This window comes from Sinohyriopsis cumingii, chromosome 7, assembly GCF_028554795.1.
Source record: "Sinohyriopsis cumingii isolate HCF-2022 chromosome 7, ASM2855479v2, whole genome shotgun sequence".
NCBI lineage: Eukaryota > Metazoa > Mollusca > Bivalvia > Unionida > Unionidae > Sinohyriopsis > Sinohyriopsis cumingii.
Genome location: NC_142967.1, coordinates 64,373,748 through 64,444,341, shown reverse-complemented (window position 1 = coordinate 64,444,341; position 70,594 = coordinate 64,373,748). Strand labels below are relative to the sequence as shown.

The 70,594-nt window shown below is 36.6% G+C and overlaps 1 protein-coding gene across 1 annotated transcript; it reads left to right on the top strand.

The window, feature by feature from the left end:
* Positions 1–10,923: 10,923 nt before the first annotated feature.
* On the top strand, positions 10,924–47,311 carry LOC149795402 (allurin-like). The gene is made up of 9 exons (XM_089963793.1): positions 10,924–11,043; positions 14,168–14,217; positions 22,349–22,542; positions 42,769–42,863; positions 43,610–43,700; positions 44,014–44,165; positions 45,792–45,877; positions 46,340–46,425; positions 47,048–47,311. The coding sequence occupies exons 1-9, from the start codon at positions 10,924–10,926 to the stop codon at positions 47,137–47,139; spliced, it is 966 nt and encodes a 321-aa protein (XP_089819919.1). The 3' UTR covers positions 47,140–47,311.
* The last annotated feature ends 23,283 nt before the right edge of the window (positions 47,312–70,594 follow it).

The following is a 70,594-nucleotide window of genomic DNA, read 5'->3' as shown; positions in this document are numbered from 1 at the left end:
CATTTCTCCCCACTCTTTATTATTTTACGTCTTTTGTCTGTTAAACCGTTTCCACGAGTAGAAACGGTAAAATGTTCTATTACTCGTTCATCTACACAGTTTAGTTTTGAAAATTTCATCTGGTTCAGATAATCAACGCTAGGTTTTTCATTTATCGGATAGATTCCATAAATAATTGCTGTTACAGGGTATGCTCGTTCATAAGACGGTTTGTCAATACCAGTCAATAGACCTGGTTTGGAATCTTTACTTAGTACGACAGTTTTTTTTATTAGCATGAACAAGATCATATTTGTCACGGATAATCCAATCATCTGTTTTTGTTAGCACGACAAATTTTATTCTGAAAAGATATTTTCGATTATCAACGTATTTAATGATAATTCTGCTCGTTTGTCGTTCATCGTAGTGTCGATGATATCTTTATTTCGTATAATCTTGAACGTTGACCAAACGTGATATGCACCATCTACATGAAATTCTTTCTTGGCGTCGTGAATTTTATTAATCAAACTTTTATTTTTCGGATCAACCAGATCTCGCATCGGTAGGTCAGGAGATATTCTGTCGAGATTAAATTTATCTGCTTTCCAAGGCTTGATTCTGGATAATCTGTCGAATTCATTCATATTATATTTCAAACAAATATTTAAATTAAAATATTATATATACAATGTCTCGATGCAAATAGTTGATGATCGCTTCATGAACTCCTTGTAATGAATCCTGTAAAAAGGAATTCTGCGGACAACACTTGCAGAGCTTTCGTAGAGGTTGTTTAGGACCAATACCGTGTCTGCGATGTGGTGTTGGAGTACGATGAAAAATACAGTTGTGTGCAAGTTGTGGTGAAAAAAAATATCGCGAATTAAAAATATACTATGACAAAAAATAATAACAGTAACAACGCTATAAAATCCGTGGAGGATTATCTAAGTTTTCTGATAAATTATGATTTAAAGAAATAATATTATTATAATGAACCACGAGTTTATAAAGCATCTTATAATAACGAATTCGAATCAAATCGTGATGGTGTGATTAGAAATTGCTGGTTGAAGAGACCAGTTGGTGCTGTCAATAATACTGGTTATCTAATGTTTACTGTTGATGGGAAGAAAAGGTACCTCTGTCATCGATTTATATACCTGTGTTTCTTTTGGATAATCAAAGACGGTCTTATGATCGATCATATCGCCGGTATAGAAACCAATAATTATTTATCCAATCTGAGGGTTGTCACACAAAGCCAGAATTGTAGATTTGGAAACACTGGCTATAATGATAAGAATACCATAGCAGCTGTATCGATAAACACAGAGACCGGTGAAAAGAAAATTTTTCAATTAATGAATGCTGCTGAGAGATATTTTGATATTAACTCACGTGTGGTAAAATACGTGGCAGAAAATATAACCAAATCCACTCTTTCCAAAAAATAAAAACAAAAAATTATTTTTCAATATCAATAATGGAGATAAACTATCATCTTTAGCAAGTAAAAAGCGTTGTTTTAGTGCAGATATTTTACAATCTATTCAGAAACCGCTGTTTTAATGCAGAAATATTTTACAATCTATTCAGAAACCGCTGTTTAAATGCAGAAATATATATAACTTACAATCTATTCAGAAACCGTAACTATATAATAATTTCTGAAACGTATATATATCATATGCTTTAGTAGCATATTGTTAAAGCATCGAATTATAAATCTCGAGGTTTGGCGATCGAGTCCCATGACTGACAACTGTCGGTGGTTACGCTTATCTGCGATTTTTATAATTAAATGGTTGCTCCGCTTAAAAGCTTCGAAACTCAACAGAAAAAACACCCTCCCACCACGTCACCAGTGGTGGATACATGTTTTTTATCACCCACGGGCTAATTATTGGGGTGTGTGTCAAAATCTGTTGAGTGTAAAGAAGGACCCCGTATATGTTTGTACTGTCCTTGGTGTTGTATTGTCCTTTATGTTTGTGCCGTCCTTAATTAAGATTTATGTTTGTACTGTCCTTCATTCATTCATTCATTATACATGTTGTGCTGTCCTTGAAACACGCCCTCTTGAGCTCGCTAGAACACTCGCCTAGGGGCTCGCATGGGGGTTTGTGTTTTGTATACCCTTTGAACTCGCTAGAACACTCGGCTAGGGGTTCATAAGGGGTATATATGTTGAATTGTGTATCCTCTGAACTCGCTAGAACATTCCACAAGGGCTTCATAAGGGGATTATATGTTGTGTCGTCATTCATTCATTCATTATATATGTTGTGCTGTCCTTGAAACATCCGCCTGAGCCTGCTGGAACACGCGACTAGAGGTTCACATGGGGACATATATATATATATATATATATATATATATATATATATATATATATATATATATATATATATATATATATATATATATATATATTTGTTGTTGTTGTTGTAGGGCTTAATGCTATTTTTCAGAAAAAGATAGGCTATACATGGCGGCCAGTATTAATGGTGGAGGAAGAACCCGGAAAACCCCCGGAAAGAACCCCCGACCCACGAGAATCTACTGGCAAGCTTTCTCACATAACAACATTAGCCGAATCGGAGTCTCGAACCGACGCAGACAGAGGTGAGATGGCTTTGATCCGTAACGGTGAGCGCTTTAGACCAGTCGGCCACTCATAGCCTCATATATATATATATATATATATATATATATATATATATATATATATATATATATATATATATATATATATATATATATATATATATATATATGTATATATATGTATATATATATATAATGAATTATGAAAATATCAATGATTTTATTTCTGCTATTACAAAATTAGAAAAAGACGGTATTAATATATCTGATGAACTGAATCCTGAAAAGATTATTTCTGATTCTTAAATTTTAGAAGAACGTAAGATTGATGGTGGTTATTCACTGCCGTCTCACTACAAGTTTTTAAAACGAATTCAGGCGGCGATGTTCCAGTCACTAGCTGCAGTAAAAGATGATCAAGTCAAGGAATTCGTCACTCTCCCTGCCGCACTAGAAAAAATTAGATTGGAGTTATCTCGTGAATACGAGGCAAAGAAAACAATTAATGCTCGTGTAAGACAATTAAGAAAAATTATGTTAGAACGTGAAACGATCAAAAATAACTTCGTTAATGATGAAACGATCGAACATGAGCACGTGTAATATTTTATTATTATTCTGAAATATTTTTTATTCTGAAATATTTTATATTTTATTAATCTGAAATATTTTTTCAATAAAATCTGATTGATTTGTATAATTTTGAGTACCAAACCACCCCATTAGAATGACGAAACTGATCGATTTGTATAATTTTGACTACCTAAATACCCATCAGAATAAAAAAAGTGATCGATTTGTATCATTTTTAGTACCAACCACCCCATCAGAATTAACAAACTGATCGATTTGTATAATTTTGAGTAGCTAACTACCCATCAATTTCAGAACAATAATAAGATATTTCTGATAAAATAAAATATTTCTGATAAAATAAAAAAATATTTCTGAATAATAATAAACTATTTTTTGTGGTATTTTATTGCAAAATGGATCGATTTCTTAATTTTGAGTACCAACCACCCCATCAGAATTACAAAACTGATCGATTTTGTTAATTTTGAGTACCAACCACCCCATCAGAATTGCAAAATTGATTGATTTTGTTAATTTTGAATAGCATCCACCCCATCAATTTCAGAATTAAAAAAAATATTTCAGAATAAATACAATATTTCAGAATAATAATAAGATATTTTTTTGGTAGCATTTTTTGCAAAACTGATCGATTTACATGATTTTGACTACCTAAATACCCATCAGAATTAACAAGCTGATCGATTTGTATAATTTTGTCTACCTAAATACCCATCAGAATTAACAAACTGATCGATTTGTATAATTTTCAGTACCTAACTACCCATCAATTTCAGAATAAAAAAGTAATATTTCAGAATAATAATAAAATATTTCTGTTAAATAAAATATTTCTGATAAAATAAAATATTTCAAAATAATAATAAAATATTTCTGTTCAAATAAAATATTTCAAAATAATAATAAAATATTTCAAAAACCTAGAGGTAGCGGTCGTCTAGGAAGAGTCATCATTCGCTCCCTCTTAAAATGGGATCCCAGTGCCCCAAATGTCATCCCCAAGAAAACAGCCACTCCCCGACCCAAATGTACCCATAAGAAAAAGAGCAGTGATGTCAAAACCAGGCCACAACCCCAGAGAAAGAAAAGTCTCCAGAAAACGAAAAGACCACAGAAAAGATCACAGAAAGCAGTTTCTACCAGCAAGAGTGCCACTTTAGGACTAAACCTTACACCCCCATGACACGACATGCAGAGATGATTACATCGTCTCATGTAGCCTCAGGTTTTTCACACTTCTCTGTTGCTGTTGATGCTAGTCAAACCTAATTTCACACGCACCTATCCCAATTTAATAAACAAATTGAAACCAGTGTCTCCAGGACTTCTCATCTAGCGATAAAACCTTTACCTCTTGCGCAGCTACTTCAGATGCTAAGACAATATAAACCTCCCCCCTCAAATCAGAGTCCAAGAGATATCTGGCATGTTACAGAGTTTACTGGAATTATCCAAGCAAGAACTGTACCGATCATGTCCGTTGCGAACAGTGTTTTTGTGATCATGAACATTAGAAGAGGTCCCTTAAAAGACGTGCAAACAACCACCATCGTGGTTCTCCTGTCCGAAAAGGAAAAGGAAAAAGAAAAGGACCGTCTCGACCTTGGACCTCGCATCCGAAAAATCGCTTAGCCATCCAACGACGTCTACCCCAGAGAAGATCCCATCGTCCAAAGAAAAAGAGGAACAAACAAAGTGGAGTAATTTATGACGCAGTAGTAAAAGAGTTCGTCAAACCAATTGGTTAGAAACCCGTCGAACTATTCCAAAAATACACCGCCAAAAAACATGATGAATGAATTTGTGTCAAGTCATCGACGTCAGTATAGTTTTGTGCGTGCACCGGAACGAACAAAGATGTACCCCCCCACCCAGAAGCCACCCATCTTCTACCCTCTAGGTATAGAAAAGGAAAGGATTGCCTAGTCGTTTAGACAAACACTGGGACGTGTTGTCTGTTCTGTCCAAAACCCCTCCACCCATGCGAAAACTATTCCAAACCGCCTCCAAAGACGTCATCGATACCGTGTGTAAATATTGTCTGAATGTCTTGAAAGGAACGATATATTTGTCTAAACATTAGAAAGAATTCTTCGTCAAATAGTCCAAAAGAAAATACCCATCTGCCAAAAGAAAAAGATGTTAGTACAACGCCGAGGATTTGTGCATCTGTTGTTAGCCCCTGTACTAAAAGCCTCAAGCACCACAGTGACCATTCCTTGACCGAGTTATTATCTGCAAGAGCTACAAAAGCATTACTTGTGGGTGTGGTGTGGAGAACTTGTGCCTAAAACGCAAATCGTCTTTTTCTGCCAAATCTTTGTGGTGTATTGTATCATCGGTACTGTCATTTCCAATGTGAGTTTGCAACAAGGAGGCAAACAATTGTAGACCATTTTACTGAGCAGTTGCATTGCTTACCTTCTTCCCAATTCATCCCTGACAAACTCTCTTTTGGACACTACTCTGACATCTAGTGACCCCTCGGACAGCAGAACTCTGGAAATATGAATAACCAATTACACTTAACTTTACCCAGTGACAGTTCCATGGATGTGCTTCCCAACAATACTCTGTGCTGTTTCACAGCCAAAATACATCAGGCCATCCGATTGGATCAAGCAGCCCAATGGGAAGTGGCTTTGGTCGAAATGATTCACCATACAAAAGTAAAAAAGATCACTGAAAATCAAAACACTTTTGAGGCCAACGTTCTGAACGACCAAGTGCAACAATACTTGAATGTAAACGAAACTGTAGATGTCTCTATGAAACGACAAGAGTCCTCCCATACTCCACGGTACATATATCTGATAAAAATTCATGCAGGCTATTATTTTATCGGTATACATTTGGTGGACACGCTTGCTGACAAAGTTAATCTACTGTTTGGCAAAGCCTTGGACAAAACGAAACGAAGTGTTGCCATCGAGTACCATAAAGTAGCTCGTCGCCTGCTCATGTAACTTTCGGATGAAAAAACGTTGGCCCTTACATTTTGTCCTGAATTGGTTGATATTTTTGGTGGGATCCTCACGATGCTCAAGTGTAGACACATACCACTCATGATTAACAACTTGGATTTTGTGAAATTTTTTCGTTCCCCTGTAGAACTGAACCAAGGATTACATTTGATCTTTGTGTACTCTGATATGGTGAAGTACACCTTTTTTGAGATACACATTAGTACTGTTACAGAGTGTCATTCCTTTCAAAGTGGATTCTGCCACTATTAATGATGATGAAGGTGGAAACACCTATCACATTCACCGAGATTCTGTTCATCCTCACTATTTGCCTGTCCGTAAGTCCTATTTCGATGCGGTCAATATTGCTATAAATGGATATCTGTGACAAAATATTCCAATCTGCAAAGGGAATTTTTCCGTGAAACTCATCTTCAAAAACGATTCTCTAACAACTTGTAAGTCATGTATCCTGTGTACTGAGGCGCCGCTCGACAGCGAGGACATGGTTTAGGAATTGTGCTGAAATCTACCTTTCGTTCGGTGGCCTCCGTTTTGAAACCGATGGTGACATTATGATTGCACGCCAAGAAAGGAAAATAATGTTTCCAAAATGGCATAATCGACAATCAAAATTCCAAAGAAGCCTACTTGCGGGCAAGCAAATATGTCTTGCGTCAAACAGGCAAGGATATTTTGGGTCGACGAGAAACTGCTATAAATGAACTGGATGCTGCACGGTCAGGCAATCCTGCTTCCAAGACACCACAGAAAGAACGAGGCAGAAAGAGACGATGACGAGACTCCTCCAGTGGACTTCACACACCCAGAATTTGAAAGACCAAGAAAAGAATAATCTTCCGAGTATTAATCGTTTTTGATTATTAAATCACAGAGAGAAAACACGATGCACCGAGAGTCTTAAGGATATTCCAAGTCGGAACAGGATCTGTTTGTCATGTCACCCAATATTATGACGATGCAAGAATCCCAGTGGGTAGAATTTCATTCTGTCTCCTCTTTGACGGATTGAGCTCCCATCGAGTTTAAAATCAAAGGACAGCCGAAAGATTACATCGATCTGAATAGCAATCACTTGAACTTGAAAGTAAAAGTGATTGAAACGGCAGACAATACCAACCCAGATGAAGACGATAAAGCACACCCCGTCAACAATTTCATGCATTCCTTGTTCAGTGAAGTGGATTTGTTCTTGTTTAACAAACTGGTCAACTGCACTATGGATACTTACCCTTACCAAGCGTACTTTGAAAATCTCTTGACGTACGGAAAGGAGCCAATATCACTAATCTGGATGATTGCATGGTATGTAATTCTGACACAAGGGACAGATTCGACATCCTAGATGAGAACAATGTGGGATTTAAAGACCGTCGAAGCAAAATCACACCATCACAGCAGTAAAGAACTGATGGATCGCTTGCATTTGGACATGTGGTTGCAATAAAGGTATTTCCTGAACGGGGTGGATATCCACCGAAGACTGAATCGCAACAGTACCGCCTTTCACTTGATGGCTGATGACATTACAAAATACAAAACCATCATTCATGAAGCTCGACTCTACGTACGACGCGTGAAAGTGTTACCTAAAGTCGGAAATGACATCAGTCAAACTTTGAGCAGAAAGACTGCAAAGTATCCGAAGTGAAAACCTTCTCCATTTCCAAGAATCAGCGATCCATCATAGAAGATCACGTGTTCCAAGGACAGTTACCCAAACGTTAAGTCGTTGGTTCGTCAGCAATTTAGCCTTCAACGGAGATCTCCGAAAACAATCCTTTTCAGTTTAAGTACTTAAACGAAGATTGAAGACGTTTGCGATGGAAATACTTGTGTACCAAACCATTCGAACCTAACTTTGACAAGAAGAATTACTTGAGATCGTACTTGTCCATATACAAATCTACAGTTAGGGACTATTGCCACCCATGGCATATCGTAAGACGATTATGGAGGATACTACGCTTTATGGGTATTTGATTTCACTCCAGCCCAAGGCAGCGACGCAGGTGATTTCTAACCTATAAATTCAGGCGAAATTTGTGTGGAACTTCAGTTTGCTTCAGCTCTAACTGAGACGGTGAACGCTATCTTTTATGCCGAATTCGACGATTCGATATAAATAAACAGATTGATAGAAGTAATTCTAGATCTCTTTTCCTTCCTTGAATGATGAAGAATCTTTGGAAATGGAATGGAAGGATATCGTGGTTGCAGATGCCAAAGACAAAGACGAAGAGGTGATGGTCATGTCCAAATGGCCATAACGAGAACACCATTTAGTCACCTGTTTTGCAAAAGATCTAGCGGAGACCATTACAGTGTTTACATATTGCTATGGATGTCAAAACAATCATCCCAGTCAATTTGATCACGAGAAATGTGGGATGCTGAGTCAAGAAAAACTATTGGACGAGTATCTGGAGGAAGCTTAAGCTCTCATCTTGGAAGAAGCAGTGTTGCATCATTGGTATAAGGACTTGCGTGATCATTCCTCCCCTCCATTGACTGCTCTAGAGATCCAATGTATCAAGTACGGAGAAGAAGCAAAGAGAAGATTGCTTAACAGATTTTCAAGCGAAAAGTCAGGACCCAATTCATGACTTATTGTTACCTGTGAAACAAGAACTGGAAAGTTTAGTACCTTTTGACAAACCGTTCGTACACCTCTTTTTAGAATCCTGTCGTTTGCGCTAAAGGTAAACGTTCTGATCGCAAACCTAAAGACCACCAACCTTATGTCATCAATACGGACAACAGTCATTTCCCATGAACGTAACTGGTTAGCCGTCTACTTTTCCCCAGATGCCTGTGTGGAGTATTTTGATTTGTATGGATTAGTGTCTTTGGAAGGCGACAACATCGACTTTATAAGAAGAAAATCCCAGACTACACGATTTAATAATGTCAAATTAAAAGGCACATATTCCATGGTGTGTGGACAATATTACGTGTATTTACTTCTTCAACACAGTCTTAGATATCCCTTAGAACATTTAGTGACTTATTTTGATCGTGACTCTTCTAGAAACGATGAAAAGGTAGATCGATGATTTTTTTGACCATTATGAATATTAATTGTCTTTATCTAGGGAACATTGTGTACTTAAGTGGCCAAATGACCCCTATCATTGGAAGTCTAACTTGAATGCACAATGTTGTCGACCTTGTGAAAAATGTTTTGTTTGATATTGTATAAATTGTTATATTATTTGTTGATTAATTGTTGGTTGAATCAAAATGTTAACTTTTGAAAATATGTGTTGGTGGTTTGTTTTAATCACTATCTATGCTCTTTGACTTCTGGTTATCCCTCACCATCAGATGGGCTATAGCGTTTCGACCCTTAAAAAGCGTCCGCGCTAGAGCCATAGAAAGCGCGGCTGTCTCCAGTCTGATTATCCATTGTTGACTCGTCAATCTATAAAGATGACTTCAATTTAGCTAAACTGAACGATGCCCACGTGAATTCACATCGTGCCAGGGAAAATCTGATATCCAAGGCTGAAGAGATAGAGAATGTCATGATCTTAAAAGTGGTCCAAGATCTGACAGAAGAGATTTTTAAAGACCAAATCAAAAAGGAACAAGAAAACGTAAGGAAGACGATGAAAAAAGAAGAAGAGAAGGCAAAAAAGGACAGATCTTGCCTCACCTCTTGATTAGGCCTCTGTGTTATGTCAAGCCATATGTGACTACTACAACACTACCACTACTACCACCACATCAACCACAGCTACAACCACTACCACAAGTACAAATAGTTTGTCGCCCAGAGGAAAACCTGGGACTAAGAGTTGGAGAGACAGCAGCTAGAGTGGAAGCCGTAGAGAACTTATCATCCACTGGTCTGGCATTGGAGAAGAGAGAGGGAACAAGTATTCACTATCCTTCAAAGTCAAAACTGGGATGATGAGACCACTCATCAACCATCCGCGCTCCTAACCACATGCATTAATTAGTAGAATGAGTGGAGTCGATGCGTGTGTGGTACCCGGCTTGGGAGATATTATCATTAATCAGGTGCATTTGGAGTTTGAAAAACAGTCCTTGTCAGGGATAACCAGATCTCTCGAAATGAGAGACCGATCAAGTAGCCTATTATATAAGTATGTGTGTATGTATAAGCTCGTACTTTTGTGTGTGTATGTGTGCGCATGTACGTTTGTATGTGTATGTGTGAGCGCGTACGTTTGTGCGTGCGTATGTGTTATTACGTAAGCTTGTGTGTGTATCTGTGCGCTCGTACGTTCGTGTGTGTATTTTTGTTTGTGTGTGCGTGCGCGTAAGTGTGTGTGTATGTGTTTGTTTCCTTAACATCAAAGATCTCCCTAAACACAAACAATTTGATATTAGTGTACTTTTTTGCATAAAATTTATTTTCGGTTAGCACTCATATCACTGTGAATTGTTTGGTATGTCATAAAGGTAGTTGTTGAAAAGGGATGTTTTCCTTCTCCTCCGTGCTTGAGAAATATAAAGTGGAGCATTCGTCACTTGCGTCATTTAACATTGAATAAAGGAAGATGGCTTCTAACCAAATTGACAAAATGATGACATTGCAAGAAGTAGTGGATGACCTGGGAATGGTGGAGGAGATGTTCATCAGAATAGAGTATGAGCTTTATAGCCAACACAGATTGAAAATGGAGATTAATAATCTGAAGAAGGCGAAGGAAAGGCTGAACGATCTGATAAAACATGAAAAGAAGAAGAAGAATGACAAAGAGAAAATGAGCAAATGAGAGTCTCCACTACTAAACGTCATAAAGAAGAGGAGAATGAGAAAAGGAAATTAGAGATGAATAAGGAGGAGGAGAAAGAAAATGGGAATAAGAAGAAGACAAATATAATAGATAAGGTGAGATGTTGTTGGAAGAGAAGAAGGGAGGAGAAAAATTAAAAGAACAAGAAAAAGAAGAAACAATGTTAAGGGTAGCTCTATTGCCTCGAAACGGTCTCTATTCTCTCTTGCCTAAATATTTTTAGTGGATTTGTTTGTGTGATGGATTTATGTTCATAAATCAATGTTTGTGAAATAAGTATATGTCTCTAAGTCTCTAACCCTGTCTCTAACCATGTCCTTATGTCTATGTCTCTTTTTGTACCTGGAGTAACGCGTATTCAGGGCAACCCCTTGCCATACTGTTCCGCCCGATTTTGGTCAACCCCTTGCAACATTGTTGCCAGTGTCCAGTACCTTGACGTTACCCCAGTTCAATTCCTATTGTCCGAATACAAACCTACCCATGACAAAACTGACTTTGGCCTTATAAAAACCCAATCCTATGTTCAATTTCCCTTGTCCGTATGCAGGATGAAACAGTTGTTCTTCTAAATGTTGTCCGTAAAGTGCAAACGACTAGATTTAACATTACAATCCAATTGTCCGTAAAGTGCCCCCCCATTACTGCTGTATTTCCTCTGGGTAATAATGACACTCAAAGCAATACGTATTTCCTGGAACAGGTTGCATCAATTTCAGCCTTGTAAATAATGTATAGATTCTTTTATATGCTCAGTAAGTCATATAAAACGATAAAAAGTGAATACATACTACCATATGATGAATATTATTAACCTTTAACAGTTTCGTTCACCTCTTTTTTAAAACAATATCTCTTACAATGTTGCCTAGTTTTATGTTTTCACATAAAACAAATGTACCTGTTTATGTATTTCTTTCAAACGACGTGAATATTTGTGTACAATTCTGATTGGTTTCATGGTAAGAAGAATGTAAAGAGAAATAATGCATCGAGAACCATTTTACGGTACTTACTTTTGTTGTTACCCCTAAAACCTGTGATTAGCAGAAATATCAAAGGGTATTTGTTGCCTAACACATATGGACCCCAAGATTAAGTCGAACATTCGTTCATAACAGAGAAAATGTAATGGTTTGTTTTGATTTTGAGAAATGGTTTCTTACCTTCAGTTATGCTGATTAGCACAACAATAATATTTTCTAACTTATTAAAATATGTGAAACTTTCAAGACATATTGTATACTGTGAAATAGTTTTTGAGAAAAAAAACCATACATTTAAACCTAACCGCAGTAATTGCATTTGTTTTGTTTACAAAGATTAATATTAATATTGATAAAACCTGTTTTCGAGTTAGGGGCTATTTCCCAATTGGCAGGATGGTCAGGTGAATTCTTAGAAGAATTTAGTTACTTCCCATTGGATGGGTTAGGTCATGTGGATTCTTTTATGATGTGGGATATTGCAAAGAGTCATGTAGCTTGTAGTAGCGAAATTTGTTTTCACCGCTTGTGTTTGTATATAATAAGTGTGTTGACTGCACAATTTCAGCCAGTTTTATTTCCTATATTCATATTGTAACACCAGTCTTCAGACTATTTAATGCTGTGTTAAGATGCTATTTGAAAAGTAGACTTGGTTTTGATTATTTGTTGGAACTACAAAGTACTCACTAAACTAAAATATTATTTTTGACTATTTTGAATTATTTAAAGAACTTTCGGACAAAGCCTTTTTAAAAGACCAAAACTGTAGGCAGACCAGTGCATTCGAGGTTCTGAAATCCATTCTGAGCATTCGATTCTCTTGGACTCGAATATAACTATTATTGGACAATTATTGGACTATTTTGGATTCAGTTTATAATATACATGTTTTAAATATATTTTTATTTGATAACATTGATAATGAAATTATTTGTTAGGTGTTTCAAAACTTAATGGTTTTGCTTCTAGAACCATAGAGACATACCAGTGTGTGTGTGTGCGTGTGTGTGTGTGTGTGTGTGTGTGTGTGCGCGTGTGTGTGTTTACACATCAACACTGTGAGGTCTTATCATGCGACGTTTGTACAACCCATGTTTGAGATGCCGGTAGTAAATAGGTATTGTATTCTCTCATTTATAAAGCAATTATCATAAAGTCTTAGAAGAATAAGAAATGCATAATGTCATATATAATATTTTGATGTTGGTATGTATACATGAAGTTTGCTTCCTAATGTAGGCAATGTTTATACAAGTTAATCATTAGAACCTCTCAAATTTGATGTGTAAACAAGCAGAATGATAGAATCACGGATATCGATGGGTACTTATGCCAACCAGGACCTTTCCATGTTGTTGTGTCAGCAAGCTATATTTTACACAGTTGTGTAGAGACGATGAAAAATAAAACGGTTGTACCGATATGGATGCATCCTTTGACAACGCTGGTTTGATTTCATTTTAAAACTAGTTGAAAACATGTGATTTTTTCTTGAAAATTTAACTCTTAGGTTGATGTCCAAAGGAACCTAATTTATAAAAGATGTCTATGTAGTTCTCTAATACCTCCCAAGATATTACAAACATGTTTATAAGATCAGAATTACTATTTTAATGTATCGAAAACTTTTTAAAAATAAGTCTATTCTAAGTGTCTGGACATCGTAAACTTATATTTTAATGTTGCAAATAATGTTTAAAATGTGTATAGAAATCTTTATACATGATTCTGATCGCGTTTTGACATATGCAGGTTGATTAAAATAATTTATACGTAAACTGTAAGGCGTTGTGACAACACTACCAAGCATGGCGTTTAATTTGATGAACCATATCCTGCTAAGTTAAATAATACTTTCTATTGACCACGTCATACGAGCTAGGATTTATTGAACATACCGGTATATTAAGGAGGGTCATCCTCTGAATCATCATTTTACAATGAAAATCCACCTGTTTCAACCCGTCTGCAATGAAATTAAATCTAATAAAGGAAATATAGATGCGTGCAAGATATAGATAATTTATATAGTTGTATGCCTACATAAGCAAGCACTTGTTAGAATAGGAAGGCTACCAGGATATGAGGATGGGCGACTCGCCAAGTCACCTAAAATATAAAACTTTATATTTACTCCAATCTCAAATTAAACCCAAGAACTTGGGACTTTGGTTCTTTGTTGTATTCTAGGTAGGCAACACATTAAGTGTTTCCTGTTTGTTTTACACAGGTATGGCATTTTCACCTTAGGAAAGATGAAAATAGTTCAGAATGTAAAAGGTATTATAATTTTTTACGTATTTAATAACAATCTCATGCATTTGTATTATCTCCATTTCACAATCAGAAACTTTCTTTAATGCATTGTCTTTTTTATTCTATCCGGGTTGAATACATTTAACAATGTCTTTGGTTTGTATTTCCACCCTAGATCATTGTTCACAAATTATCCATTAAGTTTTGTTAATAGTGCATAGATGGTAAAGATAATTTATGAATGCATACGCTAGTAAACACTTGTAAGAATAGAAACGTACCATTATATGAAGAAGGGTAACTCTTCAAAAAAGTCATCCAAAATATAAAAATCATCATATTTACTGCAGTTTCAAATTAATCATGAGATGGGGGGGGGGGGGAGGGGTAGATAAGACAACCCGCGACTTGGATCCTTAGTTATAACCCAGGTGGGCAAAAAATGATAACTCTCTAACCGTCTAATGCATAGGTACGGACCCAATTTCACATCAACGATTTTCTTTACTGCATTATCTATTTTTCTTAATGATTTTATCCTGATCGAAATAATGATCTGACGATGTAGGATGTAAATCCTCCAGGATCCGATTTTGGAAATTGTTTGCATCCATTGGAAGCCTCGTCATACGCGCATAAGTTGTAAAGTATTATACATTCCGTCTGCCTAATCGAGCAAGCATTCATAAGAATAGGACAAATACCAATTTATTAAATTGGGTTATTCTCTGTCTCAAATTAATCACACTAAAAGTAAACATAATAGGTGTGTGTGTGTGTGTGTGTGTGAGAGAGAGAGAGAGGTACCATAACTTGGGTCTTTGCGTATTGATCTATATTCCCAGTTTATGTAATGAAGCTACTTATTAGCTTTATTTCAGATTAACATTATTTCTTTCGTTTTAAATCTAGTGACACATCCGTTTTAGTTAAATCTACTCCAAACGAAATCATGAAAAAGATTTACTCATCAACGTATCTAGTTTCAGTCTACTGTCAAATTGGCCCAAGTGACCAACGAAATAGGAGGGATACAAATTAGGATGGAAGGTTAGAAGTTATTTAAAGATTACAAATATTTTAGTGTATGATTTAGCGAATGAATGATCACTGGACTATATCAAAACGTTGGAAAACATTAAGTTGTGTGATTTTGCTGGAGAAAAAGGCATGATATATGGAAGCAATGACAAAACGGAGGGCAGAGGGCAGATGGTTTGAGGAATATAGGTTTTCAAAATGCCCAAGTAAAGCCTCTACAGGAAAGAACAAATGATCATATCAAACAAAGACATGCTTATTCCATAAAAATAATAATTCGATTGTAAGAAATTATCGGATCTTTTTCATGATTCCGTTTGGAATACATTTAATTACACATTACTAATTGATGTAAGTAATACATTCTATACCAAAATCTGGGGCCCCGAGTGGTCGAGTGGTCTAAAGTGCTCTCCGTTACGGATCACTGCCATCTCACCTCTGTCTGCGTGGGTTCGAGTCTCGGAATCGGCCAGTGTGGGTATGTGAGAAAGCTTGCCAGCAGCTTCTCGATGGTCGATGGTTCTTTGCGGGGATTTCCCGGGTTCTTCCTCCACCATTAATACTGGCCGCCATGTATAGTCTATCGTGTGCTGAAAAATGGCGTTAAACCCCACAACAACAACAACTATACCAACATCTCGCCTCAATTGTTTGCCGCTAAGGAAGCATGTATTCGTTTTGTCTGTTTGAGGATAGTAGCATGGATCAGGAGAGTTATTATACAAGTCTAAAAAATGACAATTGGAACTTTAATATTTAAGCACAACTCTGCTAATCCTAACGGGTTTGAAATCGTGGAAACATTTTGGCTAATGGATTAGTTGTTGCTAGACAATCCAAGACCGGTTATTATTAAAATGGTGTGGTACTTCTACTGAGTCAGAAACGAAACACACGTATGTATTTCGCACCAACATGTCGGCCAAATTGTCGCTAGCCAATGGTCATCGATCAACGTCTTTCTACATCGATCCTTGGCACATGTAGTTTGCGACATCAGTGTTTTGAATAATCGCCCGCTTGCAAATTGAATATTAATTGTATAGCTATCAGTAATTTACTGATCAGTGGAATTATTAGGTGACCTGTTATATTTTCAATGAGGAGACTTCCATGATGTCCATGTTCCTTGACTTGACAGAGAAATGTGTATGAAAGGTGTAAAATGATAAAATTTACAGTAGACGTGTGTAGTTGTTGACCGAGACTGCTATGATTGCTGTTAACTGTCTTAAGTAAACGTTATGATCACTCCTTTTGGGTGGCATCACATGCCGACCGTCGATGTCCAACGAAGTGAATTGACGTGGAACGACTTGGATCGATGATTCATGACTTGTAAAATCGGTGATCAGCCTCTGGCATGGTGTGTGTTATTGGATTCAGAGAGTGCATAGATACACCACCACCTACGAAAACAACCGAAGTACATTCTTGGTGGATTTGTTCAAACATGACTGCGCAAAGTAGCATTGTCTCTCCCACTTAAGGTTTTAATGCGATAGCTGAACACAATGATTACCTTTAAGTGTGATTCAGAAAATAAATTTAAAAATGAAGAGTTAACTGTTTTAATAGGTTATCAAGAACATGACGATAGTGCATAAAAGGATGAATAATCCCTGCGTGGTTTGTACTTGTCATAATTATCAAATCTTCTCGTTACAGCACAGTTGATAATAAAAGGATACAATATCACAGGTGATGTCTTTCAGATTAAAAACGGACATGACTAATATCTGTACGTTTAAATTCCTAATTGTTACTCATGTATTTGTAGTTCATTTAGTTAACGTCATAACAATAGTGTATCTGTTTATGACCTGGTTTAATAGCGTAACATTTTGCTTAAAACCAACAAGCATTGCTTTGAATTATACGTAGTCGGGTTTGTACGAAACGTTTTCATTTTCAAGCAATTTTATGCAATGAATCAGACATTCTTTAGCTGTTTTAATCATTCGACTGTAACATCTATCCGTGTTATGCCTTCTCTTACAGTCTCTTCATATGATTTGTGTAACTGCTTGAGAAAGTTTTAGACGAAACATTGATCATTTCCCGGTGACTTAAAAATGTATGCTGTCTTATTATCATCATCGAGTTGATTTGTCAGTCAAGTGTTTGAAAGTGATTTTATCACGGGTACCTTAAAATATTTTGTAAATGTCATCAAACTCTACATTCCCCTGAGGTGTTGTGTTTTATCGTTGTCTTTATGAAATACTTTCCACGCCTATGACTCAGATTTCAACTTTCAAGTATTTCAGTGAATGTTTCATTGTCTTGATCTGTCAATGTAACCTTTGTACATAGCAGTAGCGTTTGTTTTTCACATACCTGAGTTTTACATTGAGAGGTAATAATTTTTGGTAATTATTAGACTTCAGATGCTTTACATAACCACTGTACGAGTTCATACAATAAAGTGTTTTCTGCCTGTTAATAATACATTGACAAACCGATTAAATATTCATGCAATTATAATTATATTTTATATTTATCTCTTGAATGTCCCACCTCGAAGTTTTAACTCTGGTAATTTATAAAGATTTTTTTAAGGATATTCCACGCATAAAATTATCAGTTTCAAATGTACACCAATAAAGAATTGTGTGGAGACCATACAGCTTACTAACTTTTAATCAAAGCGTCAGTTGTCTTGATATTTCATAGATTGACTGAGATATTTCACTTTTTTACGGATCGCGGGTGATTTCAAAATATTTGATGATGAAACCTAACTCTGATTGTTTGGTATAATATTGTTATGTATATCTATATTTTCTGTAACTCCTGGTACATAATTTTGTCTAATTTTTTTATTTTTTTTATTCATTGACTGTTAATTATACTGATTAACTATAGCAGGATTTGGTGTACGTGAATATGGTTTATTTTAACATACTAAAGAAGGTAAAATTGCATAAGATTTATAATAACATTAGATGCTTACGTATGTGTTGAAAGTTACTAATAATAAAATTGTTAGTAAATATGTTGAAAGATTCGGAGTTTTCCCATTGGACAGGTCGGACAGGTGATATCTTAAAACAATTAAGTTAGTCCCATTGGTGGGTTAAATTATGTGAGTTCTTTTACGATGTTGGAAATTTGCGATTTGTCAAGTAAACAGTGGTAACAATAAGTGCATGTTAACTTTTCGCCTGAACATAAGTAGCTCAGACTGGCCTGATTTCTCATTTTTATTTCTTGTATTATTGTTGGAATATAAAGTCTGCAGATGTATATTATTTCGTAGTTAGATAATTTGAGAGAAAACATTTATTAGGATTATTCAATGGAAATAGAAAGTTCTCTTTGGACGATAATTTTGTCTCGCAACTATTGTCAACTATTCAAAGCTATTGTGATAACGTAAGAATTCCTGGCAGACCAGTTCATTCTTAGTTCTGAAATTTATGCGAAACGTTTCATTATTTTGCAGCAAATGGAATTAAGCAGAGCTGTAAAGCCGCATCTTCATTTACCAATTACCAAAGGCTTTTATGTCTGTCGTTCCATGTCACTCCCAAATTAGTTTGGTTGGGGAAGGGTACAGTCCGGCAATTAAACACACCTATTCCAAAGTGGAAGAAAGGGAACTGACCCACATCCCCACAGTGGAAGCATTTAAACGCATCCAAGAATCCGTTGTAATTATCATCATTATCATATATATATTAGTTTTCTTCTATCTGCGTATGCATACACACACGTAGAGTGTACCAATGGACTTGTCAGGGATCCTCTCAGCAAGATATTAATACGAAATACACTTTCTGGATCAGCGCTCATTTGCACTATCATCTCAGTGATTCGTCTAATTTGTTTTGCTACCCATTTTCTGTATAAATTTTCTAACATACATACAATTCTCTTACAGACTGCTGTAGTGTCCCTTAAAATGTTTCATTTTAAAATTAGAGCAATTGAGTCGTTCTGAATAGGCTGTCGGTCAAGATGCGAAAAAATGTTTTATTGAATACGATTGTAAAAATAAGAAAATGCAATCGTGTTTGGAAAGTATAGAATATTGTCGAATGTTTGATATGTGTCAAATTAAAGGTAACAAAGGAAATTCATGGAAAGATTACACAGTCTTACAGCATCAAAATTAAGGATAGAAAATTTCTTAACACACTGACACTGAATGTAACTTGACTCTGTAAGCATTAGCTATAGATTTAAGAAAGGGAATTTGCATTTTATATTAAGACTGTTATTAAGGCTTGGTAGGTTTAGAAAGTACGATAGTGTTGTGTGTGTGATTGTGTAACATGCATATGTGTATGTAAATGTGTAAATGACAATGTGTAACATGTAGTTAGATATTTGTGATTCTAATATTTATGTCAAAGCTTTTTTTTATATCTTATAATTTTAGGTTTTACCTATTTCTTTTTATGAGCTGTTGTGTAAAAGAGCCTCAGAGATATAAATGAAGTCAATAATTAAGTTAACACCTCCAACAAGTTGTTCATTATTACTAGTATCAACTTCAACGGCATCTAGCAACGAGTAATGCTTGTCTAAGAAAGATCTTTATTTGCATTTCATATGATTCTCACGAAGCCATCCTGAAATCAATCCTCATGTTCCAGAGCATTTACGAGAGTTCAAGGAATACAAGGTTTGCAGTGTTAATGGATGTGATATTTCTGTAAAAGCAACAGCGGTAGACATAATACCGCAAGTTTAAAAAACCAGCTGGAACTGGCTTTGTATCGTAAATCTTCAAAATATAAAATTTGTTTTCGAGTGCAAGAGAGTATTTTCATTTTATGTGTCACTCTTTTATTTTGAATTTTGAATTCTTATCATAGTTGGCGTACAAATCAATATATTTATCAAACCATTATGAACTGGTTTGATCAAGCAATAAATGAAGATAAAGTTGATCTAATACAAATTCGCCTTCAAAATACAAAATAAACATTTCATTTACAGTTTAAAACTTTTATCATTTACTCACGAATGTCGAGCAAAATGTCTTCATAATCACGTGAGCACCAAAATGCGTGACAGGGACAGGATATTACGGAATTTCATACGAACCTTGTCAAGAACATGCGATTAGCTTGAACAAGTACCAATGAATGAAAGCGGAAAATCTTAAATGGATTGGTGGAAGCCAGTCTAGCTATCGTCCAGTAATCGGTACATTCATTACCTTTCAAATTAGAATACTGGTAGATTTTCAATGACGTAGTATTCAAAGATTATATAAATAGATGATAACCATGCTCCTACCTTTAATGTCACGGAATATTGTAAGTACTTGTTTTTCTTATTTGTTCAAATAACCTCATGTTGCTTTTTTGCTTTGAATTTACTAATATATATATATATATATATATATATATATATATATATATATATATATATATATATATATATATACAGGTATTTAAATGATTTGACTGGTACGATTAGATGACATACTTCTCAATGCTTTCGGTACACTATCATGCTTTCTTTAAATTAATCTCTTTGGTTCATGCATGCATGTCTGACATATACCTATAGTAGGCTTCCTGGTCAGCAGTTCGGCATGTTTTAAATAGAGCTTGATTTGGATGTTTAACGTAGATTTAACATTTTTTCAGTAATATGACTACCCTGTTTGCATTGTGGCAGTTGATAGTGATGTCTAGCACTTGGGCATCATGCCGCAGACATGTAACATGATGTCCCACCTAGTCATATTATTCAGACACCTGGCCGACCATTCTGAACACGAAGTCTTTAATGCTGAGCGCCAAGCGAGGCAGCTGTTAGTACTATTTTTGTAAGTCTTTTGTATGACTCGGCCGAGGTTCGAACCCGCGACCTACCGCATCCGAACCGAACGCTCTAACCACTAGGGCACCGGAGCGGTCGTTTTAAATTTTAATGTTCTGCTTCGCATTACATAAGGATTCCTTAGCGGGTTGACTTGATGAAAGCACGATATTGCGAGAACCTAACCTCTTCCAGAATCAATCTAAATACGGGGAAAGGTACGAGGCATTTCGATTATCACAACGATCTGATTAATGAGCCGAACATAGTGATGAAGCTCAGAATAAACTGAACGATACATACCAAATCCAAAATTAACTCAGACATTGCTAATGTTCTTTGTGATGTATATCATCAGTTGATCAGTGGAAGTAACTGAAACAAATAAAACAGGTCAATAAGGGAATTATTTTAAATAACAATTTTACATAACCTGTAAAATAAAAATTATAATAAACAAGTGTGAGCAATCTCTCCCATTCTATCATTTAGAAAGGTTGACGTATTCAATAATGCGTAAATGAAAGGGTTATATTTTATTTCCTCTGGGTAATAGGGTGTGCCAGCCTTGAAATGATATTTAAATTTTTGTATGTGCTCGGTCTGAGGACACAAAAAAGTGAATACACATGCTATGTGATCTATCCCATTTGGCAGATACACTGTTTGATGTAAAGATCATTTTCTGTCACTTGACTGAACATGAAATTCAATTTTCTCCAAATTATGAATGTGCAGACACTTACAACCTAATTCAGATTTGTTATTTTGGGACACGCTTCAGTATTTTGTTTTCCAGTTTTAACGGAAATTCCTCCTCTTTGGTACAACATGTTGCTTTGTGCTTCATAAGTTCTCAATCAATCAGAGTGTACAAATTAAAATATGGCTTTTATTCAGTACATGTAGTAGCACCAGACCAAACTATAATTATCCGCTACCTGTGGTCAATTATCAGATTCTGTATGTGTCTTAAGTGATGACCCTTGCGCCAATTCAATGATTTTCCGAATATGTTTACTATTGTAAGACTACTTATGAGTACATAATTGTATACAAGATAATAACAGAATACTCTATTTTCTTGTCTAACTGCATTTTACCAACAATAAGTTCTCTTTTAATGTTTTGAATTCTCGTCATATGCTATAAACTACAATAGAAGTAATGACAACAGTTACGTTTCAATACATATTTAAGTGTGTAATGAAGAGCATGATTATTAGAATCGATCGAAATGTTAATTGTTGAAAAAAAGTAATGCGTGTAAAGACAACAGAATAGCGAATATGGTGTTATGAAAATTAAGGTATAGAAACCATTGCAGATCCTGCAACATTGGGATTCAGAGTGGATGTAAGTTTGCCCGTCCTTTTAGTACAGACCAATTAGCCAGCAGGTCATCACTGAACTCTACTGCAAGCCCATTTTCCCGTCTACGAGAGTTGGATTCTACTTACTATCAAGTCATGGTTGGAAAAATACTGATAGCTTTAGCGCTGATGGCCGTCTGTCAAGTCAGTAAGTCTATTAAGTTGATGTTGATTCCTTTATGATTGTCAGCTAATTAACTAATTCAAGCAAAGCAGGTTTAAAGTTGTTATGTAATCCGACTTCTACCTCTAAGCGTTTTTGATGAACTGTCTATAATTTGGTAAGTACTCTGATAATATTATTTTTTTCAGTTGTTTTATTTACTCCCTTTTGCGGTGACCTTTGTGCTAATTTATGTCAGGGAGCAGCAGGGAGGGCGAACAGACTCTAATTGGTTCACCTGTATTTTCGCAAATTAAGACTTCCTGTGGGATCGCAAAAATCGTTAAAAAAAATACGATATTCAGCGTAAAACGACTTCGTCAACGACAAATTGGTTTACCTGTTATCGCTGATAGTTTTTTTTTCTTCGATGTAACTTAAGAAAATACGCGATAGTGTCGGTGACGCGTTGAGAGCGTCGCCCTCCCTGCTGCTCTGAATTAAAAATTGCTATACCAAATAATGGTACACTCGGAATCCTACACAGCTAGACTAGCTAGAGAGCGAGAAGAAGCACATAAAAAATATATCCCCGTAAAAGAAGATTTAAAAAAAAAATGTGCAATCGCGACAGGAAGCACAAGTTGAGTACGCAGCGGAAACGGAACAGTTGTTTAAACCTATTACCGCGGTTACTGGAGATGTTTTGACTGCTATCAGGGGACCTAAAAAGGAACCAGGTGAGAAACAAGAAAGTCTTATTCAGGTATTAAAAGAAACTGCTGAATAAACGGCTGCGGTCCAGCTTCAAACTGAAGGTGCTGTTGGAGAACCAAAAAAAGGAAAAAAGGGAGTTGATTTTAGGGAGAAATTTACTGGGGGGTGGGGGTATAACAGAAATTCAAAAATATTTTGCTAAAAGTCATGATGAACTAACCAAGTTTGGTATGTTTGCTGCTGCTAGTTATAATTCAAAAAAAGATTTTTTAAAACCCGAACATGCTAAAAATATAAGTCGTAATAAGTGGAATGATTGGGTATTTAAGGTAAACAAAGGTGATGATCGATTGGACACAAAAAATTTGTCTTATCAGATATATTTATCAGGAGTGGACGAATATGATAAAATGATGAAGGAACAAAAAAAAAACGACAAGAGGGAGAGAAAAGACTAGAACAACAGAGAAAAAAAAACAAGAAAAACAAGAAGTACAAGAACAAAGGAGAAAAGAAAGGAAGGGGAAAAAAAGACAGTTTCGTGCTGATGTTCTGGATAGTGGGCCTTTCCCACCTGAAGAAGAAAAAGAAGAAGAAGACCAAGATGATCCTCCTTTATATCTATCTTCTTCGTCTCCGCAGCAAACAGAACAACAACAATTCTGGCCCGGATTACCAGAGAATCCCGCAGAGATGTTTAAAGAAACTTCCACAAGAAATCTTCGAAGAAATTCAGAACCTAATTTAATCGATATTGCAGAATATTGTTATTCGACTTATTTAAAACCAAGTATCGTGAAAGAGTAACACCTGAGCAGTGGCCTTCTGTAGTGTATTTTACTTCTAGAGGATTACCTTTTAACCTAAATGATCCCAAATACTTGGAATTTATGGAAAAGGTCGAAAAACGACAAAAACCACCGGGCGCTACTGGCAGTGGATTGGGAAGTATTCCCTGCCCTGATAGTATTTTTAATGACGTTTCGCGGTTAGAAGTTCTCATAGGAGGAAAACGAGCAGGAAACAACTCACCAGAAATAATTAATGAAGCAGCTGATATCTGTCGGCGATTGTTTCAAGGTGGAGTCATGGATGCTGTTATTTACCGAGAACTCGTTGACGAACTCGTTGATGATTACAGCGATTAAACAATAGTAAATAGCATAAATGGTCATATATAACAGACATGCAGAGCAGTAAACTCGCGATTACCAATCTACAGAGCAGCTTACGGAGATGGACTTGGTGATGTGACTCAACGATTATTTGCAGGATTAGCACCAAAATTTGGTCCTCTTGCAAAACAATTATTGATGAAAGCCATTAATGTTGTTAGTGAAAAAGCTCCTGGTGCAATTGTTAGCGCTGCTGGTAAGGCGCTCTCGGAGATCAAAGAAAGACTAGCGCGATTAATAAAACGAAAATCAGCACCGGTGAAATTACCGAGTACCGAAATTATGCCCGCGGATGTTAGTAAGGTGATAAATGAAGCTGCAAATCAAAAACTAGCAGCGTTAGAATCTGACGCACAAAAAATATAACAGCAAATTTGATAGCAGGATGTGGACTTCGTGTTCGACGAAGATATTCACCATTTGGAAATACACGCAGCACTATAAAATGTTCAAACGCATATCCGACACAGCATTTAACATAGATGAGCCGGTCGAGCGAGATTACTCAGTGCGTGATTATCAATTTTATTCCTATAATGCAGTTAAACCGGAACAACGAGGGCGTATCGAACTTCAAGTTCATGATACAAGTAGATATTTCCTACCTTGTGAGGCGTTTATTGAAGTAGAAGGTGAACTTGTAAGGGCGGATGGTAATAACTACGGTGTCAATGACCTAGTTGGTTTTGTCAACAACGGGATCATGGCATTGTTTAGTAGCGCCACCTACATGATTGATGGAAAAAATATCGAATCGATTCAAAATGATGTCGATGTTGCTACAACAATAATTGGTCTAGCAAGATATTCTGACGATTACACAAAATCAGCTGGTCCATCAATGATGTTTATTAAAGATGCTTCCGACAACGCCGATCATATTCAGTATATTAAGTTGCGAACGCCACAAAATACTGCATCTGACCCACAGCCAGCTGATTTTGAACATGAAGTTAGACCAGGTGCTGATTTTGATATTATACAATATACTAGCCCGACTTACAACTTTGGATTTGCAACACGCCGATTAATGTTGTCAGGAGATAATAAAAGTTTTTCATGTGCAATTCCACTAGATCATATCTTTGGATTTTGCAGGGATGTTAGAAAGGTCATCTTTGGAGCTAAACACACAGTTGTGCTTTACAGAAAAAACGACGACAATGATGCGATTTGGCAAATAGGTGGCCATGCCGGTCAAGTAAACATAACAAAACTATCATTGTGGATGCCGGTATTAACTCCATCGATCACAGAAGAGCCACGATTACTTTCTTTTATGAATCAGGGTGGTAAATTATTGCTATCGTGGTTAACAGTAACCACAGACGCCATCCAAAGTTCCGTCAGAGATATATTTACTTGGCATATAGCATCACAGGGTGTTTCTGCGCCACGACATATTTTTATTGCGTTGCAAGATATTCGTCGGACCGGTAATCAGGAATTTTCTCATATGATATTTGACAAACTTGACGTTACCGAGGTTTCGTTGAGAATAAACGGACAACAAGAACCATCCGAAGATATATCATTAAGTTTTACAAATAATCATGTGGCGCGCGCATATCATCGCTGGCTGACATTCTTGTCGCGTAACACAAATATAGATACTGGGACGCAAATATCACAGTCTGATTTTACAAATTTGTACCCGATTTATTACTTTTCGCTGGAGCATCTTGATTTATCCAAGCAGTCTGTTGTTGATATCCACTTCCGAGCTCGTGTTGGTACATTACCAATTATGGCGGTTGGTCCGCCAATTGTTCATGCTCCTTACAGATCAATTGCTGTTATACTCAGTGATAAAACAATGTTACTTGAAGGTGTTGGTGGGCAAATGAGACTCGTTGATGCACCAGTAGAAAACATGTAGACAATTAGATCAATCGCGTTTATTATAAAATGTCATACAGTCACGTTAATGTTACTTTGACTTCTGGTCAGATAAAGAAATTACAATCGAAAAACGCAAAAGTATGTGGGGCGGCGATACCATTAAAAAACAATCAAATTGTTAATGGTGGTCCAAACAAGTTATCGCTGACTAAAACCCAACTAAAACATTTCAATAAAGCAAAGGAAGCAAAAACTGGAGTTCAACTTGATTTCGCTCCCAAGGCTATCAAGGATATGGTTAAAACCGGTGGTATATTTCCACTCCTCGCAGCAATACCAGCGCTGATAGCTGCTGCTGCCCCAGCTCTCGCAAAAGCAGCCGCGTTGGGGGTTGTTGGAACAGCTGCTGGAATGGCATTAAAGAAAGCAAATGGAAAAGGATACAAAAAAAGGACGGGGTCTAAGACTTCCAGGAAGTCCGCCTTCATGGTACCCAAAACGGTTTTAAAAACTGCTGGTTTTCTACCGATGTCAAATTTTGATTTGCTCGATGCTGCTAAACAATTAGATATAAAAAAGTTTAAAGGTGTCTTTATGCGAGATCAATTACCACAACAACCGAATAATCCAGAAACCGGAATTATTAATCTTGGTAACAATGATGGTCCAGGAACTCAATGGGCTGCTTACGCGATCGATCCACGTGGAATTATCTATTTCGATTCGTATGGGTTAGCACCGCCAGTCGAATTCCTCAAATACGCACATAGAGTGCAAAGCACTTCAGTCTGGTATTCAACGCTACCAACACAAACATTAACCGATCCACCGATATGTGGCCGTGAAGTGTTAAATATGCGATATCAAAATCAACCAAACCACCTCACAAAGTCGTGCACGAGTATACCTCGGGTCGATTTAAACAATCTTTAAGAGAATAATAGTAGATATTTACGGAAGATCTCTCATTGAAGCAAAGATAAAAAAACGCGGTGAGGTAGATTTATCAAAATATGCGACCAAAGATGAAATCGACAATCTTCTAACGTTAACCGGGATAGACCCAGATGAGGTTGTTATTTTTCAGGACCGATACGGAAAACTAAAAACCAGCAATATCAAATGGAATGACATAGTTCGCAGGGTTCTCGGAGCTACCCCGGATAACATCCCTGTGTTTACTGACAGCGGAAAAATCAGAGACTCAAGTATATCGTTTACAACCATCAGAGATCAAATCTCAGCAAGTGTGACTAATCGCTTAAAAAATACCGGTGACAATGACAGGTGAACTCAACATGAACGGGAACAAAATAGTAGCCGTAACAACTCCAACATCCGACAAGGATGCTGCAAACAAATTATACGTCGACACCGTAGACAGTAAATTATCCACGCTGCGGGCCGAGTATGGCGTTCAAGTGGGCGCTTTTGCAAGATTTCGCAGAAATCATAAAAATCCGCAGAAGAATTCTTCGGCGCTCCGCACACCTTTGACAAAAGCTTGCTGATATCAAAACCAACATTGTCACGATCAAACAAACACAGCAAGATATCAAAACCAAAATTGACACGATCGAAAAAACACAACAAGATATCGTAAGTGGGATTCCTGATATCGTTAGCAAAACCAGTTTGATTAAAATCCCACCTGGAGTTACTCCCGGGCATTTTAAAAATATAGTATACACGGTATCATCTGATTTTGCAACATGGTCTAAACAAAATAAAACTATCAAATATGCCGCAACAGTTACTGGCGTGTATAGGTTTTCTGTGTTCAGTACTGCAAAATTTGAGATTTTCACAACAACATATCGTTGGAGGCATTCCACCGATAAGTTTTCCGGGGTTGTGACTGTAATATTAAACAAGGGAACCGAAGAAGAATTTATGCTGGAAGCAGACGATAAGACATTAAACGCAACATCTTACTGGTGGTGTTTGGAATTCGCAGCTGAAACACCTCAATTGTTTACTGCGTAAGATAATAAATGACCCTCTTGACGAAGTCAACGACAACAGCATCAACGACAACATTTGATGCGCAACAATATAGACACGATCAAGTACGCGAATGGCAATCAGAGTTAAAAACCCTCATCGACAAATACAACCTAAAAGTAAAAAAAATATAAACGACGAGCAGTCATCGTTGATGCGTTGGTATACTCAGTATCCGCGTTAGTTGCATTCACCGGAGTAGTATTATCAGCGTTAACACCAGTAACAATCGCAGTAACAATCGTTTCCTCATCAACTGCCACGGCTGGGATTTTTAATATAATCGCAAGAAAAATATCCTCGTGCACGAGCACAACACTGCACGATTACGTCATACAACTAAACACAGCCACAGCCGCATACTCAAAATTATCGTCGTTGATATCATCAAGCATCGACGATACAACAATATCATATTCCGAATTCGCTCTAATGGTTAAGATATACGAAGACTGCACCCGCTATTTAAAACAACAAAGATAAATAATGACAGAATTACTTCATCGAGCTCTGCTTGACATAGTCGAAAATACAACCACCAAGAGAATTTCGATGATAACGGTAAGTTCGACTAACCCTGAATTTAGTATTAATTTTCTAACTACGATTCCCGTAAAAGAAATCGCACTAGCACAATTACGAGTATACCACAGTTGGCCCAATATCAGATCAAAATCGTTTGGTGGATTACCAGCGAATAATTCGTTTGTGTTTGCACATAAAAACCGACCTGATGGTACACCCGACTGGAATGTCATTGGGATACCAACCGGGTCTTATCAAATTGAAGAACTCGACGAGGAATTACAACGTCGAATAAAAAATATCACAGGAAAAGAATCTAAGATAAAAATAACTGTTCATGAACCAACCTTATATTCTGCGATCGAAATAAGCACTCCAGACTACGCTGTGGATATTTATCAGAGTTCGATCAGAACAGTGTTAGGATGGCCTGAAATACCACCACCAACACCACCGATACCACCAGAACCGAAAAAGTCTGATTATGTCACGGATAATAAGTCATATCACGGAGATCAACCATTATATGAGGGGGTTTTACATTCTTTACAACTGGGAATGTTAGGTAGTATATTTGAACTTCGCGATTCTATTTTCCAATGGTTCTTTGCTTATGAATACGATAATCAGGGAACAAAACATATTCTAATATTAACCTGAATGTGATCGATCGATACTTTATGGCTGCTGATCAGGATCATCAAACACAACGGCGGCGACTACGGCAAAGTTTTCAGGAGCATCTTTTCGATATAACAAGTTCACGCAGAGAAATCATTAAACAAATTGAGATATTAAATCAGATTATATTCGATGTGGAATATTTTAACCAGCGATTAATTCAGGCGATAATCCATCATGTTGACAGCGATAAAAATAATTCTAAACAACGATTTTTAACTGCATACTCGCTGACAGAAGCTACGCTGCCGAATTTTAAATTTCCCGGGTATAATGCAGACGAACAAAAAAAAAAATCCGTTACTGACCTCATCGATGAGTTCTTTCCTGATATACTCGCTGCGTGGAGAAAAACACTGCCACCAGCAACTGTTCTCCGGCACAACAATGACTCGGAAGGGACAGGCCGGCATGTATCTCCAGGCATCGTAAATATAACCGAAGTGGTCGCAGTCAATCTTGTGTGTGATGTCATCGATGGCAGCTACAGCACGGACACGACAGTATCAAATCAAGCCCAGCAAGGATTTGTTCTTTATTCATTCACCCCGAAAGACCCACCCGGATACATGATTGTGCAAGAGCCGATCAATCAGGTTTATCTGCAGTGTTATAATCCACTGTTATCAAGAATAAATTTCAAACTAACAGACCAGTCTGGACACCTTCTGGATTTAAGAATTAATCTACTTGTGAAATCCTAGAGATTTCCATTGTAAAGATTTTCAATCTTCAGAATCTTATTAAAAAAAAAATCCTGACAGTCAGGGTGATTTACTGTCGCTCAGAATTATAAGAAATTTATTTTTTTACTGAAAAACTGTCAAATTTCTTAATTCCGCAGGGTAATATGCCTGTCAAAATCATGAAAATCGTCCGATTTGTTAATTCCACAGGGTAATATGCCTGTCAGAGTCATGAAAATCGTCCGATTTGCTAATTCCGCAGGGTTAATATGCTTTCAAAATCATGAAAATCGTCCGATTTGCTAATTCTGAAAAGTAGTATGGACAAATTCAGTAAAAAAAATATACTTGTGAAGAATTTTATTCCTGACAGACCCTGATTTCTAATTAATTAAACGAGTATTATATATGTACCAGCATGTGAACGTTTTTATACACGACAAGCAAATACTTGAAAAATACATCAAGGAGAGGTGTTTATTCAGTCCCCCGTCAACACAGTTGATTTGGTTATTGATGTATTCGGTAATGAAGATTTTTTATTAACGCAGGAACAGTTAGATGAACTGTGGCAAAAAAGTATTTGTGTGATCACATGTGACAGAGATCAGATTTTAAATTACGTGCATTCCTGCATTACATTTAGTCAGCTTAAGCAAATATTATTTAACCTTGCGGATCCAGATGAAGATGCAGATGATGCAAGTGAAAATAACTTATCAGATTGATTGATGCAGGTCAGATTAATGTGGGTAAAAAAATGTGGGTAAAAAATATTTTTTTTTCTGTCAGTACCAGACTTCTACTTTCGATTTCATTTCCACGTACCTGACTTCATTTCCCAGTAATTTCATCCTTGATTTCATCAAGGGGGGTTAACTCACGATCTGATATAATTTTTCTCAACTGTCTTGCACGCATATTAATTACCTTCCTGGCTTCGTATTCTTCGGATAACGCTAATCTATTTTTTTCGATTGCACGGCAGAGAGGGACAAATTCATCTAGTTGCTGTTCTTGTATTGTAGCTAGTGATTTATATAACGCTTTTCGATTCTCTTTATACATTTATACTGAGCAGGCAAAATATACCGACCTTCCAATTTAGCCTCATATAGTGCTTCAAAATCAGACATGATTTTTTCAGGATTTAATTCATCATATATATTAATTTTGTTTTCTTTTAATTTTTTAATAACACCAAGGCAATAAGGCATCCAAGGCAACAATTACTTGATTGATATTTTCGTAGTTCATATTTATATAATTATATATTTAAAAGAAAAAATAACATTTGCCTTGATGAGTCTTACACTGGTCTGTGTGTCTCCACGAAGGTCCTTTCACACTTTTTGTCCCAAGATTTCATCTTGGAGATTTTATCTCGGAGACTTTTGTCTTACAGATCGTTTCTTGTCGATTCTCGGCATCCTTCGTGAATCGTTTCTTTTTGGCCGCATTCTTTCTGAATGGGATCCATGTGACGTAGAGCTTTCTGCATCCAAGGCAACTGTTTATTTTTGGGGGGCGTATTCACAAACATGCCTCCAGCGAATTCTCTAAGCGAGAGCGAGGCGAAATGTTAGAGTATTCAGAAGGCTGTCTGTGTATTTTTCATGTACATACCCCCCCCGGATTAAATCCCAGGGGTGATAAAACGTCACCCCCACGATTTAACGTGGACAAGGATATGTACATGAAGGACCTTTGCTGGGCCCCCACTTATAAAAGCCATATTTATCGACACCGCCGACATATGTCCGTTGCGAGATTCGATCTGAAGGCAGCGATAAGTCAGGGACGAGAGTCGGCTGAGCTAACCACTACACCACGGTCGCATCTGAGAATATAAGATTTAAAAAACATCATATAGGTAACTATTGACAGAGCTGGCAGCTGAATTCTATTCTGAACTAGATTTTAAGTTCTGAACTAGATTTTAAGTTCTGAATTAGATTTTGTGGAAATAACATTTACCTGTACTGACAATTGTTGATTTTATCAAACGCAGGTGAAAAAATAGACTGCTGCTAGTGTGTATACAATAAGACGGTTAGAATTGGCTGTGAAAAACTGTATACAGTTCTGCCCGCTGCTGGATAATGTATATTACCATTCTGTTGTGCAATCACCTTGACGAAACATTTATCTGGACTGACAATGAAACGCAAGGTGAAAATAGACTGCTGCTAGTGTGTATGCAATTGGCTGTGAAAAAAAAATTGTATATAGTTCTGCTCGCTGGATAATATATTTACAGGTAATGACATTGACTCGTCAAGGGGATAACTGCATCTTTGACTTTTACACAGTCGCTGCAGAGTTATTTCCGTTATCATCTACATAAAGAAATAAAATCCAGCTATTAAACTTATATGAAAACGTTGATTTGATTCTATTTTCTGCAAAAAATTGGACCGAATGCGACTGAATATCAAAATACTTGCCAGCCGCGCACATCGACTTAAATATTTTTTCTTCACCTGTGCTTATGTTGAGAGATCGGACAATTCTGGGAATTTTAACAAATTTACCAGTACCTCCTCGTGCAGAATTTTCACTCTGTGTCACAACTCTCAGATTGAATAGTTTATTATTAAATTTATTATTATCTACATGATCGATCACAAAACCATCTTCGATCACTCCATTAAATACCTCAAACACAAAACGATGACAGAGATATCTTTTCTTCCCAGCGGTAAATCTAAGATAACCAGCATGATCAACAACACCAACTGGGTTTTTCAGCCTGCAATTTCTAATTTCACCACTGCGTGACGCTTCGTAATTCTTGATGATAGGGTGTCGGACAAATTCTTGGGTCATTTTATAAAACAATGTCATTTGTCTAATTTATAATTTGTATGAAACCTAGTCATATAATCGCGCTCACATTTCAACGTATCATGATTATTTTTTTTGTTATAATATCGCTTAAGTTCGCAGTATCTTTTACCCCCGCAACCCGCGCACAATTGTGCTTTACCCCTGACCCCAACACCACATCGCATACACGGTATTGGTCCTGAACTCCCCCTTCGGATGCTTTGGGAATGTTCCCGGCAGAATTCCTTTCTGCAGGATTTATTACAAACAGTTACAGATCCTTCCTTGAGCCACTTGCATTGATTCATTATATATATATATATATATATATATATATATATATATATATATATATATATATATATATATATATATATATATATATATATATATATATATATATATTCTTATTTAAATGTTTGTCTTAAATATAATATGGAGGAGTTTGAGAGCTTATCTGCAATCAAACCCCGGAAAGCTTCTAGATTTGATCTTGACAGACTAACCCCTGATTCGCGAAGGCGAGCCTTGACTGATCTGTTTGATATTATCAGAGGTGCCAAAGACAAATTTCGTAATGATGGAGCATCTCATGTGTGGTCCACATTCAAAATTATACACGACGACGATGTCAAAGACGCTACAATGAACGACACACGAGCGAAAACAATTATCGATTACCTCAATCAGAAATATTTTTTCAGAGTAAAGTTTATTGTCAGCTCGGATGATGATACTTGGATTATCCGTGACAAACGTGACCCTGTCCTTACTGGTGGAAAAACCTCTCTGTTAAGTAAAGATTCCAAACCAGGAATGCTGACTGGGATTGACAAACCATATTACGCTCGAGCGTATCCTGTGACCGCGATCATTTATGGAATTTATCCGATAAAAAAACCCAACATTAATGATCTCGCTTCGATAAGATTTTCGAAGTTGAATTGTGTAGCCGAGCGAGTCATAGAACATTTTACAAATACGAAGCGTGGAAACGGTTTAACTGATCTGCGACGTGAAAAAATAAATAAATGGGCCGAGTCGGTTAAGGATACAGGAGCGTCAATAAACGATGTTGCTGAGTGATCAAGTAAATGAAAATTTCCAATGGTAGTAAAATCATTACCCGGAGAGGTTTTATATGAATCAGATAGTAAATGAAGAGAAGCACCAATTGAAATTATTGACCATAACTCTCATGCTTGGACCACCGCGGTAACAATACACGCTGAGTTCCTTGAATATGTCCAGGATAGTTGTATCGAATACGGACACGGCGGTTTGTGGAACACCAAGTATAATATCGGTGAGATGATTTCCGTAGACATGACCGCGTGTTATCCCGGAAGTTTTCTTGGGATGGGCGAGTGTGCCGGATATTTTGCGAGGTTTGGTCATCCTTGTCATGAGATGGTAAGAGTATCAATTAATGGTCCATTACCCGATTTTGATCTGACAGGATTTGCTCGTGTAACGTCGTTTGAATTCACTATAAATCTTCATCCGTGCTGTTATGTTTGGTTTGGCAGACATTTTTCGGAGAAACGTTGGGCGCCAATAGTGTTATTACGATATATATGCTTGACAGTAAAATATTGATATCGTTGGTTGTCTGTGAAGCAATTATATCTTAGCGAAAACAGACTTCGGCTTGGTTACCAAAACCGAGCGTATCAGTCTCGAAGAATGCAAACAGGAATATCCAGATCTACCCACGGATGCCATTGTTAATATTCTTAAGATTAAACTCAGCAACAGTGAAAAACAGCAAAAGATCTCGGTAGAAGAATAATCGGTAAATTTACTCAGGGTGGTGCATATCATCATAAACGACATCACTCACGACTGATTATGGATGATGCTGAATTAGATTTTATAATTAATGATGCCACTGCGAGAAATATACTTTGTAATCGGGAAGACGCTTACTTGTCTGACGGAACAAAGTTGGGCACAATTGTTAGTTACATTGATGGAGAATCACCTTATTACACCCATTTAAGATCTTCGATGCTCGCTTATGTTTCTATAAATTTACTATCGATGATAAATAGATTTCCTGACACTGCAGTTAAAGTTGCTACGGATTCAGTTTATATCGATAAAAAATATTCAGAATTACTGGCTCGTTTCACAAGCAATGATGAATCATGGAGTTCGTGGAGAATAGAAAAGGAAATGTTACCTTGTTATTGTGAATCCGCTGATATTGTGGTTAAAGATAATTACTGTAAATCAGAATTATCAGAAATGTCGAATGTACCATCTGTGTATGATCCAGTATCCAGACACAAAACTGTTTATTTGAACGGGGCGGGTGGCTCTGGTAAGACAACTCGAGTAATCGAATTATTTCGTGGAAAATCTTCAGATATGATCGTGTTAACACCAACACACAGACTTGCCAGGGAGAGGAAACAACGAGGAGTAAATTCTAGTACTTATCACAATTTTTTCAAATACAGCGGTGGTGTGTGGACTCCAGATCGAATGGGAGAGAAATATATTCCAAAAGTTATTATTTGGGATGAAGTGTGCACAGTGCCGTTAGAAACATTAAAAACATTTCTCGATTTGTTATTAACAAAAATACAGCTGTGGTTATGTGCGGCGATGACGGTCAGCCACCTCCGTTTGTTGGACCATCTCCACACGATTGGTTGAAGAATTTTGTTGATTATTACGAAGTAGTGACTGATGATCATAGATCTGTCAATGCAGAATTAAGGGAATTTAAGAAATTATTCAGACTGCAACCGAATAAAATTCAGTGTGAAATTATGCGCTAGGTGATTTCAGAAACTTCTTTGAAGGACTTTTGGAAAACGTGGAGACCAAACGATTTGATAGTGGCAAGTAGAAAGATAGTCAGAGACACACTTCAAAGGCAGTTATTTCAATTACACAAGAAAATGTTTACAACGTTACCAGTGCCATTGTGTTATAGACCAGCTGATAAGCGGTTACAGAATATCGACGTTGATATACCAGGACAGTCAGGGAGGAAACATAATTTATTATCAAATGATGTTGTTGCAGTTGATGTCAATGTTGTTGAAGATGCACTTCGCGCTGATAAATCCCCGTGGGCGCTAGGATACGCAATGACGATACATTCATCTCAAGGACTAACTATCTCTGATACAGTTGTTTGGATCGTTGATGATCGAATCGAGTGGTCAAACTTAGTTTACTTGGCTGTGTCCAGAGTCAGAAGAATATTTCAACTGCGAAGGATTGTCTTGGATGAGTCAATGGCTGATGAAATTAATAATGAAAACAACAGTGATATAATCAGAAAAAAATTAGCCGGTTACAAAGTGACAAAAAAATAATCGCGATTTTGACTTTGATGTTGAATTTATCATGACACTGAAACAACAGCAGAATAATCACTGTGCGAGCTGTAATTGTGTAATGTTATGGCAGTATTCGGATAAACACCCAAGACAATTCACCGTGGATAGAAAAGATAATCGTCTTGGTCATGCACGAGAAAATGTGATGCTGACCTGTCTTGAGTGCAACCTGCGTATTGGTGCTAGTTAAGTGATTTGGGTGGTAATTGTGTATCCTCGGGAATTACTTGTAATTGTTCACGTGTGAATCCACGTTGAGGAGCAGTTGAATCCAGCCTGTAGATTGCAGGTCTACCAGTAGATCTAGTTATGTTAGATATCTTGTGTGTAGTGATGCTCCAAATAGGATCAGTCGCTCTTTTTTTACCACCTTCAAGTTCACCTGGTTCATATAAATATCTCACAGTGACATCACCCAGTATCGGCTGTGTTGAAAAAATCACGTCGTACGGGTATATGTTTTTTGGTAATTGCATTAATAGGTTTCATATTGGTTGTTCGAGTAATCTCGTTATTTAATGCAGATATCACGCTTGGTAATCTTGCGACCCATTCGCGTGATCTTTTATCTTGAATGAATTCCTTCGCGTATTGATATCCAAATAACCGCTCAGCAAGTGTTCGATTAAATCGCTCAACAATTGCCTGATCACGGTGAATCTCAGTATGCCCTCGTCTGATGGTGATGTTATGTTGTTTCATCAGTGATGATACTGCACCCTGAAATTCATTGCCAGGATCAGCTTGTAATAGATTTGGCCATCGTAGAGGTCCTCGTTGATAAATTCGTTCAAAAGCATTGGCTACTTCAGATGCTGTTTTAGTCGTTAACGGTTCCGCATCTTTGTATCTACTTGCAACATCAACTACAGTTAACGCGTATTTATATGTTATTTGACGTCTTCGGATTTTAATGGTATCATGTGGCAGAAATAACATATCAGCTTGGTGAACTTCATTTGGCACACTGACATTGAAATGCGCAAAGTGAATTTGTTTAGGCGGTGGTTGGTAAATTTGCCATACTGCCTGTTTGGATAACCAATTTTTAGCAGTAACGCGTGTAACTTTTGCTGCTTCAGCGAGTTTACTAATTGCTGCGCTACCCCTCCAGTACCCTTTTGGGGAATGTGTGTGTGTGTGTGATTTGGATTTTTAACGTAGCTTTAACAATTTATCAGTCATATCGCTACGATGTCTGCAGTGTGGCAGTTTAAAGTGATGTCTAGCACTGGGGCATCATGCCGCAGACATGTAGCATGATGTTCCACCCAGTCACATTATCCTGACACCAGGCCGACCAGTCCTAACACTAACCTCTTAATGCTGAGCGCCAAGCGAGGCAGCTGTTAGTACCATTTTTGTAAGTCTTTGGTATGACTCGGCCGGGGATCGAACCCACGACCTCCCGCAACCTTTTGGGGAATAATAAATCGACTCCATTATATTTAATTACCAGCACCTAACGCTAATTTACCTTTCATCGCGGATTTTATTAACCAACTAGCCAATTTTTCCTTGAGAGATTTATCAGTGATGGAATTTAACGCGTGAATTAATTTTACATCTGCGAGATGCCTATCTTGTAGATTTTTACTTTTATAAGCTACATTATGAGCATGACACGCTTTATCAATAGCGTTTATCGGATACTCACTTGGTTTTGGTTGATCTTGGTCATTAAGTCTGATATCAAGTCGGGTTCCAGGGCCGCAATAACTATATCCTGGAAGATGTTTTTCTTCTGGGTATTTAGCCCACGGAGTCCCGGGTAGTTTTGTTAAGTTTGCTGCGATGTCACCCCCGTGTTGCTTTTTTTTTACTTGATTTTGACTTTGACTTTGACTTTGGTTTTGACTTTGGTTTTGGTTTTTCACCTGATTTGCCAGTGGAAATAAATTTAAATTTCTTTGTACCGCATCGCTCACACTTGCCCGTAACCGCAGATCTATTATTTTTTGTTGCAATGGTTGTTTTACGAAGAGATTTCTTCACCAGCTTTTACGTGAAGAATTGCTTCGTAAACTCTAAGTTAATCCGTTCTCAATTCCGAGAGAGAGAGAGAGAGAGAGAGAGAGAGAGAGAGATAGAAAAGAAAGGAAGTTCAAGTCATTTGATGTAAGTGTCATTCGATGATGAAGACGTGACTACATTCTTGGGGAATTGAAGGTACTCGGGATCGAGCTGCAAAGACAAAGCCTGTTTGAGCTTCTGGCCAGCAAAACTTTATTGAAATACTCAACATATAAACTTACATTTCAATATCAAACTACAACAAGCTCAATTTACGGATATTAGAAATACATATAAAACTACGATATTCTTTCACTTACCAACATCATACTTGTATAATAACTGCCGTTTAGAATATAATACAGATAATTAAATATCGAATAAATTCACGATAGTAAAAGAATCTAAAATTCAATATTTCAGACTAATATCCTAATTGAAATATATGTTACTGAATTTATTCTAAAATGTCAACATATTAAACTCTATTATTTAAAGAGTATTTTATTTCTAAATTAACTATTACTGAATATGAAGTTGGTAGCGAACGTTGCTTTTACTATAATCAATAATATAATTATAAGTAAATATGAGTTCTTCAAACAGTTAAACTTTCCGATACATTATATTAAAGAATAGCAAAGAAATATTAAAATTATCTAATGTTTAAACATACTGACGTTAGGTTAGCATCTTAACACTAAAAATTCTTATAACACTAAAAAGTCTTATACTATGAAAAATTGTACATAGACGGTTATCTTACCTGCAAAGACAAAGCCTGTTTGAGCTTCTGGCCAGCAAAACTGGTGTCGGCCCGTGGCTGGGGCTTTTTATACCCGCTTTCTTAAGACAACGCCAAATATGGCGCATTCCTCGCTCTTTGTTAAGGCCAGAATCTCAAAGTGAGGCTTCGAAGTCTTTTACAGATTATTGTCTAGGTCTATGTACATTATTACGTGAGTACTTCTGCAAGATCAGTACATTTGCCCTCCATAGGAATCTTAGGAATCTGTCTAGTTCGCTATTTTCATAACCTGATGAATGTACTCTTTTTGTGCTGAGTCAGAGAAACAAGTAATGTTTTGTATAAGACGGTTCGTACTTGATCATAATAGCGTAATCATTGTTGAATAGTAGTATATAATAGTAACACGAATAAATGGATTAAATCTCAATATATTTTAGTAGAGGATTACTTTCAATATAATTTATCAACTTACTTTTAATACCATTTAGAGAAAATTTCAATCTTGTTACTTGTACTAAAAAATTCTGTCCTAATAGTTGTTAGATCACTTGTTGGCGTGCGCGCCCTGCATTTCACACAATATAAATCCATATTTGTTTTATATATTTTCTAATGGAAATCATTGACTTTTCTGCAACAAGGAAACGAGAACCAGTTACCAAATTCTGTTCGTATGATTATTATAGGTCCATCTGGAAGTGGCAAGACGCAGTTGTTATTTAATTTAATAATGAAATGGATGAAATGGGATAAATTGTATTTGGTAGTTCCATCTGTGGACGATCAGCGTTGTTATGATGTAATAAAAGATTATAATGAAAGCGCAAAACCATTAAGTGGAGATGATGTTGTTGAATTTATAACTGACATTAATGAAGCACCAAATATTGATTCCATTGACGGGTCAATTAACAATTTAGTTGTTTACGATGACGTAATGTTGGATAAACAATCAAATCCAGCTAGGATATTTTCCAGAGGTAGACACAAAAACACAGATGTCATTTATGTAACCCAGCGGTATACACAAATACCAAAAGTGATCAGGGATAACTGTAATATTCTTCCTGTTTTTAACGGAGTTGATACTCACACGTTACGAAATATTCATCAGACCTGGTGTAGCGGCGATATGGACATAAATAAATTAAAAAATTTCTTTAGTCGTGCTAAAATAACCCCGTATGGGTTTATAACAATAAATTTACATGATCCTCGAACACGGTATCGAGTTGGTCTTGATAGAATTTTTAACTGAGCAGCAGGGAGGGCGACGCTCTCAACGCGTCACCGACACTATCACGTATTTTCTTAAGTTACATCGAAGAAAAAAGACTATCAGCGATAACAGGTAAACCAATTTGTCGTTGACGAAGTCGTTTTACGCTGAATATCGCATTTTTTTAACGATTTTTACGATCCCACAGGAAGTCTTAATTTGCGAAAATACAGGTGAACCAATTAGAGTCTGTTCGCCCTCCTTGCTGCTCAAGGCAGGAAGCGAACGCATATCAATGGTTTATTTCTACAAAGAGATGCTTCCTGTATTTGTGGCTAGGTGAAATGGTTATAAAATACGTTGAGCAAGAACTAAGACTGAGCAAGAAAAGTAGAGTTATGATAACCAGGGATGATGAAAGCTTAACTTCTAAATGACTGGCATGTAGAATGAGTTCCTTTGTTCGTGTAGATGGCCTTCGTTTTGTGATTAGAATGATTTCTTGGCTCTGGATGTTGGCATACAAGTTAGTAGGTAAAATAAACGTTATTTGCAGTCTTAACAATTGATACGTAAAATGAGTTACTTTATTCTGGTAGTTGGCCTACTAGTTTGCATGAACATTATGTATCTTTACTCTGGTTGTTCGCATACAGCATAGGTATAATGAATTTCTAAGAGTTGGCGTAAAATGCTGTAGGTATAATGAGTTTCGATTTGTTTGTATGTTGATATATACGTTGGTAAGTGGAATTAGTTCCTTTGTGTTGATAATAAGCCAACAACGTGCTAAATAGAATGAGTTTCTTTTCTTTGTTCGGATGTTGGTAAGTAGAGCGAGTTTAAGAGAGGGTTATTTATGCTAACAAATTTACATTGTTACTGGCGAATCCATGCCATTAAGGTAGGGACATTAGTTCATTCAGGTGAATAAATTAAAGCTAAATTCAGCTAATTCTCACGCTAAATAGTGTGCACTAGCCCTGTGTTATTTTTTACAATATTCTGTTCTACTACGATTTTCATAAATTATCATAACCAGAAAATCGATAACAACACCCTTCATATGCATTCGTATAGGAAGTAAACATTCCATCCGAGGGTTGTAAGTTTGCTTCGGACGTAACACCCTGTTATATTTGTTCATATGTATGAATTAACGTGGATTTAGCATGGGTATCCTGTCCGTTCTCTTGTTAGTCCGCTGTTGTAATAACACTGTAACGACAGCTCCCAAAAAATACAAGATGTTTGATTCATACCAAATGACCCCTTTAATTCTTAAGTGTAACGTTTATTACAGAAAACATATTGGCTTCACCGTATAGATACTGTATATGCAAAAGGATTTTATTCAAAGATTATGACTATAATTGATAAATTCAGCATATTTAATCAATTCGGCATATTAAAAGGAAAATAAAACTATTTGTCTCTGATTCTCTCTCTCTCTTTAACATAAATATTCTCTCTGACCAGCGTTTAAGGTATGTGTGTGTTCTGGACATGAAAAATATGTGAGACGAACATTTGGTGAGCAATCTACATGTGAATGCACAAAACGCATGTCTTAATCGTCGGTAATGACAAAGAGCAGGAGTAAATTTTTCCTATGAGTTTGGTTTCTGTTGGAAAAACAAAATAATGTTTATTTTACTGGCTAAATAAATATGTGATGTTAGATTGATAAAGTTGCAAGTTTTCCTTTTAATGGCTGTATATTAAATTATTGTCGAGTATGGAATCTCAGTGTACATTAGAGTTTTATCCTCAGTTTTGTATGCTTCGTAAATTCCGTTTCGGTGACATATTAATAATAGTATATATTTATCAAGAAATAACTGAAACAAGAAATACATGTGATTATAAACTCACAACGTAGTAATACCACAATGACAATCAGAAAATGTGCGAGGTTGTACAGTTTTTTATTTTGAGAGGGAAAGGGACAACATAGGGCAGAGTAGCGTGTTGTAGCAATGACATAAGCGTTATTGTAATTAGATAATCAATACATTTTTAACTGTAGATAATCGCCTTAGTACTTGCATAAGATAATGATATTTAATGTAATAAAAGTTTCCCAAAAGTTGTACATCATTTCATGGAGCATATATTAAGAATTGCACTATTTCTTTTACAATTTCTATATATATATAGGAAACTATTTATTGCCGCATAAAAAAGACAATCAGATAAAAAGGATAACTGAATTACCCGTCTCTTTCCTTTATACTTTTAACAAGAAAAGGACAGCATGCCAGTACATTCCTTAGAAAAATATACATCATTTCCGCATTGGAATTCACGCCACTTATTGTTACTTTGCCCCTGTAGTAACTATCTGCGGCAGAAGTTTTATTTTATTAAAACCTTAATGGCATGTATAATTTATAAACAGTGTACTTTACGAATATATTTACTACTCTACAACATACGTCTTAAATATGATTTACACATTTATTTTCAGCCGTGACCCAAGTGACCCAAGCTGACAAGACTCTGATTGCAAGTGTACATGACACATACAGATCTTCAGTCCAAGCCTCCAATATGATGAAAATGGTAATAAACTTTATCTGTCTGTTCATACGTCTGTCTTCCTTCTTGTATCTTTCTCTATACATGGTTCTTATTGATACTTTCGTTTTCGTTTTGGCCACCTATATTCAAAACTTGTAGTCTGAATGACTAATATGCCTTGAAAATATATTGAACCACACAATGTAAGCAACTTTTAAAATATATATTTCTTCTACCAAAATCATTGGAATCTGATTATTGTTTATGCCGGCGTGGCCCACAGAGATAGAATCAGAAAGAAACGCAAATTGCAGTACATCGCCTGTGCTTAATTTTTCTGAAACCATGAAGTATAAATTAAACTTTTAGATTTTTTTTACCCATGCGGTTGACATGACCATTTCAACGAAGCTGGGCTTGGATTAGTTTGGCTTCGATGCTTGTTGGAGTGACCGACAGAGATAGACTCAGAAAGAAACGCAAACTGCAGTACATCTCATGTGCTTAATTTTTGTGAAAGCATGAAGTATAAATTAAAATTTTAGATTTTAGAAAAGTATTGCTTTTTTGTTTAGTGCAATTACAGTAGGAATAAAGTTATAGGAAATAGTATTGCAGCTGTAAAATGCTACTGTTTTCAGTGCCGAAGATATGTATAATGTCAAAACATATAATAACAAGAAAACAAGTTAAAAACGTTTAGCAATTTTATTTTACAAAATTTGATATAGAAGAAAACCTACTGCAATCGCATTCTTTATTTTTATGAATGGTGTCATGTGTTACAGAGATATCACGATGGTATCGCAGCCAAGGCTCAGATACATGCCAATAAATGTGTTTTTCAACATGACACAACTGCAGATCGAGCATTGCCAGGTAAATAATTTTATTTTTAAATAAACTGACAATTTGTGTATTTTCCATTATAACATGCTTATCTTGCGTCCTATATTAATTTTTTAAAAAAATTTCCTTATTGTATCGCTTTATATGGCAAACATAACCACAGTCCACTTTCTAATAATGACCAAAGGAAGAAAGCACACACACACACACACACACACACACACACACACACACATATATATATATATATATATATATATATATATATATATATATATATATATATATATATATATATTTCTGTTCAAGTTAGATAACCTTTATAAAATGACTCATATTTCAGAATTACCCGGGGTATATGTTGGTCAGAATATAGCATACTATACCGGAGGAAAAAACTGGCAGTATATGATCAGTTTATGGGCATCTGAAAAGCAAAATTTCAAACTGGGTGTTGGCTCCACAAATGGATCGGTAGTGGGTCACTATACGCAGGTAAATGAAAGTCAATCTAAGCACAGTGCGAATCTTCTATATTAATCCAACCATTCTTAATAGGATTATCAAATGACGGTGCCTATCTTATATGTTAATGAAGTACTTTTATATGGAATCTTCATATATTATGAAGATTATATCATATACAACATAAATGGAAAAATTAAAATCGTGTTTAATGTCGATGTCAAAACCTAACAACAAACCCTTGTTAGAATGGGTACATGTTCCTACTTATTGACAAAGGAAGCAAAAATGTCCCACACGAGGTAAGTAGTCACCTTTAATTTTGCTGTTAGTATGGTTTGTGGAAACGGTGTAACGCAGATAAAGAAACTGAAGTTTCAATTTATGGTCAAAGCGGCATTGATTTTTCCATACACATCGACCACATATTATGTTGTCGATTAGCTCAGACTGAAAGCAAAAACCAAAATCATTTTAACACCGTATGATGTAGGATGGCAAGATTGGGAAATTTATAGATGAAATGCTTCTAAGTTTGACATTAGTAACTTCCCATATATCTTACACATATTTTCTATTGATTATTTACTTGTGAAGAATATAGCTTTTGAACGAACAAAGACAGACAATATTTATTTTGATAGTTATTCTCGCCTTGTCCGGACTGTATCTGATTGCATTCAATACGACCACCCCTGATTGTCTAAATGTTTTAGAGCATCCGTCTCTGATGCGGGAGATTCAAGCCCCGGCCGAGTCATACCGAACATTTGTAAAAAGTGTACTAGCAGCTGCGTCCCTTGGCATTCAGCATTAAGAGGTTAGCATTAGGATTGGTCGTCCTGGTGTCAGTATGCTGTGACCGGGTGGAACATAATACCACATGTCGGCGGTATGAGGCCCCGATGCTAGACATCACTATAAATTGCTGCACTGCAGACATTGTAGAGATATGACTCAGATTGTTAAACCTACAATAAAAGTCCCCCAAAACGCAATACAACAAACATGCATTCCACACCATTGAAATCCAATGCATGCCTGATGCCAATGCATGCATGATCCCACAGACTATACGTCTGAAGATGCTTTGAATGGTTATCTCCCCTCCGTTACATAAATAAAACTACTTGTTCATCTTTTTACGATAAAATATTGCACACTGCTAATCACCTAACAAAACATCCACTCACATGAGGGAGAGGAATGAAAGAAACGAAATACGTCCACGGTGATGAGGCCTCTGTCTGGAGGTGACCACTCAGCAGAGAAATCTACTTCATGGGAAAAGATTGTAGAATAAAACTTTCCTAAATCTTACTTGATTTGGAATGAAACTGGCAGTCTTGTTTTGATCAATGTATGCATCCAGTGTTAACATCAGGCCGTGTATCGTCGGTTTGGAAATATTTTTTTTAAATATACCGCAATCCACTCTGCAGAGGAACCTACATCAGGGGAGAAGATTGTAGAATAAAACTTTCATACATATTAATTGATTTGATGGCTGTCTAAATGGGATCAAATTATGCATCCAGTGTTCAGAATATTTCTTTTTATACACCGCAATCCTTATTTTTTTCATATAATAAATGTGTGGGCATACTAGGAAAATGGAAAACATTTAAACGCCCTCTTTGCAATCTTTCTTCACAGCTGATGCTCTGGAAAACACAAGCGGTTGGTTGTGGATATAAGGAATGCCCCGGTTTTAAACTTTACGTTTGCAACTACGCATACGGGTAAGTCTCAAAGATGGCAGATTTCTTGTGTTTTTTGTTTTCTCTTATATATATATATATATATATATATATATATATATATATATATATATATATATATATATATATATATATATATATATATATACACTGCTATGCATATGAATAGAACTATATATAGTCAAGTGTCAAGTAGATAAGCAGATTTATCGAAATTTAGAGAGTTTTAGAGGTAATTTGACAGAAAAATAAACTTTATACTGATGTGGTAATGATGAGTCCGTCATTTGTGTGTCTATAAATTTATCAACTAGAACTCAAAAAGTGGGATTATCTTTGATACTAGCATTTAAAAAAATACATTAAGCTGCTAATTGTCCTTGTGTTCGCTTTCATTGGTTTACTGTCCATAAACATGAAGCCATCAATCCTTTTTGTAATTTAGTATGCGGTTTCAACCTATCCTTTTTATCCTGTGTTTAGTCAATACACCTGGGACGTACAATATCCATGGAAAACGGGAACAAAGTGTGCGGACTGTCCAAGTAATTGTAATAATGGATTCTGCGGTAAGGATTCCCCCCACTTTTGTCTCGATACTATCAACAGAATCCTTTCTTTTAGAGGAAGACGTCAACGTGAAAGTAGATGTACTTTAAAATAGAAGTTTACTTACGTATCTTGGTTTAAACAAATAACATTTTAAGAACAGATTGCATATGTGTGGTTATGTGTGTATGTGTCTTTGTGTGTGTCTGTGTCTGAATGGGGGGGGTTGGGTTTGTGGGGAGGGGAAAGCTGGTTATATAAAACAAATTTGTAAAAATTTTAAGGGAAGTGTAATCTACACACAAGCTTATAAAACACTTTGTATAACAGATCATTTGGGGGAATCGAACCTGCCCACTTCTATCATTCAATCAGCAGCCCTTTGCGTAAACTATGAGTCACCACGGCTCATGAATGCATGCATGCATGCATGCATCCATCCATAATCACGTACATACATACATACATACATACATGCATGCATGCATGCATGCTTGCATCCATCCATCCATATATATATATATATATATATATATATATATATATATATATATATATATATATATATATATATACAAGTTTGATGACAAGCACTGATATACAGGAGCAAGGGATTGTTTTTATTATTAACTTCTTTTCCAGACTGTAACATGCAGTTCTGCAATAGCGAGACCTATATTAAAGATGCTAAATGCAAGTGCACGCCATGGTGGCTGCTGAAGTGGTGGCAGTAAAAGGGAAGAGCAAGTTTGACGATAGACTCTGTGTCTGCATTCGCATGAACTGATTCGTCGATTCAATTCTCACATAAATAACAACGATTCAAAAGCACGTTTAATTGGCATTACTACAAGAAAAGTTTGTATCTACGATGCGTACATTGAAATAAAAGTTATAAAAAAAACAGTTTTACTTACTCAACTCTATGGTTTCCATTGAAAGTAAATGACAAACAATGATTTCAAGCTGATAGCGGTCGTTTCATTTGACGTACACACACATCATATAGAATCGCTAAATGTTTAATGCAATATATATATATATATATATATATATATATATATATATATATATATATATATATATATTCTTCTGTCACGTGTTGAGACTCGAATAGACAGTAACGCAAGAAAGAATGAAAACAACAAGCTTTGAATATTTTTTTTTCCCTTGAAAATTCTATAAAAGTGAAAAAAATATGAACTTACGGTTTTAAGAATCAAATCCAAAAATAATCCAAGAATAATCCACGAATAAAATTTTTGAAGCCCTAATAACAAAATGTTCTAAAGATTTAAAGTTCGAGTCCCGACGAAGAATCCAAGATGAAAGACGATGACGTATGCTGTAATCTGTATTATTGAAGTCTACAGTTCCTTCTGAAACAAGAATTGTCACTTCGGTTTTGGAAATTTCAATAAATTTTGATAAAATCTCTTCTTGTTCAACATTTTCAAATGAGCACACGTATTTTTCAGGAAAAAAAAATTAATCCTTTTGAATCCAAGTAATTTGAAATAACTCCAAACAGCACAACATTCAACATCTAGTGTAAGAAAAAGCCCAGCTTCTACTGATAATAACTCTCCAAAACAGAGGTTATATCGCCTTCTAAAATGTAAAATGTTGTTACGTGATCATGTTCTAGAAGCCCGTATAAATTAGGTACTTGTTAAAGATCACGTACACCCAGTGTGAACCTGACGAAAACCAATCATTTTACTCAAAAAAATAAAAAAATAAAAATTGTTTACATCTTAAACGCGTAGTCCCATCATGACCTCGACAACAACCAATCATGTTAAAATAAAAATAGAACTTGTTTACGTGGTTGCTACTAATTTTAAAACAAGGTCAGAATCTAGATCAACACCTGATGTTTATAAAACGATCAGTCAAGGTCAAACTATTTTCTGGAAAAAGTATTATCTCCAGTGAATAAATTTACTTTAGAATAGCATCTAATGAAAAATAAAAAAAATAAAAAACTGACAAACAATTAAATTGAAAAAAATATATATGAAATCAGATATAATTAAATCAGATATACACAACAATATATATATATATATATATATATATATATATATATATATATATATATATATATATATATATATATATATATATATATATATATATATATGGAGGTGTTCTTTTTTGAGCACAAGGGACTGAGATACGTGATACTTATATTATATCATTACCCATTTGAGATTCTTATTATCACAGTTTTTATTTCAGTGGAAATTGTTTAGATAGAAGGAAGAACGACTAATTTCGTTCATTCTGACATATGGTGCACTTTTCATTTGTTGTGCATAAAATATAGTCCCAAACAAAGTTGAGCTAGTAAAAGTAGATTGTTCTTTTTCTTTACAAACCATAAATCAAAGAAAAAGCTTCCATCCGAAAAAACAGAACATTTTCTAACGGCAAAATCATTTTTCAAAACAGAATGATCAATGCGATGTGATGCCACATTGTTAGATACGGTACACCCAGTGGGCCTAGAGTACATGTTTATCGTAGAATGTCCTTTTCGAAACAAAACATTACATTGTTGCAATTTTCATGTGGAAATAGGATTACTGGATGCAGAATTTCCCCCCCCGAATGCATTTGTGACCGGATATTTGCAGTATTTGACTGGAACAATATACTGCACAGTAGACGTAAACAAATTTCTTTTTGAGTCAGATTTGCATCTCATAGAAACTGCGCAAAGATCAGCTGTGGTTGGATAAAGTTCGGTCAGTTAAGAGACCCATTTATGTCCAAATTCTTCTGTGAACAGAGCTGAGTTTTAACATGTGGAAATATAAAAAATATAAAACGGCACACCCAATAGGAAAACTGTGCCTACTGTGTGATAAATCGTCTTCAAAAACGTATATATATATATATATATATATATATATATATATATATATATATATATATATATATATATATATATCTGACAGTGTACTTTTTTGAGCACATCGGACTGAGATACCAACGATTGCTCTGCTGTCATATATGACAGGAGTCTGACGTTTTATCAATAAAGTACGGCGAAATCTCTCACAATATGAAATCCCCTTATCGGAATATAAATAAACACAAGGAGTGCAAGCGTGACCACAACCCTTCGCTTGATTCCACTTTTTCTCACGCGTTTTTTATCACTTCAGAATCGCAAGAAGACTGAAAAACTACACATATACATGGAAAAGATAGTAACGTACCAACACAGAACTCTCGAACGACCATCGCATAAATCCAATCTGGCGAATTAACCTTTATTTTCACCACTACGGTCAAAATCCCTTTCTAGCAAAATCGGCAAGACGGAAGTAGGACATTCTACCAGTTTCTACCCTGCAGTAAATATGCGTTAGGGTCTAATATTTGTACCGAACACGGCGCAGAATCTTTGAATATTAGGGAAATTTATGACGGTTGATGACGTTATCAACCGTTGTTTCTACTATCAAAACTTTGACTACATATTTCTGTTCTGGAAATTTAAATAAAATTATAAAATGATACAATCTGAAATACAAAGCAAGATAAACATTTTATCATGTGAAATTAATGTCATCATGTTATTACGCATATTTACTGCAGGGTAGAAACTGGTAGAATGTGCTACTTCCGTCCAGCCGATTTTGCTAGAAAGGGATTTTGACCAAAGTGGTGAAAATAAACGTTAATTCGCCGGATTGGATTCAGGACATGGTCATTTAAGAGATATGCGTTGGTATGTTACTGTCTTTTGAATATATATGTGTAGTTTTTCAGTCTTCTTGCGATTCTGAAGTGATAAAAGACGCGTGAGAAAAAGTGGAATCGAGCGAAGGGTTGTGGTCACGCTTGCACTCCTTGTGTTTATATATATTACCGATAAGGGGATTTCATATTGTGAGAGATTTCGCCGTACTTTATTGATAAAACGTCAGACTCCTGTGCATATATATATATATATATATATATATATATATATATATATATATATATATATATATATATATATATATATATATATATATATATATATATAATGGATACAAAATCACAGCAGAACAATCTCGGGTATAACAGGCCCATGTGCTCAAATAAAACACTGCTACATTTTTTTTATACAAAGTTACAAAATTACAAAACTGTTGGTAAGATGCGATTGACGCCGTATTCAGGAATATGATCGTCATTAATATTTTTCTCTCACTGGCATCAACTTAATTTTCACAAAACATCATATGTATTGCTAAACGTGCATGCGTACACCAAGGTGGGACAAAACAAATCCCGTCTTATCTTGAAGAAGATAAAACGAGCATGTATGGACTATGTTGTTACCTGTTGACTTCGCTTAGCATAATGAGTAACTAAGTAAAATATAATTTGCTGTTCAATTTTAAAATTAAACCAGTCAAATACTTTAGTAAGAGAAGATGACAGGTATAAAAAAGGTCACGATTGAAACAATGCAAATCGCGTACCAGATAGTATTATATTGTTAAAGTCCCCCTTCTGGACTAATGAACTTGGACTGGGGTTCCAGGTCCGTGTTTGTTTTTGTTAAATGAAACTTTTTAGGTTACTATACTACCTGACTGTTTTCAGAACGTCGTTTGGGGGTGGCAAGTGGGGCGACGGCCCCAGGCCCTGCTCTTGAGGGGGCCTCGTGCTTTAGGCCAAAGGTCGTCCTTATGAGTTTGTCAAGCTGTATTCTCCGGTAAACTGGAAACGCTGATACAGGCCGCACGTAATGCATGCAAAGTTGCGATGTTAACTTAGTCAACTTCGTAACGCAGTTAACAGCTGGCAGCACAGATGCAGACAGATGCAGCCATTTTCTCAACGCCACTAGCGGCCAACGGCTGTCCAATAACTTGGAACTCAGTTTTTCACTCTGGCCCCGCTCGGTCATGGTCGGCCCTAGGCCCCGCGTACTCCTAACGCAGCCTCTGACTGTATTATAACATCGACCTCACCCTGAAAAATGATGTCATAACTATTCAGTCTCCAAACTGGTTATACCATTCTGGCTGACGCTCAGATTGAAAAGGGCAAAGGGTATCCATGGAATATAGTCTTTGATGTGCTTAGCAAAGAAAGATTATGCATTATGTCCTTTTTTGAAGCCAAAGAAAAAAAAATAAGGTCACGGTTTATTTTTCGTATGTACTTTGTTTACATATATGAGGTCGCGCCTTCCCTGCTGCTATTAATTTATCCAAATATTTTATCGAGACCAATTCGATATCTTGTTCGAGGATCATGTAAATTGATTGTTATAAATCCATGCACAGTAGCTTGCGCTCGTGAAAAAAAGTTTCTAAATTTATTTATATCCATGTCACCGCCACACCAAGTTTGATGAATATTTCGCAACGTATGAGTATCGACTCCATTAAACACAACTAAAATATTACAGTTGTCTCTGATCACTTTTGGTATTTGTGTGTATCGCTGAGTAACATAAATCACATTCGTGTTTTTATATCTACCACGGGGAAAAATCCTAGCAGGATTTGATTGTTTGTCCAGCATCACATCATCGTATACAACCAAATTATTAATAAATCCATCAATAGAACCAAGAGACGGTGCTTCATCAATATCGGTTATGAACTCGATAACATCGTTATCTTTGTCCAATAATCTTGCGTTTTCATTAAAATCTTTAAGCACATAGTAGCATCTCTGATCATCTACAGATGAGGCTACCAAATACAACTTATCCAATTTTAGCCATCTCATTATATGATTAAGTAATAACTGTGTCTTTCCACTTCCAGATGGTCCTATTATTATCATCCTAATCGAGTTCGGTAACGCAGGATGATGTTTGACAGGTTCTCGTGTTCGAGTCGCTGAGAAATCAATTATATCCATATTATATAAATACATGAATCTATATTGTTTACGCTGCAGAACTAAAAACCCAACTAATAATCTATCCACGGTTACAACCAAAAATGCGAGAATAGCGTATGGTGGAAAATGTGCTGTATGTAACAGAAAAAAGTTTTCTTTTCTACCTGGAAAAGATGGTGGTGATATTGCTAAATTAATGTCAAAGTTCCCAGGCACTCCCTGGGCTAAATACTCTGGAGAAAAACATCTACCAGGATATAATTATTGCGGTCCTGGTACTCGACTTGATATCAGGTTTGATAATCAAGATCGACCAAAACCAGGCGAGGAACCAATAAACGCTATTGATAAAGCGTGTCATGTTCATGATGTGGCTTATAAAAGCAAAAACCTACAAGACAGACATATTGCAGATGTGAAATTGATTCATTCATTAAATTCTATAAAAAATGAAAATATAAGAGAATCATTAGCTAATTGGTTAGTAAGATCCGCGATGAAAGGTAAATTAGCGCTAGGAGCTGGTAATATATAAAATGGAATCGATTTATTATTCCCCAATTGGATACTGGAGGGGTAAAGCAGTAATTAGTAAACTCGCTGATGCAGCAGCGGTTAAACATTCTACTGCTAAAGCGTGGTTATCTAAACAGGCAATGTGGCAAATTTATCTACCGCCACCTAAGCAAATTCGATTTGCACATTTTGATATTAGTGTTCCTAATGAAGCTGATATATTATTTCTACCACATAATACCGTTAAAATTGGTCGACGTCAAATAACATATAAATACGCGCTAACTGTTGTTGATGCTGCAAGTAGATACGAAGATGCAGAACCGCTATCAACTAAAAGAGCATCTGAATTAGCCAATGCGTTTGAACGAATTTATCAACGAGGTGCTTTACGATGGCCACAACTATTACAGGTTGATCCTGGCAAGGAATTTCTTGGTCCAGTATCATCATTGATGAAACAACATAATGTCAAAATACGACGAGGACATACTGCAATTCATCGTGATCAGGCAATTGTTGAACGATTTAATCGAACACTCGCTGAGCGGTTATTTGGATATCAATACGCGAAGGACTTTATTCAGGACACGAGATCTCACGATTGGGTGGCAAGATTACCAAATGTGATAACTGCATTAAATAATGAGATTACTCGAACAACCAACATGAAACCTTTTCATGCAATTACAAAAGCGCATATACCAATACAACAACGTGATTTTTCAGCGCATCCAGTATTAGGTAATACCACTGTCAGGTATTTATATAAACCCGGTGAACTTGAAGGTGGTAACAAAAGAGCGACTGATTCTATTTGGAGTATTATGACGCACAAGATATCTAGCGTAGCAAGATCCACTGGTAGACCCGCAATCTACAGATTGGATTCAGCTGCTCCTCAACGTAAATTTACACGTGAACAATTACAAATAATTCCCGAGGACACACAATTACCACCCAAATCACTTAACTAGCACCTCTACGTCGATTACACTAAAGACAGGTCAACATAATATATGATCAAGATTGTTATTTTTTCTATCTACGGTAAATTGTCTTGGATCATTTTTCAGATACCGCTACAGCATTATACAATTACCACTTGCACAATGATTATTCTGCTGTTGTTTCAGTGTGTTAATAAATTCAACATCAAGATCAAAATCACGCTTATTTTTTTTGTCACTTTGTTTATAACCAGCCAATTTTTTTCTTCTTATTATATCATTATGGAGGTCATCATTGATCACTGACGAGTCCATGACGATTCTCCGCAGTTGAGATATTTTTCTAACTCGAGATACTGCAAGATAAACTAAGTTCGACCATTCGATACGATCATCAACGATCCAAACAACTGTATCAGTAATAGTTAATCCTTGGGATGAATGAATCGTCATCGCGTATCCAAGCGTCCACGGGGATTTATCAGCATTTTCAACAACATCAACATCAACTGCGACAATATCATTCAACACAAGATTCTATTTCCCCTGTCCTGGTATATCAACGTCAATATTTTGCCGTCGAGTATCTGCTGGTCGATAACATAACGGAACTAGCAGCGTTGGAAACTTTTCTCGTTGTTACTGAAACAACTCCCGTTGAAGTGTATCACGAACTATCTTTCTACTTGCAACTATCAAATCGTTTGGTCTCCACGTTTATAAAAAGTCTTTCATGGGTGTTTCTGAAATTATCTCGCGCATTACTTCACACTGAATTTTATTCGGTTGTAGTCTGATTAATTTTTTAATTCTCTTAATTCTGCATCAAGTGCTCTATGGTCATCAGTTATTTCTTCGTAATAATCAACAAAATTCTTCAACCAATCATGTGGAAATGCTCTGTCAACAGGTGACGGTTGACCGTGATCGCCGCACATTATCACAGCATTATTTCTTGTTAGTAACCAATCGAGAAATGTTTTTAATACTTCCAACGACACAGTACATATTGCATCCCAAACGAAAATCCTCGGAATATATTTTTCTCCCATTCGATCAGGAGTCCATGCGTCACTCTTCCATCGGAAGAAGCTGTGATAAGTACGTGATTGTACTCCTCGTTGTTTCATTTCTTGCGCGAGTCTGTGTGTATGTGTTAGCACGATCATATCTGAATTCTGAAATAGTTCGATCGCTCGAGTAGTTTACCAGAACGCCCTGGTCCGTTTAGATAAACCGTTTTTTTCTTCTAGTTATTGGATCGTATACCGATGGTGCAGACGACAGCTTTAATGTTTGATTATTTTTACCTGATTTTATCAGGTAAATATCTTTAACCGCAACATCAGCTGATTCGGAATAATTAAGTATATTTTCTTTTTTTATTCTCCACGAACGCCACGAATTTTATAACAGTCCTGAATATTTTTATTGATATAAAACGAATCTGTAGCGACTCTGACAGCAAACCCATAAATTTTATTTATCATCGATAATAGGTTTATAGAAACGTACGCTAACATTGATGATCTTAAATGAGTATATTGAGGTGACTCACCGTCCATATAACTCACAGTTGTACCTAGTTTATTTCCATTTGGCAAGAAAGCTATTTCTCGATTTATAAACGTATTTTTATTCGTTGTATCAGCGATTATATAATCTAACTTACCATCATCCATGATCAATCTTGTACAATATCGTTTACGATCATATGATCCTCCTTGGGTGAACTTGCCAATTATTTTTCTGCCAAGATCTTTTGCGATTTTATTCTCATAATCAGTTTTGTTTGGGTTTTCATCATCGGAATATTCCTTTTGTTGTAGTAACCAAACTTGGTTTGTTTCCGGTATGATATAATTGCTTCACTGATCGTCAGCGATATTAACATCGCACAGTCAAGCATATATCGTAATAATACTATTGGTACCCAACGTTTTTCTGAAAAATGCCTACCGAACCAAATATAACAAATCGTATGGAGATCTTTAGCAAACTCCGGTCAGGTCAAAATCCGGTATCGGTCCATTTATCGATACTCGCGTCATTTCGTGTGTCGGATGGCCGAATCTTTTAAAATATACAGAACAATCTCCGTATTCGAGTAAACTTCCCGGATAACACGCAACCATATCAACCGAAATAACGTCTTTATGATCGTATTTAGTGTTCCACAATCCGCCGTGTCCGTATTCGACAGAACTGGATACTATGTCATCAAGAAAATCAAAACTAGTTGGTTTCCACTAATTTTTCTTTCTTGCAAAATGAGCCCTATCTGATGGAACAGTAAAACAGTTGCTCAGTACTTCGTCAGGATCATCAGTATATTGCAGCGCAAGATTTTTCATTTTCTCGTGGAGAAGATCTGTTCGATAAATAACGCAATTAGGTCGTACAAACTGATATTATTTACTTTTTTCTTCCATACATGATTCGTCGTTCTTAGAACTCTGAAATAACCATACTGACACAGATTGTTTTTACTTATTTAGTTAATAAAATCAAACATATCTCCGCGGTAAAATTTCACAGTTCGATCTCGTGGAAATATTGTTACTGCGTTAGTCCACGCATGTGCGTCATGATCAATAATTTTAATCGAAGCTCCTTTTGATTTATATTTCGATTCATATAATATTTCCCATGTTATCGTCGTTACGGTAATTGGGGAATTTAATTTTTTCCTAACTCAGCGACATCTTTGATAGACGCTCCGGTATCTTTAACCATTTCTCCCCACTCTTTGTTATTTTACGTCTTTTGTCTGTTAAACCGTTTCCACGAGTAGAAACGGTAAAATGTTTTATTACTCGTTCAGCTACACAGTATATTTTTGAAAATTTCATCTGGTTCAGATAATCAACGCTAGGTTTTTCATTTGTCGGATACATTCCATATATAATTGCTGTTACAGGGTATGCTCGTTCATAAGACGGTTTGTCAATACCAGTCAATAGACCTGGTTTGGAATCTTTACTTAGTACGACAGTTTTTTTTATTAGCATGAACAAGATCATATTTGTCACGGATAATCCAATCATCTGTTTCTGTTAGCACGACAAATTTTATTCTGGAAAGATATTTTCGATTATCAAGGTATTTAATGATAATTGCTGCTCGTTTGTCGTTCATCGTGGTGTCGATGATATCTTTGTTGCGTACAATCTTGAACGTTGACCAGACGTGATATGTACCATCTACATGAAATTCTTTCTTGGCGTCGTGAATTTTATTAATCAAACTTTTATTTTTCAGATCAACCAGATCTCGCATCGGTAGGTCAGGAGATATTCTGTCGAGATTAAATTTATCTGCTTTCCAAGGCTTGATTCTGGATAATCTGTCGAATTGATTCACATTATATTTCAAACAAATATTTAAATTAAAATATTATATATACAATGTCTCGATGCAAATGGTTGATGATCGGTTCATTAACTCCTTGTAATAAATTCTGTAAAAAGGAATTCTGCGGACAACACTTGCAGAGCTTTCGTAGAGGTTGTTTAGGACCAATACCGTGTCTGCGATGTGGTGTTTGAGTACGAAGAAATACAGTTGTGTGCAAATTGTGGTGAAAAAAATAACGCGAATTAAAAATATACTATGACAAAAAGATAATAACAGTAACAGCGCTATAAAATCCGTGGAGGATTATCTAAGTTTTCAGATAAATTATGATTTAAAGAAATAATATTATTATAATGAACCACGAGTTTACAAAGCATCCTATAATAACGAACTACGAATCAAATCGTGATGGTGTGATTAGAAATTGCTGGTTGAAGAGACCAGTTGGTACTGTCAATAATACTGGTTATCTAATGTTTACTGTTGATGGGAAGAAAAGGTACCTCTGTCATCGATTTATATACGAGTGTTTCTTTGGGATAATCAAAGACGGTCTTATGATTGATCATATCGACGGTATAGAAATCCATAATTATTTATCCAATCTCAGGGTTGTCACACAAAGCCAGAATTGTGGATTTGGAAACACTGGCTATAATGATAAGAATACCATAGCAGTTGTATCTATAAACACAGAGACCGGTGAAAAGAAAATTTTTCAATTAATGAATGCTGCTGAGAGATATTTTGATATTAACTCGCGTGTGGTAAAATACGTGGCAGAAAATATAACCAAATCCACTCTTTCCAAAAAATATAAACAAAAAATTATTTTTCAATATCAATAATGGAGATACACTATCATCTTTAGCAAGTGAAAACTGTTGTTTTAGTGCAGATATTTTATATCTATTCAGAAACCGCTGTTTTAATGCAGAAATATTTTATAATCTATTCAGAAACCGTAACTATATAATAATTTCTGAAAAGTATATATATCATATGCTTTAGTAGCATATTGCTAAAGCATCGAATCATAAAACTTGAGGTCTGGCGATCGAGTCCCATGACTGACAACTGTCGGTGGTTACGCTTATTTGCGATTTTTATAATTAATTGGTTGCTCAGCTTAAAAGCCTCGAAACTCAACAGAAAAAAACCACCCTTCCACCACGTCACCAGTGGTGGATACATGTTTAATATCACCCACGGGCTAATTATTGGGGTGTGTGTCAAAATCTGTTGAGTGTAGAGAAGGCCACCATATATGTTTGTACTTCCTTGGTGTTGTATTGTCCTTTATGTTTGTGCCGTCCTTAATTAAGATTTATGTTTGTACTGTCCTTCATTCATTCATTATACATGTTGTGCTGTCCTTGAAACACGCCCTCTTGAGCTCGCTAGAACACTCAACTAGGGGCTCGCATGGGGGTTTCTGTTTCGTATACCCTTTGAACTCGCTAGAACACTCGACTAGGGGTTCATAAGGGGATTATATGTTGAGTTGTGTATCCTCTGAACTAGCTAGAACACTCGACTAGGGCTTCATAAGGGGATTATATGTTGTGTCGTCATTCATTCATTCATTATATATGTTGTGCTGTCCTTTAAACATCCGCCTGAACCTGCTGGAACAGATATAGATATATGTTGTTGTTGTTGTAGGGCTTAACGCCATTTTTCAGCACAAGAGAGGCTATACATGGCGGCCAGTATTAATGGTGGAGGAAGAACCCGGAAAACCCCCGGAAAGAACCACCGACTCACGAGAAGCTACTGGCAAGCTTTCTCACATAACCACATTAGCCGAATCCGAGTCTCGAAGCGACGCAGACAGAGGTGAGATGGCAGTGATCCGTAACGGTGACCGCTTTTACCACTCGACCACTCGGAGCCCCATATATATATATATATATATATATATATATATATATATATATATATATATATATATATATATATATATATATATATATATATATATATATATATATATATATATATATATATAATAAATTATGAAAATATCAATGATTTTATTTCTGCTATTAAAAAATTAGAAAAAGATGGTATTAATATATCTGATGAACTGAATCCTGAAAAGATTATTTCTGGTTTTTAAATTTTAGAAGAATGTAAGATTGATGGTGGTTATTCACTGCCGTCTCACTACAAGTTTATAAAACGAATTCAGGCGGCCATGTTCCAGTCACTAGCTGCAGTAAAAGATGATCAGGTCAAGGAATTCGTCCCTCTCTCTGCAGCAGTAGAAAAAATTAGATTGGAGTTATCTCGTGAATACGAGGCAAAGAAAACAATTAATGCTCGTGTAAGACAATTAAGAGAAATTATGTTAGATCGTGAAACGATCAAAAATAACTTCGTTAATGATGAAACGATCGAACATGAGCACGTGTAATATTTTATTATTATTCTGAAATATTATTTTTTTTCTGAAGTATTTTATATTTTATTATTCTGAAATATTTTTTCCATAAAATCTGATCGATTTGTATAATTTTGAGTACTAAACCACCCCATTAGAAATAACAAACTGGTCGATTTGTATAATTTTTACTACCTAAATACCCATCAGAATAAACAAAGTGATCGATTTGTATCATTTTTAGTACCAACCAACCCATCAGAATTAACAAACTGATCGATTTGTATAATTTTGAGTATCTAACTACCCATCAATTTCAGAACAATAATAAGATATTTCTGATAAAATAAAACATTTCTGATAAAATAATAAAAAATTCAGAATAATAATAAGCTATTTTTGTGGTATTTCTTGCAAAACTGATCGATTTCTATAATTTCGAGTACCAACCACCCCATCAGAATTACAAAACTGATCGATTTTGTTAATTTTGAGTACCAACCACCCCATCAGAATTGCAACATTGATTGATTTTGTTAATTTTGAATACTATCCACCCCATCAATTTCAGAATTAAAAAAATATTTCAAAATCAATAAAATATTTCAGAATAATAATAAGATATTTTTTGGTAGTATTTTTTGCAAAACTGATCGATTTACATGATTTTGACTACCTAAATACCCATTAACAAACTGACCGATTTGTATAATTTTGTCTACCTAAATACCCATCAGAATTAACAAACTGATCGATTTGTATAATTTTGAGTATCTAACTACCCATCAATTTCTGAATTAAAAAAAATACTTCAGAATAACAATAAAATATTTCTGATAATAAAATATTTCTGATAAAATAAAATATTTCAGAATAATAATAAAATATTTCTGATAAAATAAAATATTTCAGAATAATAATAAAATATTTCTGATAAAATAAAATATTTCAAAATAATAATAAAATATTTCTGATAAAATAAAATATTTCAAAAGAATAATAAAATATTTCAAAAACCTAGAGGTAGTGGTCGTAAAGGAAGAGTCATCATTCGCTCCCTCTTAAAATGGGATCTCAGTGCCCCAAATGTCATCCCCAAGAAAACAGCCACTCCCCGACCCAAATGTACCCATAAGAAAAAGAGCAGTGGTGTCAAAACCAGGTCACAATCCCAGAGAAAGAAAAGTCTCCAGAAAACGAAAAGACCACAGAAAAGATCCCAGAAAGCAGTTTCTACTCGCAAGAGTGCCACTTTGGATAGGACTAAACCTTACATCCCCATGCCACAACATACAGAGATGATTACATCGTCTCATGTAGCCTCAGGTTTTTACACTTCTCTGTTGCTGTTGATGATAGTCAAACCTAATTTCACACGCACCTATCCTAATTTAATAAACAAATTGAAACCCGTGTCTCCAGGACTTCTCATCTAGCGATAAAACCTCTACCTCTTGAGCAGCTACGTCAGATGCGAAGACAATATATACCTCCCCCTCAAATCAAAGTCCAAGAGATATCTGGCATGTTACAGAGTTTACTGGAATTATCCAAGCAAGAACTGTACCGATCATGTCCGTTGCGAACAGTGTTTTTGTGATCGTGAACATTAGAAGAGGTCCCTTAAAAGACGTGCAAACAACCACCATCGTAGTTCTCCTGTCCGAAAAGGAAAAGGAAAAAGAAAAGGACAGTCTCGACCTTGGACCTCGCATCCGCTTAGCCAACCAACGACGTCTACCCCAGAGACGATCCCACCGTCCAAAGAAAAAGAGGAACAAACAAAGTGGAGTAATTTATGACGCAATAGTAAAAGAGTTCGTCAAACCAATTGGTTAGAAACCCGTCGAACTATTCCAAAAATACACCGCCAAAAAATATGATGAATGAACTTGTGCCAATTCATCGACGTCAGTGTAGTTTTGTGTGTGCACCGGAACGAACAAAGATGTACCCCCCCCCCCCCGCCCAGAAGCCACCCATCTTCTACCCTCTAGGTATAGAAAAGGAAAGGATTGCCTAGTTGTTTAGACAAACACTGGGACGTGTTGTCTGTTCTGTCCAAAACCCCTCCACCCATGCGAAAACTATTCCAAATCGCCTCCAAAGACGTCGTCGATACCGTGTGTAAATATTGTCTGAATGTCTTGAAAGGAACGATATATTTGTCTAAACATCAGAAAGAATTCTTCGCCAAATAGTCCAAAAGAAAATACCCATCCGCCAAAAGAAAAAGATGTTAGTACAACGCCGAGGATTTTTGCATCTGTTGTTAGCCCCTATACTAAAAGCCACATCGGCATCGCTGATTACAGGACTCGTGAGAGCTGCTGCCTTACAAGGGATAGATCAAAGGTTAAAAAGGACCAGGAAGATAAAAGGTATGTCTGGCGGTGAAGAGATCTCAGACATGTTCTTTACTGTCTGATGGAAGGACGAAAACGAACTGTAGTGCCTTACAAATGATGGATGGAATTCCATAGTTTACAAGAACAACGTACCCCGCATTTACCTCCCCATCCCCATTTGACCGAGATGTCCCAGTTACAACACGATTTGCAATTGTTGATGGATCACAGCAATTTGTCAGAAACGGAAAAATTGCAACGGTACGGTCAAGTGTTGCAACGACTTCAACCCTTTCACCAGAAAGCTTTGGATGAAACAGGTCAGCTGACTCTGAAAGATTTCAAGACTCTGATGAAAAGTCCATCACCACCAATACCATCCTCACCCCCTGTGACTAAGACGGAAAAAGGAGAGGAAGAGATTCAAACTCCACCAGAAAATGTATGCAAGTTAACACCACCACCTACATCCAGAATTGGTTGGACTAAAAATGATGGCAACTTCTTCTTCCTTAGAAGCTAAAAGGAAGGTGAAGACAGTAATTAAACAAGAACTGACTACCCCTGTTCAGACATCCTCCTTGACATCTATCGCTTTTCGTAAACGCAAAGCATTACACTCCAAGAAAATTCCACAATAAGAAAAGAAGTAAAATGTAGCATTCATAAACAGTGGGGTGTATGTTAAGAAAGTCCTGATGGAGAATGTATTCGCCAGCATTTATTACAATTGTATCGTGCTTCCAAAACCCGACAAAAAAGTGTCTGTTTACCTAAAGTGCAGCGATGGCTACAAGCCACGTACTCATTACTCAAACCCATTCGACGAAAATGTTCCAGAAATCGCATCAATGTGAATGGCATCCATCAAATAAGGCACGCGGATTTAGCCGATGTCTCTTATTTTGCCACCAACAATCGTGGCTACAAATATTTGTTTTGCGTCATCGACGTCTTTCCCAAATTTGCCTGGATCGTGCAATGGACTTCCAAATCGAGGACTGAATTAGTGCGAGCCCTAACATTGGTGTTGAAAAAAATGTGGTATTCACCCTTTTCAATGGCAAACCGACAAAGGCACCGAATGTCTGTAGCAAGCTGTCCAAGAAGAATTAAAGAAACGATGTATTCATAATTTCACCACTGAGCATCCTGAAACCAAAGGCAGCATCGTGGAACGCTTTCAACATACCTTGAAAGAGCACATGAGGAAATATTTTACTCATCAACACACTCTCAAGTACATCGACGTCGTACCGTATCTGGTCAAAGCATACAACCAATTTTACCATCCGAGCATCGGATGTGGTCCCTAAGAAGTGATTCTCGACAACGAAGTGACCTTCTTTGAGCGCCTGTTTGGAACGTTCCCGACTGTGGCTGTCCCCAAGAAAGGTGGAGTGTTGACGAAGCTAGACTGAGTGCGCATAGACAAAACCCAACGCACTTTCGACAAAGGTTACTTACCCAAATGGACCAACGAATTGTTTCGTGTCAGTGAACGAGTGCGTGGCCGTCATCCCGCCGTCTATAAATTGGAAGACATTATAACGGGAAGTGTTTTAAGGAGCTGTTTACTTGCCCGAGTTACAAAATGGAAGACGAAGCACACGACATCGTTAGCATTCTCGAACAAAAAACCCGTAAAGTGGAATAACCTCTTGTCAAACAAGTCAAAATATATTTGTAAGGATAGCCGACACATTTTGACTCTTGGATCGACGCTTCGCAAGTCACCTACTATAAAAATAAGTGATCATCATGCCCTTCAACACAGCCTCAACCTCCACAGTGACCACTCCTTGACCGAGTTATTATCTGCAAGAACTACAAAAGCATTACTTGTGGGTGTGGTGTAGAGAACGTGTGCCTAAAACCCAAATCGTCTTTTTCTGCCAAATCTTTGTGGTGTATTGTATCATCGGTACTGTCATTTCCAATCTGAGTTTGCAACAAGGAGGCAAACAAATGAAGACCATTTTACTGAGCAGTTACATTGCTTACCTTCTTCCCAATCCTTCCCTGACAAACTCTCTTTTGGACACTACTCTGACATCCAGTGACCCCTCGGACAGCAGAACTCTGGAAATATGAATAACCAATTTTACTTAACTTTACCCAGTGACAGTTCCATGGATGTGTTTCCCAACAATATTCTGTGCTGTTTCACAGCCAAATTACATCAGGCCATCCGATTGGATCAAGCAGCCCAATGGGAAGTGGCTTTGGTCGAAATGATTCACCATACAAAAGTAAAAAAGATCACTGAAAATCAAAACACCTTTGAGGTCAAAGTTCTGAACGACCAAGTGCAACAATACTTGAATGTAAACGAAACTGTAGATGTCTCTATGAAACGACAAGAGTCCTCCCATACTCCACGGTACATATATCTGATAAAAATTCATGCAGGCTATTATTTAATCGGTCGACATTTGGTGGACACGCTTGCTGACAAAGTTAATCTACTGTTTGGCAAAGCCTTGGACAAAACGAGACGAAGTGTTACCATCGAGTACCATAAAGTAGCTCGTCGCCTGCTCATGTAACTTTCGGATGACAAAACGTTAGCCCTTACATTTTGTCCTGAATTGGTTGACATTTTGGGTGGGATCCTCAAGATGGTTAAGTGCAGACACATACCACTCATGATGAACAACTTGGATTTTGTGAAATTTTTTCGTTCCCCTGTAGAACTGAACCAAGGATTACATTTGATTTTTGTGTACTCTGATATGGTGGAGTACACCGTTTTTGAGATACACATTAATACTGTTACTGAGTGTCATTCCTTTCAAAGTGGATTCTGCCACGATTAATGATGATGAAGGTGGAAACACCTATCACATTCACCGAGATTCTGTTCATCCTCACTATTTGCCTGTCCGTAAGTCCTATTTCGATGCGGTCAATATTGCTATAAATGGATATTTGTGACAAAATATTCCATTCTCCAAAGGGAACGTTTCCGTGAAACTCATCTTCAAAAACGATTCTCTAACAACTTGTAAGTCATGTATCCTGTGTACTGAGGCGCCGCTCGCCAGCGAGGACATGGTTTAGGAATTGTGCTGAAATCTACCTTTCGTTCGGTGGCCTCCGTTTTGAAACCGATGGTGACACTATGATTGCACGCCAAGAAAGATGCCGCTTTTGACGCAAGGAAAATAATGTTTCCAAAATGGCATAATCGACAATCAAAATTCCAAAGAAGCCTTCTTACGAGCAAGCAAATATGTCTTGCGTCAAACAGGCAAGGATATTTTGGGCTGACGAGAAACTGCTTTAAATGAACTGGATGCTGCACGGTCAGGCAATCCTGCTTCCAAGACACCACAGAAAGGACAAGGCAGAAAGAGATGATGACGAGACTCCTCCAGTGGACTCCACACACCCAGAGCTTGAAAGACCAAGAAAAGAAGAATCGTCCGAGTATTAATCGTTTTTGATTATTAAATCACAGAGAGAAAACATGATGCACCGAGAGTCTTAAGGATATTCCAAGTCGGAACAGGATCTGTTTGTCATGTCACCCAATATTATGACGATGCAAGAATCTCAGCGGGTAGAATTTCATTCTGTCTCCTCTTTGACTGATTGAGCTCCCATCGAGCTTATAATCAAAGGACAGCCAAAAGATTACATCAATCTGAATAGCAGTCACTTGTACTTGAAAATAAAAGTGATTGAAACGGCAGACAATACCAACCCAGATGAAGACGATAAAGCACACCCCGTCAACAATTTCATGCATTCCTTGTTCAGTGAAGTGGATTTGTTCTTGTTTAACAAACTGGTCAACTGCACTATGGATACTTACCCTTACCAAGCGTACTTTGAAAATATTTTGACGTACGGAAAGGAGCCAAGATCACCAATCTGGATGATTACGTGGTATGTAATCCTGACACAAGGGACAGATTCGACATCCTAGATGAGAACAATGTGGGATTTAAAGACCGTCGAAGCAAAATCACACCATCACAGCAGTAAAGAACTGATGGATCGCTTGCATTTGGACATGTGGTTGCAATAAAGGTATTTGCTGAACGGGGTGTATATCCACCGAAGACTGAATCGCAACAGTACCGCCTTTCACTTGATGGCTGATGACATTACAAAATACAAAACCATCATTCATGAAGCCCGACTCTACGTACGACGCGTGAAAGTGTTACCTACAGTCGGAAATGACATCAGTCAAACTTTGAGCAGAGAGACTGCAAAGTATCCGATACGACGCGCGGAAGTGAAAACCTTCTCCATTTCCAAGAATCAGCGATCCATGATAGAAGATCATGTGTTCCAAGGACAATTACCCAAACGTTAAGTCACTGGTTCGTCAGCAATTTAGCCTTCAACGGAGATCTCCGAAAACAATCCTTTTCAGTTTAAGTACTTAAACGAAGATTGAAGACGTTTGCGATGGAAATAGTTGTGTACCAGACCCTTCGAACCTAACTTTGACAAGAAGAATTACTTGAGATCGTACTTGTCCATATACAAATCTACAGTTAGGGACTATTGCCACCCATTGCATATCGTAAGACGATTATGGAGGATACTACGCTTTGTGGGTATTTGATTTCACTCCAGCCCAAGGCAGCGACGCAGGTGATTTCCAACCTATAAATTCAGGCGAAATTTGTGTGGAACTTCAGTTTGCTTCAGCTCTAACTGAGACGGTGAACGCCATCTTTTATGCCGAATTCGACGATACGATATAAATAAACAGATTGATAGAAGTAATTCTAGAACTCTTTTCCATCCTTGAATGATGAAGAATCTTTGGAAATGGAATGGAAGGATATCGTGGTTGCAGATGCCAAAGACAAAGACGAAGAGGTGATGGTCATGCTCAGATGGCCATAACGAGAACACCATTTAGTCACCTGTTTTGCAAAAGACCTAGAGGAGACCATGACACTGTTTACATATTGCTATGGGTGTTAAAACAATCATCCCAGTCAAATTCATCACGATAAATGTGGGATGCTGAGTCAAGAAAAACTACTGGACGAGTATCTGGAGGAAGCTTAAGCTCTCATCCTGGAAGAAGCAGTGTTGCATCATTGGTATAAGGACTTGCGTGATCATTCCTCCCCTCCATTGACTGCTCTAGAGATCCAATGCATCAAATCTCTCTTGGCACAGAGTACGGAGAAGAAGCAAAGAGAAGACTGCTTAACAGATTTTCAAGCGAAAAGTCAGGACCCAATTGATGACTTATCGTTACCTGTGAAACAAGAACTGGAAAGTTTAGTACCTTTTGACAAACTGTTCGTACACCTCTTCTTAGAATCCTGTCGTTTGCGCTAAAGGTAAACGTTCTGATCGCACACCTAAAGACCACCAACCTTATGTCATCAATACTGACAACAGTCATTTCCCATGAACCTAACTAGTTAGCCGTCTACTTTTCCCAAGATGCCTGTGTGGAGTACTTTGATTTGTATGGATTAGTGTCTTTGGAAGGCGACAACATCGACGTTATAAGAAGAAAAACCCAGACTACACGATTTAATAATGTCAAATTAAAAGGCACATATGCCATGGTGTGTGGACAATATTACGTGTATTTACTTCTTCAACGCAGTCTTGGATATCCCTTAGAACATTTAGTGACTTATTTTGATCGTGACTCTTCTAGAAACGATGAAAAGGTAGATCGATGGTTTTTTGACCATTATGAATATTAATTGTCTTTATCTAGGGAACATAGTGTATTTAAGTGGCCAAATGACCTCTATCACTGGAAGTCTAACTTGAATTCACAATGTTGTCGACCTTGTGAAAAATGTTTTGTTTGATATTGTATAAATTGTTACATTTTTTGTTGATTAATTGTTGGTTGAATCAAAATGTTAACTTTTGAAAAAATGTATTGGTGGTTTGTTTTAATCACTATCTATGCTCTTTGACTTCTGGTTATCCCTCACCATGAGATGGGCTATAGCGTTTCGACCCTTAAAAAGCGTCCGCGCTTGAGCCATAGAAAGCGCGGCGGTCTCCAGTCTGATTATCCATTGTTGACTCGTCAACCTATAAAGATGACTTCTAATTTAGCTAAACTGAACGACGCCCACGTGAATTCACATCGTGTCAGGCAAAACCTGATACCCAAGCCTGAAGAGATAGAGAATGTCATGATCTTAAAAGTGGTGCAAGATCAGACAGAAGAGGTTTTCAAAGACCAAATAAAAAAGGAACAAGAAAACGTAAGGAAGACGAGGAAAGAAAAGAGGAAAGAAGAGGAGAAGGAAAAAGGACAGATCTTGCCTCACCTCTTGATTAGGCCTCTGTGTTATGTCAAGCCATATGTAACTACTACAACACTACCACTACTACCACCACATCAACCACAGCCACAACCACTACCACAAATACAACTAATGTTCGTCGCCCAGATGAAAAACTGGGACTAAGAGTTGGAGAGACAGCAGCTAGAGTGGAAGCCGTAGAGAGCTTATCATCCACTGGTCTGGCATTAGAGAAGAGAGAGGGAACAAGTATTCACTATCCTTCAAAGTCAAAACTGGGATGATGAGACCACTCATCAACCATCCGCGCACCTAACCATATGCATTAATTAGTAGAATGAGTGGAGTCGATGCGTGTGTGGTACCCGGCTTGGGAGATGTTATCATTAATCAGGTGCATTTTGGAGTTTGAAAAACAGTCCTTGTCAGGGATAACCAGATCTCTCGAAATGAGAGACCGATCAAGTAGCCTATTATATAAGTATGTGTGTTTGTATGAGCTCGTACTTTTGTGTGTGTATGTGTGCGCATGTACGTTTGTATGTGTATGTGTGCGCGCGTACGTTTGTGTGTGCGTATGTGTTATTACGTAAGCTTGTGTGTGTATCTGTGCGCTCGTACGTTTGTGTGTGTATTTTTGTTTTTGTGTGCGTGCGCGTAAGTGTGTGTGTATGTGTTTGTTTCGTTAACAGAAAAGATCTCCCTAAACACAAACAATTTGATATTAGTGTACTGTTCTGCATAAAATTTATTTTCGGTTAACACTCATATCACTGTGAATTGTTTGGTATGTCATAAAGGTAGTTGTTGAAAAGGGATGTTTTCCTTCTCCTCCGTGCTTGAGAAATATAAAGTGGAGCATTCGTCACTTGCGTCATTTAACATTGAATAAAGGAAGATGGCTTCTAACCAAATTGACAAAATGATGACATTGCAAGAAGTAGTGGATGACCTATGAATGGTGGAGGAGATGTTCATCAGAATAGAGTATGAGCTTTATAGCTAACACAGATTGAAAATGGAGATTAATAATCTGAAGAAGGCGAAGGAAAGGCTGAACGATCTGATAAAACAGGAAAAGAAGAAGAAGAATGACAAAGAGAAAATGAGCAAATGAGAGTCTCCACTACTAAACGTCATAAAGAAGAGGAGAATGAGAAAAGGAAATTAGAGAAGAAGGAGGAGGAGGAGAAAGAAAATGGGAATAAGAAGAAGACAAATATAATGGATAAGGTGAGAAGTTGGTGGAAGAGAAGAAGGGAGGAGAAAAATTAAAAGAACAAGAAAAAGAAGAAACAATGTTAAGGGTAGCTCTATTGCCTCGAAACGGTCTCTATTCTCTCTTGCCTAAATATTTTTAGTGGATTTGTTTGTGTGATGGATTTATGTTCATAAATCAATGTTTGTGAAATAAGTATATGTCTCTAAGTCTCTAACCCTGTCTCTAACCATGTCCTTATGTCTATGTCTCTTTTTGTACCTGGAGTAACGCGTATTCAGGGCAACCCCTTGCCATACTGTTCCGCCCGATTTTGGTCAACCCCTTGCAACATTGTTGCCAGTGTCCAGTACCTTGACGTTACCCCAGTTCAATTCCTATTGTCCGAATACAAACCTACCCATGACAAAATTGACCTTGGCCTTATACAGACCCAGTCCTATGTTCAATTTCCTTTGTCCGTATGCAGGATGAAACAGTTGTTCTTCTAAATGTTGTCCGTAAAGTGCAAACGAGTAGATTTAACATTACAATCCAACTGTCCGTAAAGTGCCCCCCCCCCTTTACTGCTGTATTTCCTCTGGGTAATAATGACACTCAAAGCAATACGTATTTCCTGGAACAGGTTGCATCAATTTCAGCCTTGTAAATAATGTATAGACTCTTTTATATTCTCAGTAAGTCATATAAAACAATAAAAAGTGAATACATACTACCATATGATCAATATTATTAACCTTTAGCAGTTTCGTTCACCTCTTTTTTAAAACACTATCCCTTACAATGTTGCCTAGTTTTATGTTTTCACATAAAACAAAAGTACCTGTTTATGTATTTCTTTCAAACGACGTGAATATTTGTGTACAATTCTGACTGGTTTCATGGTAAGAAGAATGTAAAGAGAAATAATGCATCGAGAACCATTTTACGGTACTTACTTTTGTTGTTACCCCCAAAACCTGGGATTAGCAGAAATATCAAAGGGTATTTGTTGCCTAACACATATGGACCCCAAGATTAAGGCGAACGTTCGTTCATAACAGAGAAAATGTAATGGTTTGTTTTGATTTTGAGAAATGGTTTCTTACCTTCAGTTATGCTGATTAGCACAACAATAATATGTTCTAACTTATTAAAATATGTGAAACTTTCAAGAGATATTGTATACTGTGAAATAGTTTTTGAGAAAAAAAAACATACATTTAAACCTAACCGCCGTAATTGTATTTGTTTTGTTTACAAAGATTAATATTAATATTGATAAAACCTGTTTTCGAGTTAGGGG

Bases quoted from the DNA above. Each gene is read 5' to 3' on its own strand.
- LOC149795402 (XM_089963793.1), top strand. From the start codon at position 10,924: ATGAGAGTCTCCACTACTAAACGTCATAAAGAAGAGGAGAATGAGAAA. The intron at 14,218-22,348 runs GTATTATAATTT...AAACCATTGCAG, and splicing joins AATAGTTCAGAATGTAAAAG to ATCCTGCAACATTGGGATTC. The intron at 45,878-46,339 runs GTAAGTCTCAAA...TCCTGTGTTTAG, and splicing joins GTTTGCAACTACGCATACGG to TCAATACACCTGGGACGTAC.